The following is a 54222-nucleotide window of genomic DNA, read 5'->3' as shown; positions in this document are numbered from 1 at the left end:
AGTCACATAGATCATGTTTAGAAATGGTCTTACTATAATATATATAGATACAACATGTAAAAGGTCTACCTTAAATAGTTTAGGAGATAACACATAGGTGACATTTTTAAAACTAGACCATGCTCCAAGGTCCAGATCACAAAGTAAACACTCATCATATCACAAGGTCTAGTCATAAATAACCTAGCAGCAAACCATGAAAGCCATTTCTTTAATAGTTCAGGAAATCCAAGATCACGAGGTGAAAGATAATAGTTGAAATAAAAGGAACTATAATAAGACATTTATATACAAATTATGTAGGTTTTATCTTAAAGAGTTCGGCTGTTTTAGAAGTAGGTCAAACTTCAAGGTCAAGGTAAGACACAGTGTTAAAAACTTTGGGTCAAAGAAACGATCATATCACAAGAATGGTGCGTATGAAATATGAAAGCACTATCACTGACCACTCAAAAGTTATGAGCAAGGTTAAAGTTTCGGACAGACAGATGGACCAAAATCTATCTTCAACTATGCCTGAAGGAGCATGAAATGAATCAACACACCTTGAAAAAGTTTGCATTTATATTTGAGTTAGTGTGGCCCTGCTACTTTTGAAAATAATTTGTTTTAAGGCATTCAATGTATAATGACCATAGTTCATATCTAATGAATGGATGGTGGTATTTTTGTAATCATGGTATCATTTTGAAGGGTTCATCAAATAAAAGTAATCCACCATAGGAATTTTCAAAATTTTGTTTACTGATTGATTGATTTCACTTAGAATTTAACATTTAAGTATATGGGAAAAGCATGTTTTATTACAATATTTAAAAAGAAATTATATTTTCATACAAATCTCTTGGTAGAAAGTTACATACATTTTCTCGTAATGAAAATATGAAGTAAAATTAATCATTGACCACACACATTTTTAGAAAATTAGATTTTTCTTATTTTTACAAAGGGTAGACAAGTCTTCCAAAAAGTCTTTAAGTGCAAAAATGTCAGCTTCTAATCAATTACCAGTCATGTGAATTTCATCTGCTTCACTTTCATCATTATTTAACAATAAATATTTATGTTGATCTAAATCCTTCAAAATTGTTCATTTTCCTTTCATTATACATGGAATACCTTAATTTCTCGTATATTCCTATATGAAACTTTGACCCCTATATTGTGACCCCATCTTACCCCCAGATACCATGATTTGAACAAACTTCAATACATTCAATTTACTTTGTTAGAATTGTTTTTCGGTCAGTCTATATTGCTATCTGTCTGGATCTATCCATCGTCTTTAATTATTTCCTATGTATCGGTAGATTGTCCTATCCAATCTAGGAAATTCCAATCTTTGTTGTAATTAAAAAGATGCTGGAGTCCCTCATTGACAATATCTATTAGTCCTATAAGAATAGGTCTTCCAAAAATACAAGGTGAAGATAACGAACAGTGATCAATCTCTTAACTCCTATAAGCAATGCAAATAGATAGTTGGGCAAACACGGAGCCCTGGACACACCAGAGGTGGAATTTTCATGATCACAAATTCCCTATAACATCTATTTGACATGTTTTTATGCCCCCGTAATAGAAGATTTGGAATTATTTAGGTTTGTCTGTTTGTCTGCAAAAACTTTAACCTTGACCATCAATTTTGAATGGGTGGTAATAAATGTTTTTCATATATAACATGTGTATTCCTTGTGACAAAACTGTCTTTGGGTACTGGAATTACCGTGTTACGGGGCGCATCAGTGTTTCACAAACACATTTTGTTGTATTATGAATCAGACTTTATTTCCAAAATGTTTAAATAAAATCTTCTATTACTTATTTAGCAACCGTTTCGGTTGTTTTACATCCCGTCAAGAAACTTTCACTCATGTTGTGACGTCACCAGTTGTAGGTTTACACCTATGCTTAGCGCCCAGGGCCTAGTTGCACAATGATTGGTTAACTTTAACATATCTATCTTCCCATTAACTCTTACATCTATATAGCGTTAACTATACACTAACCCATCCTCGTGTACTGGGACCAGGGTAGGAGAAATCGGAGTTCTCAAGCGTGTTAACGCCTGTCGCGACAATGGACTTTCCTTTTTAAGGTTCGATCCAAAAGATAGGTGATTCTCGCTTTAAATTGTCTTATGTATGGCAAGAAATGTTTTGTATACATACATTGATCAATGTACAGTATTGAAATTAGCAATCTGTATGTGTGTATTGTGTGACGTTAATCATATACAGACCCTCAAACGTACTACTACACTATACGAACCGTTCCGTTTTCGATAAGAACCGTTCCGTGCAAACCGTTCAGCGTTCCATTCTCAGCCCAAAGCGTTCCGTTCCCAAACCAAAGCATTCCATTCTAATCTAAAACCGTTCGTTCTCTCAAACTGTTCGTTCCCGCATGGTCGTTCGGAGCTAGCGTGTCAATGTGTTATTGTAGGTCAACATTGCGCTTGGTCGAGATGGAGGAAGACTATATCTCTTGATTCGATACAATGTTTTATAATTGTACAAGGGTGAAGAGTTCTGGAGTTTCAATCCATAAAATTTTACAGACTAATTACTGGTTCGTCACGACAGACTATATCTCTTAATTCGACACAGTGTTTTATAATTGTACAAGGGTGAAGAGTTCTGGAGTTTCAATCCATCAAATTTTACAGACGAATTATTGGTTCATCAGGACACGACATAGTAATTTTTTATTGTGGGTGAAAGGCAAATTTACTTTTATCCAGATTGTGAACTTGTATCAACTTAGTGAAGAAAATATTAAAAAATGGATTTTTCATTTTGAAACCAATAAATAAATTAATGAATGAATAACGATAATGTTGCTTTTGATGAAAACAAAAATTTCTTGCAGTGTGGATTCTTTTGGTTTTTTGTTTGTCAGTTTTTATTTAATTTATTTTTTGTCGATAAGGTATTTCGAAAAAAAAACAAAATATGAAATTATAAGTTCTACTTTAAGTACGTATAACTCTTAAGGCAATGTGAATTTTACATGTTTCAAAATGATGAAAATGTTGGAAAATTAACATGGATACTTGTTTGAATGGTATTAAGTGATGGAGACACTTAGAGTGGCTAGAGTAACGATGTACAAGTACTAGTCTACATGAAAGTGTCCACACTATAGATCCCCGTTTCAGGTGACACTGACTTCCTTGGTATCTCTTTTTAGATTTTGGTAGGTGTCTTTCAAAGCCCTTTTAATGTATGTGTTTCAAATGGGTACCTTTACGTGTACCATCAACCGGATAAGTCACCATGATAATAAAACAATGAAGGCATTCCCAGGTAAGCGCAATATAAATCATTTGCTATTGAAAATGAATATTATAAACGGTTTTCAAATTGGAATCCTTAATCATTATATAATATTAAGTTGCATGAACATTTATTGATCTATTAATTTTGATACATTTAATCTGAATATGCATATGCTAAAAACATCAAATGGTTTAACACGCTATAGACACTGTAATGTACATTTGTATAGCTATATGAGCAGGCTACTGACAAACGTGTTGATGGTGAAGGGATTCCAACAGTCTCGTTTAAAGTCAGCATTTCGCAAATTCTATGGTGTTATAACGATCTAATTTGCCAATACAACCTATCAAATGATGTCGAACGTGTTTCATACTGATTGTTAGACCGTTCTTGGCACACTGATTTTGACTACTGATAACTCCGTTTACCTGATCAAGATACAGGGCTCACGGCTGGTGTGACCGGTCGACAGGACAGGGGATGCTTACTCCTCCTAGGCACCTAATCCCACCTCTGGTGTGTCCAGAGGTCCGTGTTTGCCCAACTCTTTATTTTGTATAGCTTATAGGAGTTATGAGATTGATCACTCTTCGTTATATTCACCTTTCCCTTGATTAAAGGTTACAAAAATACGTGTAATACATGTACAAACTGAATTCCTCTTTAAAATTACCTGTGCATTAAATAATCGAAAAACAAATCATAATATTTTTTGTAAAGGGTGACAATATTACATTGTAAAATAGTGAAATCGGTCCTAGCATGAAATGACGCAATTCAAATTTCATTTTATTTTTTAAAAGTGTGAAGTTATTTTCTATTAATTACATCAATTTAAATATCTACAGGTGCAATTCAAGGCACTTATTACTGTATGTATTAATTTAGCTCTATCCTCCTTCCTTTGATTTTAAGATATTCACAATATTAGTCAAATCAAACTTTTATTTCGGCAAATAATAGCTCTCTTCCCCGCAATGTCTATGTTTGCATAAAAAGTACCGAAAGTATCCGAAATGCAGAATTTGAAATCGAGGCCAAGCAAATTCTTCCCATGTTGGACCAGAGCGTTCCGTTCTCGATAAGAACCGTTCGTTCCCAATCTCAAACAGATAAGAAGCGTTCTGTTCTCGCTGAGAACCTTTACGATCAAACCGTTCAACGTTCTTTTCCACAAACAAAACCGTTCTTTCCCAAAGCGTTCAGCGATCGTTCACCGTTCCACTGGTGTAGTAGTACGATTCAAGGTCTTATATCAGAAGTGACAATCTGAATGTTTATCACGTGTATATATATTGTACATATACAGGGGAGGGATATTTGCAATGTCGTTATATCCTTATTTCCAACATCCGGTGACATCACAGTAAAGAGTTCCGTACCAATTGATATTTTTAATATAATAGATATGCTGTTTGTGAGCTGTCGTCATGATCTACTTAAAACAATGTTATTTTGCGGTTTCACAATCTCATCAAAGAAAGTAAGAGATGAGCAGCTAACACCCGGTGTTTTAAGACTTAGTAAAAAAGCTTTGCGATCAGTCAAAAGTGACAGTAGTTATGTGATAAACCCCCCTTAAATTGTACAAATTAACTACCGTCTTCATAAATGACCCTTGGATAAGTTTGTTTTTGGTGAGTACCTCTTTATGCTCATGAATGTATCAAAGATTCATTACTGTAGATAATTTTTGTTTTCTGCCATTAATAGAAATTTTCTGTTTATTACAGTGGTGTACAATTCTGATAACATGCATACATTTATACACTGCTTTTGTTACATTGTTAGATAATTACAATCCTGATAACATACATACATTTATACATTTCTTTTGTTACATTGTTAGATAATTTCATTGAATTGATGCATACCTATGCTTTGTTCCATGGGAAGATACGTTTGGTTTATTCCATTGATTTATGCATTTGTTTTTATTCAATTGATAGATGCTATTATTTCATCAATATATAACTTTATTCTAAATAGACACATGATTTTCTTTTATTCCAACGATTGGCAATTTTAGTAGTGATTTTGTTTTATTGCAGTCACAAATAATTTTGTTTTATTCCGTGGTTAGTTAAATCTGTTGTGTTTCATTAACTAATAATTTTGTTTTACTTTATTCATTGAAAAATACTTTTGTGGTACTCTACTGTTAGATAATTTTGATTTGCTTTATTAATAGTTACTTTATTCATTGCGACATACGTTTGTTTTACCCCACTGTTAGAAAAGTTTGTTTAATCTCAAACTACTGCATCTCTGCTATGATAAACGTCACTGTACGACTCTCGTATCTCTATTCCATATCCTTTGCACCACCTAATCAACGGATAGAGTATGACGTTTTCGGGAATTGGAACCCTGCACCTGTGTCTCTCATTGGCGCTTATCGGAGCATACGGTAAGTTATTCGCGACTGGTCCATTCTAATCAATTTTGACCTATCTAAAGATCTTGATGAAATGGATGTGGAGGACTGGTCAGTGTTAGTTAAACTAATTTACATTGATATGGTGGTTTTAGATAACCTATCAAAAGGACGGAAATCATTCGTGTACGATGGAGATGGAGGAGAAGTTTTCAGAAAGTTTTTCAGAGAAAATGCATCTGTAATCACAGATGGCGATCCTACAACATGCTTTCCTTCATATTACTTCAGATATTTGTATAGAAATAAAACTACTTTAAATGTTGACATGGCCACATTGCAGAGTATCTACCAAGTGGATATTTTCCAAGGTAACATATTTGTGTTTTGTTTTTAAATTATTCTTTTGGATTAGTAAAGTTATATGTTGTACTTTTTAGCTTTTCTGATCACCCGTATTCCGGCGTCCGTCCGTCTGTCCGTCCGTCTGTCCGTCTGTCCGTCTGTAAACTTTTCACATTTTCAACTTCTTCTCAACAACCACTGGGCCAATTTCAACCAAAGTTGGCACAAAACATCCTTAGGTAAAGGGAATTCTAAATTGTTAAAATAAAGGGCCAGGCCACCTTCCAAGGGGAGATAATCAAGAAAAGGTAAAAATAGGGTAGGGTCATTAAAAAATCTTCTTCTCAAGAACCACTGAGCTAGAGAAGCTGAGATTTATATGAAAGCTTCCTTATATAATGCAGATTCTAAATTGTTAAAATCACGGCCCCCGGGGGTCGGATGGGGCCACAATACGGGGTCAAAGTTTTACATACAAATATATAGGGAAAATCTTTAAAAATCTTCTTCTCAAGAACCACTGAGCCAGAAAAGCTGAGATTTATATGAAAGCTTCCTTATATAATGCAGATTCTAAATTGTTAAAATCACGGCCCCCGGGGGTCGGATGGGGCCACAATAGGGGGTCAAAGTTTTACATACAAATATATAGGGAAAATCTTTAAAAATCTTCTTCTCAAGAACCACTGAGCCAGAAAAGCTGAGATTTATATGAAAGCTTTCTTATATAATGCAGATTCTAAATTGTTAAAATCATGGCCCCCGGGGGTCGGATGGGGCCACAATAGGGGGTCAAAGTTTTACATACAAATATATAGGAACAATCTTTAAAAATCTTCTTCTCAAGAACCACTGAGCCAGAAAAGCTGAGATTTATATGAAAGCTTTCTGATATAATGCAGATTCTAAATTGTTAAAATCATGGCCCCCGGGGGTCGGATGGGGCCACAATAGGGGACCAAAGTTTTACATACAAATATATAGGAAAAATCTTTAAAAATCTTCTTCTCAAGAACCACTGAGCCAGAAAAGCTGAGATTTATATGAAAGCTTCCTTATTTAATGCAGATTCTAAATTGTTAAAATCATGGCCCCCGGGGGTCGGATGGGGCCACAATAGGGGGTCAAAGTTTTACATACAAATATATCGGGAAAATCTTTAAAAATCTTCTTCTCAAGAACCACTGAGCCAGAAAAGCTGAGATTTATATGAAAGCTTCCTTATATAATGCAGATTCTAAATTGTTAAAATCACGGCCCCCGGGGGTCGGATGGGGCCACAATAGGGGGTCAAAGTTTTACATACAAATATATAGGGAAAATCTTTAAAAATCTTCTTCTCAAGAACCACTGAGCCAGAAAAGCTGAGATTTATATGAAAGCTTCCTTATATAATACAAATTCTAAATTGTTAAAATCATGGCCCCCGGGGGTCGGATGGGGCCACAATAGGGGGTCAAAGTTTTACATACAAATATATAGGGAAAATCTTTAAAAATCTTCTTCTCAAGAACCACTGAGCCAGAAAAGCTGAGATTTATATGAAAGCTTCCTTATATAATGCAGATTCTAAATTGTTAAAATCACGGCCCCCGGGGGTCGGATGGGGCCACAATAGGGAATCAAAGTTTTACATACAAATATATAGGGAAAATCTTTAAAAATCTTCTTCTCAAGAACCACTGAGCCAGAATAACTGAGATTTATATGAAAGCTTCCTGATATAATGCAGATTCTACATTATGAAAATCATGGCCCCCGGGGGTCGGATGGGGCCACAATAGGGGGTCAAAGTTTGTTGTTGTTGTTGTTGTTGTTTTTGATATAGTGCAGATTCAAGTTCGTTAAAATCATGGACCCCGGAGATTGAATGGGGCCTCAAGGGGGGCATAAAAGTTTTACATACAAATTTATAGGAAAAATCTTTTAAAACCAACTTCTCAAGAACCACTGAGCCAGAAAAGCTGAGATTTATATGAAAGCTTCCTGATATAGTGCAGATTATAAATTGCTAAGATCATGGCCCCCGGGGGTCGGATGGGGCCACAATAGGGGATCAAAGTTTTACATACAAATATATAGGAAAAATCTTTAAAAATCTTCTTCCCAGAACCACTAAGCCAGAAAAGCTGAGATTTATATGAAAGCTTTCTGATATAGTGCAGATTCAGGTTTGTTGAAATCATGCCCCCCTGGAGTAGGATGGGGCCACAATAGGGGATCAAAGTTTTACATACAAATATATAGGGAAAATCTTTAAAAATCTTCTTCTCAAGAACCATTGGGCCAAAGAAGTTCATATTTACATGAAAGCTTTCTGACATAGTGTAGATTCAAGTTTGCAAAAACCATGGCCTCCAGGGGTAGGTTTGGGGTCATAATAGGGACTACGGTTTTACATGCAAATAGATATGGAAAATCTTCTGATATGGACCAAGGTGACTCAGGTGAGCGATGTGGCCCATGGGCCTCTTGTTCTTTTCTTAATTCTATCATTTAGTAATTTCATCGTCACTTGAAATAATCTTAAAACAGGGAAACAATTATGCCAAAACTAATGGAAACAGAAAAATAATCAGTAGCTTAGTATGAGCCATGGGGTCACTTAAACAAAATTACAAGTCGCATCACAAGTTGAGCATGGCATTTTTCCAAGTCAAGGGCCCGCGGTTTGTGATCCACCGCATTTCACACAAACACTTGATAGTATACGTATATCCGACCTCTGATTAAGGCATTTCAAGCGTAATTGCATGATTCAAAGCATTTCATCGTCTTATTTAACACATACACAGATATTGGTGGTACACGTGTAAATGGCATGTTAATTTGAACTGCAGATGGACATCAAATAAGATGATATACATAGGGTGTACTGATGTTCTGTCAAAGATATAGGGTAGGAGATAAGTATGTCACAATGTTTAGGTCACCTGAGTAATGAATTATGGAAATTGGTCAGCGCTCGTCGTCCGTCGTGTGTTAACAATTAAGCTTTTTTTACTTCTTGATTACTACCATTCCAATTCAATGGAAACATCTTTGGGAGAATGGAGACATAAATTGTAAATTTCACTATTCCTGCACTCCTGGGGCCTTAGGAGCGGGAGTCAACTTCCAAAAATTGTCCTATTTTTAAACATACGAGTATTTATAACAGCACATCTTTTGGAAAAACTAATTGCATAGTGAGGCACAGCACGGATGCCTCTAACAAAATTGTAAAATTCGAATTCGTGATTCTCTGGGCAGATGTTCTGACTCTAGGGCGGTGCCAAACTTGGTATACAGTGTTATGAGTAAAACATTTAAATACAAAGCGAAGATAATGAACAGGGATCAATTTTGATGGCATTTAATTTGTTTAAGGAAATTCCATACTCGCATTGTTATCTGATCAAAGTATCGAAAGTGTATTTATTTCCTTTTAATAAAGTTAAAATCAATGAATTATCAAATAAAATATACAGATAATCGCACTTTTTAACATGCGAGACATGAATTAACAGAATCATCTACATGAAAGGTGAAGATAATGAACATTGACCAATGTCATAACTCCTATAAGGAATACAAAATATAGAGTTAGACAAACACAGACACCTGGATATACTAGAGGTGGAATTAGGGGCCCAGGAGGACAAAGCATCCCCTGTCAACTGGTTGCATTTGCCATGAGCCCTATATCTTGATCAGGTAAACGGAGTAATCCGTAGTTATACATGTACTCAGTGTATTAAAACACGCAAGACAGTATTTGACCCAATGATAGGTTGCATTGGCAAACTAAATTGCTATAACGACCATAGAATTTGCGAAATGCTGACTTTAAACAAGAGCGTTGAAATCCCTGCACTATCAACTTGTTTGTTAGTAGCCTGCTTCGATCTTAATCTAAGTGATCTAAAAACTGATCATATGCAGGACAAGCTCTTGCGTATCGAATCGGTTGAGTGATATAAACACCACATGCAAGTGAAAATGGAATATTGCTACATAAATATTGAATGTTGACGATTGAAAAGCTGAAATTATCCCGTTTATCATAAAGTCGAGTTGTTAGTTTGCTATTAATATCTATTTTCAAAAAATGTCTAAATAGGAAGCAGAAGTGGACGACTTTGTTGTGTCTTTTATTTCGAGCTCACTAGGATATATCCAATCGACATATTAATGAACATTCTTATTGTTGATAGATAAAGCATCGTTGAGATATCTAAATGTCGCATTGTAGGTCACACCAAGATATTTTTTCTTCTCACGAAGTTTTTAATAAATTCTGCTTCATAAAAATATAAAAACAGTCAAGCTAACAAAGAAGCACAATTCATACTCATGGAATTGACTCATTTCCCTCAATGAGCAACGTTTCGTATAGGTTTCAGTTAAACTTTTAAGATCCATTTTCTACCCAATCCATAATATTTTCAGAATGATTTCTTGGAAACGCTATTGATAGACTTGGACTAATTTCTCGGAAACTCTATTGATAAAAATGGAATGATTTCTTGGAAAGTACAAATTCTATCAACAAATGTAGACTTGCGTCTCCAAGCGTACTTGTACCCTGGGACTGTTTTTAATCTGAACCCGTTTCCCAAAGGCGTGGGGGTCTACCCTGGCTCGTGTGTCACAGGGTGCGTGGGGGTCTACCCTGGCTCGTCTGTCACAGGGTGGGTGGGGGTCTACCCTGGCTCGTCTGTCACAGGGTGGGTGGGGATCTACCCTGGCTCGTCTGTTACAGGGGGATGGTATTTGGGGAATTCTTTTAGACGGGTTTGGTTTGGAACTCGTAAAACATCAGTGCTTTTCTCGATTATTATCAATCCTGTTCGTGAATTCATCTGGGGTATCTTATTGTGTATAGAAAATGTCTTTTGAGAATATAAGATAACAGAATGATTTTCTACAATACTTAATATTTTGATTTTAAAACAATGAATCAAACACTAAATTACATGTTACATCAATATATTTTCACTTTGAAGGGTAGAATGAAGGTTCAGATAACTTTGTAAACTCCCCAATATGGATTCACAATATTATATACGGTATTATATACGGTGCAATTCCTCGGATAAGGACACTCGTACATTTTAGGGGAAGTTTCCAGCAACTGGTCGGTGTACATCTCAACTACAGACAGGAGAGATAATGCCACCCAGTGTACAAGAACGATCTCATCACCGGATGTCCAGCGCTTCACTTGTGCGGATCATGGCCGCTTTGTTATACTAGCTTATGTAGATGGAAATTACAAAAAGAGAGATTCTATTTGTGTAGTCAATGTAACAGGTAAGTAATTCCAGCAACAAGCTGTTCTGCTTTCAATTGAAAAACCCCCCAGACAAATTCAATACGTGGATCATAGACATGTGTTTGTAACAGAAACTTAATGGTTTAAATTGAGTTAAAGTACGTTTTAAAACAGTTTTTTCCTCGAAACATGTAATGTATGCATAATATATTTCATTACAAGTCTTATTGCTAGAACTGTATCAATATGTTATAATGGACATGGGATATTTGTAGCTTTGACCTTTAACCTCACAACCTTGCATTTGATCCTGACCTTAGAGTTCAACATTTAGTAAGGGACACAATCTGCTTTAGATGACTTTTGAGATTCATACTTTAATCCAATGATCTAAATTAATATTGATACTCACAAGCGTGAATATCGTTAGTCATTACCACAGCTCAGTGCAACTTCACCACTGATGGTGACACGCATTTTAAAATTTGACGAGCAATATAATATCTCTTTTGTTGAGGCCAATATAGCGTCATTTATGAATAGATTAGAACTCATAACATCAATATTTTTTATCTAAAATTCCAAAACCAGTTTTGCACATTTTTGTTAAACATTGCAGATCCCGAAAAACACGTATTCATGCATGTACACCCAGACTTTCCAATCGCTTTTACCCCAGGTGTACGGTCACGTGCTACGCTTTTATGTGCTAATGTATAATCAAAGCTCAAATCTTTCTCACAATTGTAACTACCAATTGTTTGCCGGAAGTACATCGATATAGTTCTACATTGATGGAAAACCGAGAATTCTAACTACTCGGTCATTTCTCGCGAGCTATAAATAGTCCGGTCCTACTAAACAGGGTACGCTAGAGTATGCTAGGGTAATTAAGAGAAAGCTGATAAGATTTTATGATTTAAATTAAACATCCTTTTGTAAGCCTTTTTAGTTTAGTTTAACCTAATATATATATATATATATATATATATATATATATATATATATATATAAGCACTGAAAAGGCCACGACACTGTTGGTTATTTAAAACTCGAATTTTCGACGCAACCCGCGTCTTTATCAAGAGACATATATTACATAAACAAATAACACGCAAAAACGGCAAGTATCGATAAACTACATTGATGACAAGAGTGATACACTGTTGTACTGAGTGATAAAAATGGTGGTGGTTTCGTTGTAAAGCGTGTTTACTGACTATGGTTTAGAGAGTTTGTACCATGGTCGGGTCGGGATGAAAATAGAATTATTCTTGAAAAGTACAGAAATCAGATGAATTTAGAGGGAAAACTTACAAAACAATGTGATTATGGAATAAAATGGTGGGAACATCATGATATGGACTGATTAAGTTCAAAACAATATTAGGTAGGCCGTACCATTCATGATTCGGATATGGTGAACAGCGAAAAATAATGATTGCCAGAAGAACACGATCAAACAACAAACAAGGTCAATCAAAAGACACAGATCTAGCATTAAAATCAAAATCAACAATCAAATAGGTGAATGGGGGAGAAGTCTAAGGAAAAAGATACAGGATTATTTTTCAAGGTAATACACCTTTCAAGGTCAGACAAATTAAAGCCGCATTCTAGAAACCCCGACATCGCAACACAAAGAGCCATGCGAATCCGAACCTACATGTATGTGGATTTAGAATAATGTTTTACCATAGTTTAGAGGTCTTAAGATGATATATTAATAAAATACTCGTCTTCAAGGTCAATTCATTTTTTACTTTATTTTAAAAAGCCACAATGTCGAGACTAGAATATGAAAGGGAGAGAGAGAGAGAGAAAGAGCTATATAAATTCATATTGTAATGATTTCTTATGATGTTCTAACATAATTGGGAAGTATTGAAGGTCAAACAATAATCGCAATTTTGGGAATCCTCGTTATGGCTAAATAAAGGAACTCAAGGTTAAATAAAGGAACTCAAGGTCAGAGCCTTGAAACCGGCGAAACGAATTGTATTTATATTAATCAAACAAAATAAGATGTCTTATCGGGTGAATTTTGTCGATTAGGCTATGGAAACTTATATATATATATATATATATATATATATATATATATATATATATATATGGAAAACATGATAATTTTCATTTTCTAAGGATTATTTCAATTCCGGTTACAAGGTTACCGTTTGATCTCGAGCACATTTTACTACATATTTGCACAGAAATACCAGTGCATTACATCTAAATTTCCAAGATAATGGCTTTGTTTTATTTGCAAAGTATTAAATCTTTTTATAGTCCACTGAGATTAGTGTTTTTCATGTAAATATCTTGTATGCACATTATACTATCAATTATAATCATATCTAGTTTTAATAAAATTTCATAATTTTTTTTACTTGATACAAGAAAGGTGAAGATAACGAACAATGATCAATCTCATAACTCCTATAAGCAATACAAAATAGATAGTTGGACAAACACGGACCCCTGGACACACTAGAGGTGGGATCAGGTGCCTAGGAGGAGTAAGCATCACATATTTCGAGATCTGTAAAATTGGTTCAAAGCCATAAAATTTCATAAAATCAAATAATTATTATATGAATTTAATATAAAAGTGAAATAATTACGTTGATGAAGATTACATTGATATGACGACGTGGTTGTTAATTCATTGATGATTACTGCCGTCGTTTTAAACATCGGATGCACAGTATATATCTTTTAAAAAAACAGCCACAATATTGAGTTGTATCTAATATTGATCATTGGACTCGTAAAATAAACATTTGAAATGATCTTGCATACCACGATTCACGATTTATCAAAAGTACGTTCTAAAATTACATTAAAAACAAACAAAAAGGAAAAGATAACAAGAAAACCAAAGATTATGAATTTATATCCCGAGTAACTATCAAAAATGATGCAATTAACTACTGATATTATATGTTACATCGGTCAATACTTTCTCAAAACAAAATGATAACACGCTATAAATCCCCCATTTATTGATTGTTGTTTTCTGGTCAAAATATCACTAAAACAAATATTTTAGACAAAGATTGCTATGTTATTTTGTAATAATCTGTATTTAGGTGGTATACATAATGATTGAATTAACAATTCAATTACATTAAGAGATGAAATGTTAGCAGCGTATTATATTGTACTCTAGCGTATTCTCCTTAGTGCCCTAAATAATCTCGTTAACAAGCGATGGAGAAATTGCCACACTATCTGGTCACCTGACAGAAAAATGGCAGAACTCAGTTACCTGGACGTGTCTTAGATGGGGCTAGGAAAACTTTATTTCCTAAACTAAACTATTCCTAAACTTCATTAAAACTCTTCCAAACAAAGATACATTGTTGGATCCAATAAGTGTTCTACCAAGTCCCCATCTTTGCTCCTCACGGAAATATTAACAGCTGTGAAGGAGAAACTTCAAATGGATTGTGCGAGTACATATGCCAGAAGTGGTGTAAATGAAATGTGGACTCTAAAAACAAAAATTAAGAAATTTTAGTAAATTTGAAATCGCAAAATTTTTCTCAAATGAACATCAAAACGAATGACTTTTTAACACTTTACACGACCATTCCTCACGATAAATTAAAGACTAGACTTGCTGACATTATAAACAGTTACTTTGTCAACAAATATGGAAAACGGAAATATTCATATCTAATGATCAGTCATCCAAAAATTACATTATTACACATCACTCTGATTCCGAACACAAGTATTTTGAAGTTGAAATAAAAAAATATGCTGGAGTTCCTCATTGACAATATCGTCGTAGTCTTTTTAGTGATCAGGTATTCCAACAGTTAGTTGGAATTCCTATGAGCACAAAAGGTGCTCCTTTGTTAGATGACCTGTTTTTATATTCCTATGAAGCAGAATGTATTCAAAAACTTCTACGTGAGAAGAAAAATTATCTTGCTGTGGCCTTCAAAACGACATTTAGATATATCGACGACGTATTACCTATTAACAATAATAATTTTCATTCATATGTCGATTCGATACTTGGATATTTGATTGAAAACAGATATTAACGGCAAACTAACAACTCAACATTATAACAAACGGGATGATTTCAGCTTCTTCATCGTCAACTTCCCATATCTATGTGGCAATAATCCATTATCACCTGAATATGGTGTTTTTATTTTTCAACTGATTCGATAGGCAAAAACTTGTTCTGCGTTTAGTAAGATTTTAAATCGAGGCAGGCTTCTGACAAACAAGTTGCTGGTGCAGGGATTCCAACAGTCTCGTTTAAAGTCAGCATTTCGTAAATTCTATGGTCATAATAACAATCTAATTTGCCAATACAACCTATCATTGGGTCAAATGCTATTTGACGTGTTTGATAAGGATTGTTAGATCGTTCTTGGCACACTGATTTTGACTACGGATTACTCCGTTTACCTGATCAAGATATAGTGCCCACAGCACCTGATTCCACCTCTGGTATACCCAGGGGTCCGTGTTTGCCCAACTCTCTATTTTGTATTGCTTATAGGAGTTATGAGATTGATCACTGTTCGTTATTTTCGCCTCCCAATAAGCTATTAATTCTACACTTGTATGATTTAAACTTGCGTGGAGGATTCATCATTAGATTATGTATGTATACCGGATGTCAAATGAGTTATTATTTTGATGCGGATACTGACCTTATTTTCTAGTATTCATGTCGTTTTAGACAATTAAAACCGTACATGGCTATCAAACAAGTTGCAGTTCTAGTGATGTTGTATGAAAGGTGAAAATGTTTAATTTGTAGGCTTTATCGTTATTCATTATTCATTATTCATTTTTGCAATAACTCTTTCTAAGGGCCTTTGAATAATGATGGTACCGATCTCATGGTACAGGCAACTTTCGTTTCTTTTCTATGCGTCATACTTTACATCACATCATATCATTGTTTTTTAGGTATAAAATTGCACATCAAATTTCCTTACAGTAGTCGATGAATACCGACCTAGATTCTGGTAAACGTACACTTGTACATATTCCACTGATAGCATCCTCGATAATATATTCTTAGTGAAACAAATCGAAGGATCCATATTTTACCACAGGTATACTGCAATTATTTAGATATATTATATACAGGGTTACAGTAAACTTGTGTAATTGTCACTAATTTCACAATTATTCTGAAAGGGGGGTCCTGTTTGGATAAAGGTTCCACAATGTGGGTTGAGGAAGTTTCACTATTTTGGGTGAGGATGTTCCAACATTTGGATTATGGAAGTTCCACTATTCGGGTTGGGGAAGTTCTATTTTTTAGGTTAGGGAAGTCTCGCTATTTTGGCTGAAGACTGTCACTATTTGAGTTGAGGTAGTTTCATTATGAAAGGTGAAGAAGTACACTACTTGGGTTGAGGAAGTTCTCTATCTCGCTTGAGAAAGTTTCGTTATTTAGGTTGAGACATTTTCGCGATTTCTTGTGAGGAAGTTCACTACATGTATATGGGTATAGCAAGTTCATTATTTCAGTTAAGGTAGTTTCGCATTTGGGTTGAGAATATTCAACGTTTTCTGTTATTGATGTTTCACTATTTGTCTTACGGAAATCCTCTAATTAGGTTGAGGAAGTTTCGCTGTTTAGGTTGAGAATGTTCAGTATCTAAGATTGGTACATGTATCTTCCATTTCTTGGGTTACGGACGTTTACGAATTTGGGTTGAGGAAGTTTCGTTAATTTGGTTAAAGAAGTTTAGGAAGTTCCATGATTTCGGTTGAAGAAGATTAACTATTTAAGGTTCGATTGATTGATGCTATCTTGTTTAACGTCCCTCTCGAGAATTTGCACTCATATGGACATCACCAATACCGGTGTTCAAAGGGCTTCAAAGTTAAGCCTACGCTCGGCGCTTACGGCCATTGAGCAGTGAGGGGTCATTAGCATGTCACACCTACTGTGACACGGGACATCCGTTTTAAATGTCATATCGAAGGTCCCGTGACATTTACGCCTGGTTGTGAGCGTTTGGTGATGTGTCACTACCAATTTTATCGACTTAGGACTGTCGCGGCTAGGATTCGAACTTCGACCTTCCGCATGCTGGACGAACGCTCTACCTTTAGATCACTGCAGCGGGAAGTTCTAATATTTGAGTTAAGGAACTTTCTCTATTTGGGTAATTTATATTGCATGTACTACCAATACTCCTATGCTATTTTGAGTACCTACTTTTGCCTTACCTCTTCTAATGTGAATCTTACCATTTGATGATATCAGCTGGCACTTTCTTACAATAATACAGATCTTGTATGGTTTGATCGATAAGTTGAGGTTATCTATATACAAGAAAAAGTAAAACTCCGTGACAAAAAAATTCGATTTTGCATTGTTCTTTTATTACTAGTTTGTTTTAGGTTGTACGATGATTTTAGTTATACTCATTCTTAAAGAAATGTTGGAATCGGGATGAAAATAGCCCCTTCGGTTCTCTGGGGTATTGCAGCGTTGACGTACTGTGTGTAGATCCTTTTGGTTTTCGGCTTTTGTCATGTGATAGCATAAGGACATTAAGAATCTTGTGATAAAATGCATTAGTGAAATTTGAAGTATATTTGCTCATAAATGCAAAGACTGAATCACTATAAATCTGTTAGGTGTATGGACACTGTCGAGTATGTTGTCTGCATCTAGCATATCGGTTCACAGGAACCGGTGGTTTTGTAATAATAATAGTAATGGTTTATATCATACCAATTACTAATAAAGATAATTATTATCACTTATCAGGGAGTAGTATGGTAACAGTTTTTGTGTCCACTCGCATTCGTGCAGATTGGAAAAAAAGTTTTCTTGTCCATTCCCGTCTCAGACAACACAAGTGCACCTCATTCGCTGCCAGAGAAGTTGATCCTACCTATAATGTGGTTATTATCACCAAACAAACACCATAAATTAATCCAACTGCAGGACCCCAGTTCAGATTGTACAACTTTGCTAATAAGTTGCTGTTTATGATAATTAATTGAAAATCAATTCAAGAATTGGGCTATCATATTTTGCAGCGTTGAGCACTCTTTTTCTTTTACGTGTGTGTGCAAACAAATTTTCATAACGCGCCAACGCGCGTTATTCATTTTGTATACACACACCATTGCAGTTATGAGAATATATGTTTTAAAATATAAGAATTCATTGCTTGAATATTTACAGAAAGTTTTGAAACCGAACACGTGCATTGTTTTTGTGAAAAAAATATACTGGTATTCATTTTCCCATTTGTTTGTTGAAAAGGAATCAGCCATTTTAACGATGTGTCATGATTCATCTTTTAAAATTGAGGTACATTTTTTAGTTCATTTTTCAGACAAAGTATTAGTTTGGAGTTGTAAGTAAGGTAGTGCAATTGCTGCTTATGTTTGAATGCGGGAATGAAAGATAAAGTGGGCTCTTCACTAGGAAACATTTGGTAACAATTACAAGCAATCCATATTTATTCAAATTGCCAATGGTAAAACCCAGTAGTTAAATTCCCTTCCTTTCAATTTTAAAGAAACATGGACACGATTGGAGCTGCAAATTCGAGTTTTAATGTTCGGAATGCTTAACGAAGACATTTCTAATGGTCAGCAAAACGCTTAAAGTCAGTTGTCAAGGTATATTGGAGATACAGAGCTCACAATTGTTTGTTATGTAAACAATGCTCGTGCCATGTTTTTGTTTACGTAGGTTAAACATACCAGAAAGAGTTCATTTAAAGCAGATTTTTCAATTTTTAAGTTCATTCGAAATACAGCTGAATAGTTTCTAATGTTTAGCACAAATCAGGTTCTTTTCAACATGATATTTTCTATTAAACAATCTATATGTAAAAAAAAATGATGGCACAAGCCTTGTTTACATGACAAAGAATTGAGTGCTTTATCTCTCTTGTAACTAAAAAATTGATATTCAAAATTTGGTTGACCATTAGAAATACTTAAGCTAAGCACAACAAAAATGGAAAAATAAAATGGTCAGCTCAATTGTATCCATGTCCCTTTAATAGGCCACCTGAATCACTCAGCAATTGTTCTGCGTCCTTAGACTTACGTCGTGCATTAATGATTTAACAGGTCTCTACAATCGCACATCTGTAGAAAAATAAATGCACATCTTGTACAGGAGGACCACTTCTACTAAAGTTGTAAATTTCAGTTGTTCTAACTCCAGGATGGAGTCTAACTTTGTATATAGTGTGCAGTGTATTATTTTTAATACTATTGATACTACATTGAGACTAAATCCTGGGATGGGGTTTTGGTTCCATGGTGGAGCCAAAATTATTATAGATGTTATTGTCTTTATCACTTGATCAATTTCTTTAATTTTGCTGATCTGTATAAAAGCGAAATGCATCTTTAGAAAAAAAAACCCAGAAGGGATGGCCCAAACTAGTCAGATAGTGCTACATGTAATATAACATATTGTATTATGTAAAGTCTTCCATCAGTATGAGCACGTTCATGGGCATATGCGCTATGAAGGGGCATGGACACGATTTGAGCTGAAAATTTTCAAATTTTATTTTTCAATTTTAACGTTTAAAATGCTTAACTAAGGTATCTATAATGGTCAGTTGTCGAGGTACATGAGTGATACAGAGCTTACAATTCTTTGTTATGTAAAGAAGGCTCGTGTCATGTTTTTGTTTACATAGGTCAAATATACCAGTAAAAGTTCGTTTAAAGCAGATTTATCAACTGATATTTTGATTCTGAACACAATTAGATAGTTGATAGTGTTTAGCACATCTCACTTTATTTTAAAATGCTATTTTATATTAGATATTCTATATGTAAACAAAAATATGACATGAGCTTTGTTTACATAACAAAGAATTGTGAGATACACTCACTTGTAACTAAAAAATTGATATTCAAATTTTGGTTGACCATTAGAAATACGTGAGTAAAGTATTGTAAACGATAATAATGGAAAAATAAAATTCAAAAATTTCCAGCTCAAACCGTGTTCATGCCCCTTTAAGAACAAATCTTGTTTTATACTGCTGTTGACAATTTCATAGATTTCACAGCCCTTAGGACCAATGATACTTTTATTAATACTCCATTGACTGATAAAGCATGTGGGCGTATTGTTTGTTCTCATATTGTATTTGTTAAGAAAATATACAACATACACATACATTCATTCTATATATTTTCAAACTGCAGGTTGTACGGTGGGAAAGTTTGGTGAAGACTGCAGCAAAAACTGCCCAGAAAATTGCAAGGGAAAAATATGCCACATATTGGATGGAAGATGTACGATGTGTTTCGATGGTTGGAAGGGAGACTATTGTAACCAAAGAAAACAGAACATACAAGAAACAGGCAGTAAAACTTGTTTGATATTAAACAATATTGAAAGACAACAACACTAACGACAAAGTCTAATGTTTAACATATCTTACGTCAATACCATACTCAGTACTGTAGTGGGCAGAGTGTTCACAGTTATACCAGTCAGAGTACTCTAGTGAGTAGAGTGTTCACAGTTATAGCAGTCTTAGTACTGTAATGGGTAGAGTGTTCACAGTTATACCAGTGTCAGTACTCTAGTGGGTAGAGTGTTCACAGTTATAGCAGTCTTAGTACTGTAATAGGTAGGGTGTTCACAATTATACCAGTGTCAGTACTCTAATGGGTAGAGTGTTCACAGTTATACCAGTGTCAGTACTCTAGTGTTTAGAGTGTTCACAGTTATACCAGTGTCAGTACTCTAGTGGGTAGAGTGTTCACAGTTATACCAGTGTCAGTACTGTAGTGAATAGAGTGTTCAGTTATACCAATCGCAGTAGTCTAGTGGGTAGAGTGTTCACAGTTATACCAGTCTCAGTACCCTAGTGAGAAGAGTGTTCACAGTTATACCAGTCACAGTAGTCTAGTGAATAGAGTGTTCACAGTTATACCAGTCACAGTAGTCTAGTGAATAGAGTGTTCACAGTTATACCAGTCAAAGTAGTCTAGTGAGAAGAGTGTTGACAGTTATACCAGTCAGAGTACTCTAGTGACTAGAGTGTTCACAGTTATACTAGTGTCAGTAGTCTAGTGAGAAGAGTATTCACAGTTATACCTGTCACAGTACTGTAGTGAGAAGAGTGTTCACAATTATACCAGTCCCAGTACTCTAGTGAGTAGAGTGTTCGCAGTTATACTAGTGTCACTAATCTAGTGAGAAGAGTGTTCACAGTTATACCAGTCAGAGTACTCTAGTGAGTAGAGTGTTCACAGTTATACCAGTCACAGTACTGTAGTGAGAAGAGTGTTCACAATTATACCAGTCCCAGTACTCTAGTGAGTAGAGTGTTCACAGTTATATCAGTCTCAGTACTCTAGTGAATAGAGTGTTCACAGTTATACCAGTCACAGTACTCTAGTGTGTAGAGTGTTCACAGTTATACCAGTCTCAGTACTGTAGGGGGTAGGGAGTTCACAGTTATATCAGTCTCAGTACTCTAGTGGGTAGAGTGGTCACAGTTATACCCGTGTTAGTACTCGAATGGATAGAGTGTTCACAGTTATATCAGTCACAGTACTCTAGTGTGTAGAGTGTTCATAGTTATATCAGTCTCAATAGTCTAATGAATAGAGTGTGCACAGTTATACCAGTCAAAGTTATACCAGTGACAGTAGTCTAGTGGATAAGGTGTTCATAGTTATACCAGTCTCAGTACTGTAATGGGTGAAATGTTCACAGTTATATCAGTATAAGTACTCTAGTATGGCACTACGCTGTATCTCGGTGAAAAGATAAAATTATACAATTGCAAAAATAATCCATTGTTTGAAAAACAAAGACACCGCACAATCTTCCATATCTGTTTCAGACCTGGATATTAAAGGCATAGGGTCCAACATTATAGGGAAATTTTGCATGTTGCAAAAAGGTGGCGAAATTAAAGATCATAACAAGAAAATCACAAAAGTTCTTCAGAATGTTTACAAACACATTGGATACGATAGTAATTATAAAATAATCCCCTGTTCTCATTTGCCTAAACTGGTACCATGTTGACTTTGCATCTCTTATATTTGTGTGTAGCCACCAATCAGCAGGGTACCAGACAAACATTTATTAAGGGCTAAAACGTCAATATGACTTCAATTTCAAAGCGCTGCAGCTATAGATAACTCCATATTAATACTACAAATTTGTTTTTTGGAGTTCTTCTTGCAAAATACTGTGATGTCATTTTTGAGATGAAAGATAGACCTTATGCCTTTAAATATAACATAAATGGCAACAGCAAACTAACAGCTCAACATTTTTAAGCTTTTCCATCGTTAACTCCCCATATTTATGTAACATTATCACCTGCATATGGTGTTCATGTCCTTCAACTAACTCGATACCCAAGAGCATGTCCTGCGTATGAATAGTGTTTTATTTAGGCAAGCTACTGATAAATCAGTTAAAGTTACAAGGGTTTCAACAGTCTTGTTTAGAGTTAGCATTTCGTACATTATATGATTGTTATAATAATGTAAACCAAACAACCTGTCATTCAGTGAAATGCTGTCTGAGGTGTAATATACCAATTGTTAAGCGGTTTTTTCGCACTGATTTTGACTACGAATAACTCCGTTTACCTAATCAAGCTATAGGGATCACGAACAAAAAGTGTTTCTACAAACTAATTTTGCGTACTATAGCAATTTAGATATATTCTCAGTGTGGTCCTATTGTAAAAAACAATGTAGTCCTGGAATGATTTCTTTCATCTGCGGCCTGATATCTTTGACGCTTGAGTCAAGTGCTTTTCTTGTGGATATTTTAGAACATGTTCACAAAATTAATTCATTGCAAATATCTTGTTGATTCATTACAAATACCTTTTTGATTCAATACAAATATCTTTTTAATTCAATACAAATATCTCGTTGAATCAATACAAATTATCTTGTTGATTCAATACCAATTTCTTGTTGATTCCTTTACAGAGTGTACGGACGGGTATTTTGGCGACAACTGTACCAAACTTTGTAAAGGCAGGTGCTTGAATGGTGCCGCTTGTAATGCCGTGACAGGATACTGTGACGAGGGTTGTGCCCCTGGATGGAGGAACCTCGACTGTTCCGAGGGTATTACAATGCTGTAGATACCAAACCTTTATAACGGAAGGCTATTCTAATAATGAAATGGAGAGATCACTACCTGTCTTGAATTATACATGTACTTTCGCATGGGTTAGCTTCCTTATATTTACCTGTGATGCTGTGAACATGATGAATACCTAACTGTGGTTACGGTACTATCTTTCTGAAAAATCCAAATAACATTTATAGGACAATTGTGAATATGAAAATGTCCGTCATCATATATCAATATTTATTGGATGCGAAGTATGTACACATATGAGATACTGCCCCCTTCCTTCATTCGTTATCGCTTTCCAAGTACATGTAGTTCTTTTTGTTTTGTTTTTTACAGTGTGTCTAAATGGATTCTTTGGAACAAAGTGTGCGCAACGGTGTAACTTGTCCTGTGATCCCATTACTGGAATTTACAGTGGGACTGTTACCGAGATGTTAGGTAAAGACAAAAATAAGTCAGATATTTTCAAAGAAATTATAACTGTATCTTTGACTGTGAAAATCGACTGTGATATTTATGACATGTTATCAAATGACACAGGGAAAAGTGGTCAGTCATCGGAGGGAAGCCCCGCAATAGTGAGCGGTTTGATTGTGGCGCTGTTCGTCTCAGTGTTGATGAATGTTGGTCTCCTGGCGATATATTGGAAAAGGTACGATAATTGGTTACAGTGTCTATCATTCATATCTTTATAGTGTAGGGAAGTCGTTGTCCAGCCCTTGGAATTCTTGAATTGTAATGTTTGTTTTACGTCCCGTCGAAATTTGTTCACTCATAATGATTCTGTAGATTTTTAATAGAGCGTACAACATTGGGGGGGGGGGGGGGGGGGGGTGTTCTCTTCGGGCTTTCCCCTTTCTAAAAATTGATCGACTCGGCGACTATTTCTGTACAATAGCAACTTACAGTCATCAAAGTTATCTACATGCGCGTGTGATTTGTCTACACTGACCACAAAGTGTACACCATTCCGTAATCAAGTGCAAATATGTACAGTCTTTTGTGTACACCATGCACACATTGTACAAGGGATATGTTGTTAAATGCACCGAAAAAATCAATACGGATGTAAAAAAGGTGAGGAGGAACATTTGCAGATTTCTCTCTCCATATTTTGTCCGCTTTATTGTATATCAGAAAATAATTCTAGTATATTGTATGTAGTCATTTACAAAAGTTTAGAATGTATTTTAAAGAATAAATGAAAACGATTGATATTTCGTACAACCATCAAAAATCAAGTTCAGCGCCATAAAAATTAACAAACATTTTGGAGTATGATCTGGTATTTTTTAAACGTATGTAGGTATTTCTAAATGCATATCAAAATTAATTTTTGTAAAAAAAAATCTTAAATTCTAGTAATTATCTATTGTTTACTTTTTTTGTATTAAACTAGTTAACTCTCCAATGAGGATCTCGTCAGCCGCTGAACGTCAATATTGAACATATTACACTAGTTAACTCTCCAATGAGGATCTCCTCAGCCGCTGAACGTCAATATTGAACATATTACACTACACCAAACTGCTCTTCATTATTAGTTGTAAACTAACTACGTCGGGTGTACGGTGGTGTTGACAAATTAGCGCCCCCGTACCTGTAAGAAACATTGGGATTTCCCAATAGACTATAAATGTGCCACTAAAGAGTTATGCATTTAAACCATGAATGCTTTATGAAGCTACGGGGACTGTTACTTTTAGGGGTAAATGCATTTTGAACGGATTTGGGCAAGGTTTTTCCCAGGTGGTTTGATATTTTTGTAGACGCCATGATGCGGGAGTTGGAAACCTTGGTCTATTACATAATTCATGTATAATAACCAGTTAGGGTATTTTCAGAGCGGCTTGTTGTGAGTTATTTTGGACATTGGGGGTATGCAAGACATTGTTGACACTCGATTAGATAAGGGATATTTACTCATGGGAGTTACAGGGATTTTTTAGAACGAATAAAACACAACCTATTGTCAACAGGGGCGGATTCAGGAATTGGGGTTACAGGGGGCTCCATTTTATGAGCCAAGGGGTCTGGAGGCCGCCTTGAGGCCCCCAGTGGTGGGTCCAGGGATTTTGCCGAATTTATAGGGCTTGAAATATGTCTCCTATTTAGTCATTTGTACTATTTTCTATCATTTTTAATAAGGTGCAATTAATAAAGTGAGGCAAATTTTAAGGGTTTTTGGAAAAAAGAAAAACTTTCTCCCAATAAAGTAATTCAAGGAATCAAAAGATTTTGTCATTTATTTCTCCAGGAGTGGAAGAAATTATTGCTTCTTTTATCGTCTAGTACATTTTTTCTAAACAAGATGCCACGATTTACCTTAAATTTGAAAATTAAATCCGCCACTGGTCAATTCTATAACATTTACAATATTAAAGATTAGTGTTAAGTCTTGTAAAATTGCAGATACACTTGTATAACTAAAAATCGCATAAAGAATTATATGAAATAATTGAGAGCTTGTATCACTCTTTCGATGGCGAAATCATGTTTCATACGAGGCGCTCAAACGATCTATTACAGCGTAAATAAATTGTTAGTGTAATGAACTACCTTAATATGTCTGCAAATAATGGAAATAATAACTTATACTTTTTTAAAACTGTTGCACGGTTTGAAAACAATATAGTTTTGTATTGTATTAGTGTAGCGGGCAGCCGGTTTCGATCGCCGGTGGCCAGTTAGCTCAGTTGGTAGGGCACCTGACTGGAGATCTTAAGGGGCCCCGGGTTCGAGTCCCGGTCTGGTCTGTTGCATTTTCTGCCTTCCCATTACACAAAGCTTTCAAATATAGTATTATGTGTAACACCTCCTACACACACTGAAGAGGTGAGTGGACAGTACATCTATATATATTTTTTTTTACACTCTTTCTCTCTTAAGGTAAGGTTTGCGACATTTTGACATGTAGCGAACAAAGTCATGTTGCATATCAGCATATTCAGTAGGAATTTATCTTTTAAAGATTGACATTTTAAAAAATTGCCCGTGTCGTTTTTTGACCAGATGGGCTTATTTTTGTGATGTTTTACATTTTTGGGATCTTTGTACAAAAGGGAATACTAGTGGTATAAAAACTACACGAGGCAAACTTATGGGGTAAAAAGCTGGTAGAATTTTTTAAAAGAGTATTATCTATAAGATTATACTAATTGGTAGAATTTTTTTTATTTTAAAACACAAAAAATAGCACTTTTTATATCTTGAATTAAATCTAAATTGGTTGCCATGGCAACAAAAAATGTATATTAAGCAGCTTTACAAGGTCTACGTCAGATTTTTTTTTTACTTTAAACATAATATTTGGACCATGAATATTTAAGAAAGCATATAGAATTACTACCCACCGGGCTTTGTTTCCATGGTAACAGATTAAAAAGAATTATTTCATTTATGCGATTTGTCACTTTATTTTATAATTGTACAACTTTTGAAGATCGCATTAAGCATTTTCATGAATAAGATACAATTCCAGCCCCAAAATGATATATATATTTGTCAAGTATTGTAGTATCACATTTATTAGAAATTAAGATGTTGAGTTGTTTTTTTTCTAAATTCAATACAATACAATATTTTCAATATCCCGCGGGGGTTTTTCCACGGTCCTGCTTCGTCATAAATTCCGCGTGTTACATTAGCCCGAACCTGTCTTATATACTACATCTTTGAAATAGTTTCCCTCTCCTTGTTCCATTGCTTGATGTTTGTTTACATAGTTGAACATACAACTGTAACCATTCGTGACAATATAAAGCCCGGCCAGTGCCCAGTGGTGGATCTAGAAGGGGAGGGGGGGGGGGGGGGGTAACGTAAAGTTGGTAAAAATGACACTAATAGATCTGTTTTATGTCGACGTTATGCAAATGTTCCTCGGACAAAATTAAGACTATTCTAACATGTACTAGAGAAGACCCCCTTTTTATTCTTACATGATCATATCAGTTGCGTTTTCTACATTTCAAAGTTCATGCGATAAATCGCTCTATCAGCGCAAGTAGATGTCATAGCATTGAAATATGAAGTGCATATAATTAGAGAGCATTGTGAGGTTTATTTTTAAAAAAATGCTTGTGAATGTCATAAAAATTCCTAGCTTCGTTAATGTCGAACCTTGTCTTTGAGGATACTATTCACAAACAATGATCGATTATAACTGCATCAAAATAAATCCTACTTTCCCTTGCAAGATTTGGAGAGATTACATGGTCACATTATTTTAATGGAAATTAACCTTAGTGCATACTACATATGTATATATGTAAGACTCCAAAGTGCGATGGGACTCGAAAGTGCGATGGTCACGCCAAATCCCGATGGTCTACGCCAAACCCCGATGGTGTGACACGCCAAAGTGCGATGATCCACACTCATGCGCCAAAGTACGATGGTATGACACGCCAAAGTGCGATGGTATGACACGCCGAAATCCATTGGTTTGTAAACGACACAGTGTTTTGGTACAGACGGTACCAACCGTGTGTTGTTTCACCAAAATATCAGTGCAAAATCCATGCATAAAAAATAAGAAGTTCACCTTATTTCATTACCATCTAGTTGTCGTGTTATTAAACACAAAATTTTCCAACGCAAAATGGTATGGAATATTTTGCATTATAGCATATTCCCAGGATTTTATTACGTGTGCATTACAAGTAATAAATGATCACGAATTAAATAATGTTTGGGCGAAGTAGATAGTTCGACAACAGATATACTTTGCCGTTCTCACTATCCTCAACCTTGTATACCTTGCCGTTGCTGTCGTCCGTGTTGCATTTCTTTGGACGTTAAGCATGACGTCACAATGACTTGACGTCACAAACGTTACTGAACTCTGCACCATCGGACTTCGGCGTGGCCATCGCACTTTGGCGTCCGTAACGTTAACAAACCATCGCACTTTGGCGCAGACCATCGCACTTTGGCGTGACCATCGCACTTTGGAGCGACCATCGCACTTTAGAGTCTTACATATGTATTATACAACAAATTGTAGACTTTTATAATATCAAAGAAAATAGTTTATAAATTATCATTTGAGAAACATTATTATTATTTTGTGATAGAGGGTTACACATATGCCGCTTGACACTTGACAGCGGTAGTACATGTAGATAACAAGTAAATATCATGACATTTTCCCTCGATTCAACTATGACGTGACGCATTTCTTCATTATGACGTCATAAAGCGCGAAGTGCACTGAGGTATATCAAGAGTTATCTCCCTGTTGTTGCAAACCTTACCTTAATAAAACTTTGTTTATGCAACCACTGCAATTCTCCTCCAAACAGCCAATGGTTCTTGATACAAAGAGACTATATAAATGACGTTTCCTATTCTCAAACTTGTTCTGTTTTGCCTGCTTTGAGCAAAAAACGAGTGCACTCCACTTGGCTAGTGCTTTTGAGCTAAGGATCATAAAGAAAAATTAAGTTCGTAGATTTGCTTTTATTCTAAAAACAAACCTTCAGCGTAGTATTTTGATGGCAGGTTCTGTTTCTACCGTGTCATATTATACATGTGCATGCATGATATTGTATAAATTGGGATCTTAAGGACATACGGGAGACGAATCTACCATTACAAAAATATTTCCATCTCCTCAATCTGAAGAGTTCCTGTATATAATTGTTACATAGTAAGGAATGATAGGAAATTGCATCAAAATAAGAATTTACTCTAGTTGTCTATATGTTATAGTGTTCAATGTTTGTTGTGAAATTTCAAAAATGCATTTGTTTCTCCCTTTGTGTGTTATTGTATTTCCTGGGCATCAGAATGATCTTCAAATCCTCAAACTTACCACCAACAATCGGTCCGAACCAACCACTATCTTTCCTTAAAGAGCATCATTCTCGGAGATAAAATTTCTCCGAACATGGACCGTTTTTGAAACGTTGTAAACTGCGTCATCAGTACTTTGTGTATTACGTCATCAGTACTTCGTCATTAGTACTTTGTGTGCTGCTTCATCAGTTCTTTGTGTACTACTGTACGTCATCAGTACTTTATGGAGACATCCAAGATTAAAAGTACTGTTCTCTCGCGCAGAGGAAAAGGTTGTTTATAAAATGCATATTAAGAGACGATATATCAGATGATGAAATATGCTCTTTCTTAAATTATGCGATACTAGGAATATATGAATATACATGTAAACGATGGTATGTGCTACTGTCGATATACCCAGTTATTTTCGTAAAGACAAATTGTAGACCATCTAAATTCTATGTAATAGTGCAGAGTCCGAGATTCAGTGTCTATACTCTAGAATAGTCTATCGAGTGTCCATGAACTTTCAGACATTCATTTGTATGTTTTATTGGATGAAAATGCCGCCTCATGTATTGCATCATTTACGACCAATTCCGTAGTTCGATTCCGTATCGAGATTGAAGAGTTCCATACAAGAAGTAAGTATAAGTCTGTATTAAGAGGTACCAGGACAAGTTTCCATTCTTTTTTTTACTGTAATTACAGAGGTATACTGAAAGGAAAGCAGACATGCTTAAAAGAAGCGCCATTATACGCAAATGCGGAATTTGATGGTCCAGTACACGAACAACCAGGAAGGGGAGATAGCTTAACGGGGACGACTGTGTGCTACGAGACATTAGATGATAGAACACGTGATCAGGACACGCAAAACTACAGTACATTAGATAACGAGAGAGAGTGAGAGAGTGAGTGAGAGAGTGAGTGAGAGAGAGAGAGAGGAGAGAGAGAGAGAGAGAGAGAGAGAGAGAGAGAGAGAGAGAGAGAGAGTGAGAGAGTGAGTGAGTGAGAGAGAGAGAGAGAGAGAGAGAGAGAGAGAGAGAGAGAGAGAGTTATGATGCCTAACACCTTTTATCCTTTTTATTGAATTATATGATATTCTTGAGTTTGATATTCTTGAGTTTGTTTCTAGAGTGTATGTTGATGGGAGTCAGTACCGTTTAATGTACCACGTCTTATGTATAACTATTCATGTTATATGTTTCTTATATTGGATAAACTGTATTTTGTATGTAGAAAAGATTCGCATGTCATGTTGAGGATTTGTCATTAAGGAAGAATGCTACATCGTCATCATGGCAAATTACCTTTTTGAAACTAGAATGAAAATATAAACACCAACAATTGATCTGTATATTAACTGTTTTATTTTTTTTTTATTAAAATTGTTTTCTCTTCAATTTCAAATTATTATCCATCCATATCAGACCTCTCTGGTGTGTTATTCCTCCTCAAAGTTAGGCGAATTGGAATACTACACCAGAGAAAAACGGATGTTGATGAAAAGTGGGCGGTATGTACATAACAATGGATGTGAATTACCGTACGTATACTGGATTCCCAAACTTCACCAAACACCTTCGAACATAGATAATGTTATAACAATACAACCTGTCATTGAGTCAAAAGATGTCTGACTATTTTATACCTGTTCTTTCACACCAATTGTGACTGCAGATTGCTCCGTTTACCTTATCAAGATAGAGGGTTCACAGCTGGTGTACCGGTAGACAGGGGGTGCTTACTGGTATGTCCAGGGGCGGTGTTTACCCTACTATTAATTTCGTATTATCTATAGGTGTTTTGGGATTGATTACTGTTCTTCATCTTCACCTCTTCATTTGAAATTGGAAACTTTTACATTTATTTTATTTAGTCAAGAAATCAGTTTTAAAAGTAATCTTAAAAGAAACAAGAGGCCCATGGGCCACATCGCTCACCTGAGTCATCTTGGCCCATATCTGAAGACTTTCCATATATATTTGCATGTAAAACCTTGGTCCCTATTATGGCCCAAACTACCCTTTGCAAACTTGAATCTACACTATGTCAGAAAGCTTTCATGTAAATGTCAACTTCTTTGGCCCAATGGTTCTTTTAAAGCTTTTTTCTATATTTGTATGTAAAACTTTGACCCCCCCCCCCCACTTGTGGCCCCATCCTACCCGCCGGGGACCATGATTTGAACAAACTTGAATCTGCACTATGTCAGAAAGTTTTCTTGTAAATATCAGCTTTTCTGACTCAGTGGTTATTGAGAAAAAGATTTTAACTATATATTTGTATGTAAAACTTTGATCCCCCTTGTGGCCCCATCCTACCCCCGGAGCCCATGATTTGAAGAAACTTGAATCTGCACTATCAGAAAGTTTTCATGTAAAAATCAGCTTTTCTGGCTCAGTGGTTCTTGAGAAGAAGATTTTTCCTATATATTTGTATGTAAAACTTTGATCCCCTATTGTGGCCCCATCCAACCCCCGGAGCCCATGATTTGAACAAACTTGAATCTGCATTATGTCAGGAAGCTTTCATGTAAATCTCAGCTTTTCTGGCTTAGTGGTTCTTGAGAAGAAGATTTTTAAAGTTTTTCCCTATATATTTGTGTGCAAAACTTTGACCCCCCCTTGGGGGCCCATCCTATCCCCGGGGGCCATGATTTGAACAAACTTGAATCTGCACCATGTCAGGAAGTTTTCATGTAAAAATCAGCTTTTCTGACTCTGGTTCTTGAGAAGAAGATTTTTAAAGATTTTTCCTATATATTTGTATGTAAAACTTTGATCCCCTATTGTGGCCCCATCCAACCCCCGGGGCCCATGATTTGAACAAACTTGAATCTGTAATATGTCAGGAAGCTTTCAGGTAAATTTCAGCTTTTCTGGCCCAGTGGTTTTTGAGAAGATTTTTAAATGACCCCACCCTATTTTTGCATTTTTGTGATTATCTCCCCTTTGAAAGGGACATGGCCCTTCATTTGAAGAAACTTGAAAGCCCTTCACCCAAGGATGCTTTTGGCCAAGTTAGGTTGAAATTGGCCAAGTGGTTCTGGAGAAGAAGTCGAAAATGTGAAAAGTTTACAGACAGACGGACAGACGGACAGACAGACAGACGGACGCCGGACAAAATGTGATCAGAATAGCTCACTTGAACCTTCGGTTCAGGTGAGCTAAAAACCCCAAACCTTTGTTGAACTAAAACCCATGATCTATAGATCAGCAATTGCCACGCTAATCTACTGAGCTACTCAGCTAGGTAATTGAATCTAATATGAATAAACCAGTATTGCTAATATTGATATTTTCATTCATGTTTAAAATAAAGTCAGCCATTATGACGATATAGTATACCTCTTTCACAAAACAAAATGATCTTGCACACAATTTGACCCGACACCAGGCCTGACAATTGTCACCAATAAACATGTTGAAGGTGGCCATAAAATAAAACTTTTCCTGTCTATTGAAATGTGAAGTGGAAAACCAAACTTTCACGTCCTCCATAAAATTCTTCTTTAAATCCGGTCTTTGCTTACGGTCGCATTGTGGGATTGGTACGTGTGATATGGCGTGTTTACGGTTGGTGTTGTTCTGTGTTTTCTTTTTAAAATCACTGTGCAGTAAAGCAGACGGTAAGTTTATTGGAATTTTTAGTATACATCATATATCAATATACAAATTATATCTCCGCCAACACAGGAAGACAAAGATTGAAATAGTATAGATTTATGCTTCTTTGTATGTTTAATTACTGGTTAAAACCAGCCTCTCGATCCGCTCCTTTTTAGGATCGCTCTTATATCACCGGCTTCTGTGCAAGCCTGGTGTTTAACTCGAAGTGGTGCCCCATTGGTTTTAAATCCATAGTAATAATACCCCCCTCTGTTTTCTGTTTCGTATGCACATCATAACTTGAAAGATACAAATTAACTTGTATTACCAAACTCCAAAATTGATATTTTAATAAATAAGATTTCTGAATTATGTCTAAGATATCTAATAACGAATAAACAACTTGAAAACAATGGCCTTTTATTCAAAGCATATTTACAATAGTGTTATCTCCATAACAATTCCTAAGTCATCGTTTCTATTTTAATCACATGATAGCAGGTGTGAACAAGGGGTGTCTTCCCACTTAGCTAAAATTCTGAAATCTGTAAGGGTGACTGGTTTTAGCTAGATGGGAATGGTGCACAGGTAAGGGTGTCAGAGAACAAAGGAAAATTATTACAGGTAACCTACAGTCTGTTTTGTAACACATCACAGGTAATTTTGTTTGATATTGAAATTGGGCAGTAAAATTCCATTTCAAAAGAAGGAAAGATTTGAGATTAATTCTAAATTTTTATACATTAAACACATTTAGATTTAAGGAACATATCAGTTTAACAATGAAACACATAAAGAAATGCAAGTACATAAAAAGGAAAACATCAGTCTAAATGAAAGAGATGAGATGTGACATCTGCATAGTCCATCACTTGGATTTCACATAATAAGATCAGAAGGACCCCATTGGAAATAAGCCATATGGCTTTCTTGGGTTATCCTCGGCATAGGCATATACATTAATTTATTCACTGTGCTCTTAAAGTCAAGTAGCTGTTAAAGTTTACCTTTTTATGTTATGTATTTAACAACAACTTTTGTTTTAACTACGTGTTCCTCTGTGATATTGTCTTGTATTTATATTGTATATGTGCCTATTCCTAAATAAATAAACTAAAAAAAATCTCATAAACCAGGAGAGAGAGAGAGAGAGAGAGAGAGAGAGAGAGAGAGAGAGAGAGAGTCACTTTCAAAATTCATGATGACAGAAGTAATAAACTATTCATGGACTAAAACTTCTAGTGTTCTTGAATTATTCGATAGTTTAGGATGTTAAAATTTTTGTTTAAAGTGTTACATAGTGAAAATCATATTATTAGAAATTGCTATGATAAATCATATTACAAATGTGATAGAATGAAAAATTGAAACAAATACTGCGCCAATATGTTATAACACAGATGCCTTAATAAACAGTCAAATCCTTTATCTATAGAGTTCACGGCAAAACAACAACGTGCACACACAATAATAGGCAATTCGTTCCTCCTCACGATTACAGTTAATTAACTCGTTCACAGTCACTTCGATAAAACACACATAATATAATGGCGCAGCTTCCTTTTGCTTCTTTGAAATAATAAATGTTCATAATGGTAATATAAGAAACATACGATAGGCACTATAAACGTATTCAGTCATGAAAGTACAAAATCTTTTAGATATTTAGGCGGACGACGGTCACGAATTGGTCGCTGCGATTGGAATTCAGAATGTTGTGGTGCGACTCCCTCAATCTGGTACTCAGGAACGGGGGTTACCACGGTGCATTCGGTTGGTTCATTCTCGTCGCTGGGTGGTACGGATAGAAGTGGAGGTATTGTACTGTGATCTCGTATTGGTTCTTGTGACTCCATCCCATCGGTATCATGGCTTCCTTCGATACAGTCCGGGTGGTCCTCATGTTCCTCAGTGTCGTCATCTGGGTATTTAGGTAGCAACTTGGGCTGGGGTATTTCACAAGGAACACTATGCAAGGTGAAGATAACGAACAGTGATCAATCTCATAACTCCTACAAGCAATACAAAATAGATAGTTGGGCAAACACAGACCCCTGGACACACCAGAGGTGGGATCAGGTGCCTAGGAGGAGTAAGCACTCCATTAGTTTGACCTTGTAAGAATTAGCACGAATCTGTCGACCAGAGAACTTTTTAATGTAGCCCCATTCTCCATCAATTGTTGTGATTATGTAGCGGTTCCTTGCTTTAGATTTGTCACGATCACAATATAAATATACTAGGTCGCCTACTTGGAGTGACTGTTGATGCTGGGTCTTGTTGCTTTTCCACTTAGATAAAGCACTGGAAGAATGGTTGGCTTCCCGAAGGGTCTGCTTGGAATTCATCGTGTAGAAGTCTGACACTGGAATTTGTTCATTGGTGTACTGACTTCGCTGAGTCCACAATTCACGAGCTGAGAGTCCAGTGAACCGGATTCGAGAATTGAGTCTTGCCACTGCTATTGTCAGTTTCAGATCAGTCACAGGACCTCCACCTGGCTCTTGTCGAAGTATTTCTTCTTCCAACTCCCCTATGGCCTTTTCTGCTACTGGATTTTTGTTCTTATTTTTTACCCGACCGATTTCTAAGGTGATTCGATACTTCATAAGAGTGTCATCATCACGAAGCCCCATAAACCCAGGAGCAGGATCCACACGAATTACAGCTGGGGGTCCATCCAGAGGTCGTAACTCAAGAGCCAGACGGAGAATAGCTTCCCGTAAGTTATCTCGTTTCTCATCAACTATGAGACAGGCGGCGGTAAATGATGTCACACATTCTCTGAGCAGAAGGATGAGTTGGCGGTTTCGCTTAAGTACGTCAGCAGCAAACATTATGCCAAATGTTTCAGGTGGTTCTTCAGAAGACTGGGGAATGAACTGGTCTGGGAATTTTTTCAAGGAAGCACATACGTGGCATGATGATTGGCTTAGCAAATGAGAGTCCATACATACTTTAAGCTAACAATTACAGGTACATGGTACCCAAATGCATATATAGTTTCTTAAACTTTACAAAAAACAGATCTGTTTTCAGATATATATCAAAATCAATATTTTCTTATAAACTGTGACTTTTTGTCCTGTGACATTTTGCCCTACTTTCATAACATTTCTAACTGTGACTTTTTGTCTTATGTTCTTATAAGACTGTGACTTTTTGTCCTGTGATATTTTGTCCTACTTTCATAAAATATCTTATTCTGACTTTTTGTCCATGGTCATTTTGTCCGTGACTTTTTGTCCTGTGACTTTCTGTCCTTAATTCATATAAGCGTATGTAAAATCGTCAATCAATTACACTATCCTGTCCATGAAAATATACTTATATATTTGTACACCTCTAAACAATGTCATTAATATATTAAAACATTATAAATCTTTATTTCATATTGATAAGATGTATGTCTTAAACAATAAAGGTATACTTATAATATATATATACATGTATATGATTTCCTTTCATAGGCCTGATTGGTAATTACAGGTAGTTAGTGTAAAACAAACTATACTCAGGGACCACTCAGGTGTGCAAATCACAGTTTTAGCTAAGTGGGAATAACAATTTCAGAATTTTAGCTAAGTGAGAATGAATCGAACAAGGCACAGCTATAGATGTCTTAAACTTGGATTAACGTGCAGGTGTAAACAACTACCTGTAAATAAAATAACACCAGGTTATTCTACCGTGACCAACCTTCGTAATCGTATAATTAGAAGTACCACTCGCCCAACTTACGAACAATACGTAGGCACATATTCAACATTGTTTTATTATTCATTTATCTATTTTGCATAGTATTTTTCTTCTCTCACCCTCTTTTATTTCAAATATATTTTCTGATTATCTGAATTCAAATTATCTCCGATATGCGAACAATCACACATTTACTGAATACAACTCGGGGGTTTTTGTACAAAAGTGGAAAACTTTCCTATTACGAGATAATTGTTTTTGTATTAATATCTAACCAACTAGACTCTATATACATATAGCAGGGTCGTGTATGGGAACCAGCAGGGATGGGGGATCGTGCCATCCTCCTTTTCCCCATTAAAAACCACAAGACAACAAAACTAACGTCTGGCGGCTTTTTTTCTTTATTTACCTAATATCTATTTATTTTCAAGGTCAACGTATATCTGTTCGCTTATGCCCCAACTATAATTGCTTACAAAGGACCCGTCCTCAGTTTCACGAAATTAGTAAAAACAGCCTTCATGTTTGGTATTCGGACAAAAAGCCATAGCACAAAATGTCACAGGATAAAACGTCACTGGACAAAGTCACAAAATCGGTAGGAAAAGTCACAAAATATGTAGGACAAGTCACAAAAATGACTTAGCAAATGAGACCCCGTTTATACTTTTAAGTTGATAATAACAGGTGGTACCCAAATGCTCACTAAAGCTGTTGTTCAGACACCAGTCAGAGATTTCTTACAGTGGATAGGAGGTAGAAGGGAATAAATGTCATCATTCTTATTGGTGTTTGTTTTGCCACATTTAGCACCTTTAGTTCAGTATTAGATGTTCATTATTAGATATTAAGAAAGGAAAAATCGTTAATTTGTTTATATAGCAATTATTATATGATAGTTTACTTACTTCTTATTTTGGAATTAATCTGGAGCGAAAGGAAGCCATCAACCATATTCTGCCATCAGATTTTCTTACATGTAATATATAGTATACTAAACCAAATGATCATAAAGCTTATTTTTATTTTATCTTAATCAAAAATCTCTTTTTGAAAATCAAAATGATATTTTACAATAAATATGATAAAAGGAATAACAGTTTTATAATTATTATCAAAATCTCATAAAAAATAAAAATTTTGCATACATATTTTCTTAAACTTTCAAAAAGAAAACAGATATGTTTTGAAATATATATAAAATATATATATTTTTTATTTTCTTTTAAACTGTGACACGTTGTTCTACTCTCATATTTCTAATTGTGACTTTTTGTCTTATTTTCTTATAAAACTGTGACTTTTTGTCCTGTGACATTTTGTCCTACTTTCATAAAATTTCTTATTGTCACTTTTTGCCCATGGTCATATTGGCCGTGACTTTTTGTAATTTGTAAAGTGGTAAAGGGTTTGAAAGGTACATACTTTCAGTACAATGTATATATTATTTATGACTTTAAAAGTTGAAATATTTTCATGATCCTGGTTCTAATTAGGAACATTTATTTGGATCATTTTTTTTATATCACAAAATTACAATTTTCTTATATCAAATTCATGACAAGGAACTACGTAAAAATTAGCAGTACTTTGAATGAATCTCACTCTTTCCAGTCAGCCAATAATATGATAGGACTGGCTTCACGAGTATGTACGAAAGCCACGGTATCGACGTCAAGTTGTTTAATACCATCATGAAAGCTGCCGTCTTTGGGTAGTCCTTTGTCTCGCGTCTCGGAAGATCTACCGAAGCAGACCCGAGAATAAAATATTTTGGAGTTGGTGGCATGGCAGCAAAGCAGCCAAATCAAGCCTGCCCGCAAAACCTGCTTCAGTATTCCCCGGATCGAATTTTCGTTCATCTCGTTGGAAACGACATCAGCGTTGAAGGAAAACCTAGGAAAGTGGCTGAAAACGTCCTACAACTGGTGCAGGTTTTAGAAGACAGCGGAATTGGAACTGTTCTCGTGGGACAGATTCTAGACAGGGGTGGTAATTTCAAGAAGAGCCCTGGTCTGACAAGCGATATCTTCGGGAGGAAGAGGAACAGGATCAACACAATTCTGCGAGCAAAGCTTGGAAAAAGATTGATCTTACTTCGGCTGAAATATCCCCAGGACTTTGCGGCTGATGGTGTTCATATTTCCCAGGGAAACCTATGGAAATATGGCGCATAGACAAGGAGAGCTCTTCTGACGGAGTAAAGCTCGAGAAGAAAACCGGCCCTTTTAAGGGCCACAGAAATATTTCGAAAAGATACCTCAAATAACATACATTCAGAGAGACGAAATCTTTTTAAGATTTGAAACATATACTCCCTAATTACCAACATACAGTCTCACCGAACTTCCCATCAAACACAAAAAAATCCACAAATCATTTGTTTTCAGTCTTATGACCCGAAATATATGTATAAAATTGACGTATCTTTAAAAAGAATTGCCAAAGTAGAAATGTAATTGAAGAAATTAAAATCACACCCTATTGCAATTGGTTACAAAATATTTCCAAGAGCATGCCTACAGCGATCAATACCACAATTCAAGCGTTCCATAATCATATCATGAAGTAAACCATTTGTTTCACTATATCGCAAAACACGCACCATAATATAAATGTTAGCATTAATTAATTAAAATATGATACAATTACATTTAAAGGGCATATTACGTAGGACTTATATCTTATTGTATACAATTTCATAAATAACATATCTACAGCAAGGCGTAGTACAGGAGTGCAAAGTGCAGATGGTACAATAATCACAATCAGTATTTCACAGACACTTAGGATGGGTTTTGAAAGGGAAGGTTGGCAGAAATATAATTCACAACTCTTCTCTAAAATATAGCTGACAAGCAAATAAAAAGAATTTCATGAACACGAAAATGCGATTTCGGTTTAACTTTTGGAGGGGGTGGGGGGTCACAAACACCGTGTATCAGGTAATTTTGATGTGTTGCAAAAGTTGGTTTCTTTTTTGGTGGATAAAAAAATGCCAAAAAATAAAGTGCCAATATTTCCATTAAGATTTTACGGAGTTAACAATAGCAATCTTTTTTTCTTTTTGGGTAAAAATGCACTAAAATATAAAAGACCACAATTTCAAACTCTTTTTTGACGTCAAATTTGCCAAATATTCACGACGACAAAATTACCTGATATTCCGTATGCATATGTATACATATATGTTGAACTATAAGATCATTAAGCATCCCGAGGAACTATACCAGTCCTAAAATTACAAAGCATAAAGCATACGAAAATTATATCAGAACTTAAGCTAGCTTCTGTTACATTCATGGGCTTGGTCAATTTTTTGTAAGTCTTGGCCAACCCAATAATTCTCTCTATATGTACATGTTTGCTAGAGATTCGTCTGTCATTCGCAACAATTCTGCCACAGAGACGGTTTTTCTTCTTTAAAAAAGTAGGGACATTTATGGTTATATTTCTTGGTGCGAAAATGTCTTGGACATTAAATATATATTATATAATAATTAAAGGGATACGGGAATCACAGCAGCATATCAGATCTTTAAAACCAAAGAGTTCTCAATCAGAGTTCGGACGCAGCGATATAAAGTAGCCTAGTGTTGGACCGGTGTCATGTTTTCTCTGCGTTCACTTGATAATGCTACATGTAGTATTTATATAATTAGCTACATATGTCTCTGAATATAAAATCTGTTATTTGTAACCTTGTTCTTTCAAAATTAGATAACTATACTTTCTATGACACGTGATATATTCGAGTCCAGAAAAAAAAAAATAAGGGTGGATTTACCAATGGTGTCTTCTCACTTAGCCAACATTTTGAAAAAATACAGGTAACTCTGTGTTGGCTAAGTGGGAAGTGGGTGCAGGTAGAGAACAAAAGAATTTAATTACAGGTAGGCTATAGTCTGTTTTCAGATATAACCAGAATAAGGCAATAAGAATATTTTGTAGGATATATACATGTATAATGATAGAATATATTGAGATTCTGTCCCTTTTTTAAATAATTCATTTAATGATATTATGATTTATATAATCAAATAACTTTAAAACTTATTTTTTTTAAATAATGAGCTGGTTTGTTTTCCTTCTATTTATGAATTTTATTTTGCTGGATATATTAATAGTTTGTTTTCTTTGTCTTTTTAATCTTAATTTTGTAAATCAATTACTTTAAATTATAGCTTAACGTTAATGTACCTAAACAAATACCAAGTTTCAAATAATAAACATTAAATATTTATTTAGTTATTTTGTTTTATCATGCACAAAGTCTCTGAAGATTGGCATCAGTGGCAAACACAATTATTCTGTTTCCTGCTTCATCTCTGTCGTCACATAACAGGAATCTCTCACGGGCAAAGGTCTCCGTCCATGAATCCTGGAGGTTGATTTCCTCCTGTGAGGTGGGAAGTTTGGACATCATTTTTCCCTCGACTTTGGTACAGCACAGACTTACAGGATTGAAAAGTAGGGATCTGTTTAATCATGTCTACCACAGTGTCATCACAGTCAGCATTCCGCAGTGCTCCTAACTCTTCATCATATATAGAGGGTATGGGTGCTGCTTCATCTCTGCATCTTTTCTTCACTTTGCTGACGAAGGATTCTGCTGCCAAACCATTGAAGTCCCCTTCATGATTGTGAGGCCGTCCAAAAGACACAAGGATGTTGTCCACTGTAACAACTGTAGCAGGTCACTGTCGGTCTACACATCTCCAATATGTTCGGTCGTTGCGTGTTGTCCTCACTGAATACTTATATCCACCATTAAGAAGATAAAATCCTCCTCTACCGTTCTCTAAAAAGTTGACTTGCACCTGTAGATTGGCCATTTTTCTTTAAAATGATTTTTTGAAAAAATGGACAGTCCAGAAAATAATTAAGATCTCATAATTTTCAGGCTTGTGATTATGTAAATCAGTGATCATAATTATGCCTATCTAGCAAATATTCTTTGAGAACAGCAATCTAATCTCAATTTAGTAATTATACATCCAATTTAAACCATAAATAATTATTACTATGTACACTATTCTAATCAGGTCTATAATAGGGTTAATGTAAAAACTTGTTTAAAAGAAATGCAGATCTATATTTCTTTTCAAGATTTTATTTATTTTCATTTTTTTATTTTTTATTTTTATTTTTTTACACAATTAATCTTTTTTTTTTTATGTCATAACAGATAATTTTAATTTTTTGTTTATCAATTATATGTTACATGTACAAATCTGGATATTGAAAAGTAGATTTATATATCAATCAGTATAATACTTTTATATGTATTTATGTTACCTAACATTCATAACCATTTTTTAACATAAATATATGCTTTTGTTTATTTGTTTTCATATTATTTTGAAGCAAGTCCTTCTCAGGTAAAACATTTACCTGTGAAAACAGACTATAGCTTGCTGATCACTCAGGTGTAAAAATCAAAATGTTGGCTATGTGGGAATAGGATTTTCAAACTGTTGGCTAAGTGGGAATAAACCTTACCAATCATGCCGATTCAACTACATGTAAATTACCAGATACACGTATTTCAGTGGTAGAGTACCCAATAAACATCTTTATTGCGAGGACCTTTCTAACTTGTCAATCTTCTAGTCTTTGTTTCGAAATTTTACACTCATATTGAGACGTTCCCGGCTGTAGGTGGAGTGCCACAAATTTGGACCTACGTAATGGCCATCATGACCGTAACAGGGAGAAGTCTTTATATAATGTGTTAACATTCACTGTCTATATTCACGTCTGGGGTTTGACGCGGGTACGACAACAACGACTACATAGAGTTTATCAATGAGAATTACATTAACATCTTTTTAATATGAATTTCAGAGTACTTGTGTGTAGAATAAGAATGCCTTAAAATGATATAGATAATTCGTGAGCTATATACATAATCTGTAGTCAAAATTAGCATTGAAAAACGACGCCTTAAAGGACACATCTCGTATTTTCAAAGTATATAGAATCATATGCATTTTGTCTTCCTTATGCTATAGAAATTAATTGTAATAGTTCGTTCGCTGAAGTATTGCGATAATTAGCCACAATACAGACTTAAATCTAAGCCCCGATTTCAAAAAGCCTAGTTAATTAGAGAGGTAGTCATATGGTACAGTGACGTCATATGCGACCTTCGTCGGTCAACTTGTTGTAAAAGTAGTGTTAGATATGTTTAAAAACTCGGGTTTTAGGGGCCTAATTTATTTACCATGGATAATATTTATTTCGATGTTGACAAATTTCCCGAGTCTTATATCTTTTAGCCACCAGTGCATACAAATAGCGACCCAAATGTAGCGAGGAAAGCGAGTATGAAATCTGCATTTGTGAGTAAATAATGTTTACAAGGGATCGCTGTCTAAACACTATTTGGTATTAATGCCATTTCTTTAAACAACTGTAATTAGTGTTGTTGTTTTTCTAAAATAAACATTGCATTTATTTTAAAATCTATTTTTGAATAAGTTAGATAGGCTTAAATTATGGTACGATTCCGTATCATTGACAACTAGGCCTACTATCACGGGTGCATTTTGAAAATAAATAAATAAATAAAAATGATCAGATTTATAGTGAAAATCACAATACTTTTAAATTATTTTCTTCAAGCAATTTTATTGATCATTATTTTTTTTTTAATCTACACGTTGTTACTTAGGAAGTAGGAGCGCGGCGTGCTGTTGTTGTTACTTACGCTTTCCTTAAAAAAATGAAAGCATTATAATTCAATTCAAAGTTGGGAAATATCACAGTTAATTATTTACAATTGAAAGCTCAATTATCTTTTATCTTTAAATTTCTTTTTTTTAAAACTACCAGTTGGTGGAATCTGTGAGCACAAGTTCTGCCCATATGTTGTTACAAGGTGAAGGTCAGTTGGTGCGAGTGTATTGAATTTGATAGCAGAACGGAAAGCTTATGCCGTACTCAGCCGTAGGCCTATATGTAAAGTGCGTAGCTTGGATAAAACCATTTTCTCGCAGTTTATCTATGTCTTTATCCGAGTGCTTGTTTGAAAATGTACAGGGACAAATTCTACTGGTTTTTTTTATGGTAAAGTCGTTGTGCCGACAAAAAATATTCACGTCTTGTCCCTCATACCTTCCTTCGAAAATGGAAAAAAAAAACCACAGTCCAAATCCTCTCTATTGACAGCGAGTTCACCCTTAAACGGCACAGAACACCCTAATGCAGTGTTAGTTACAAGCCGTTAATGTGATAATTGGTTTTTTTGTCAATTAAATCTAAAGATCAGTAAAGTTGGCAACTAGTAACCAGCTACTAGTAACTGGCTATTTAAAAAGAGAAAAGTTGGCTACTAGTACCCAGCTACTTGAACCAGGAAAAGTTAGCTACTAGTAGCCAGCTACTAAAAGTATGAAAAGTTAGCTACTCGTAGCCAGCTACTACAAAATATAAAAGTTATAATTGCTGAGAGCTCGCTACCAGATAAAGGTTAATGAGTTTGAAAATTATTATCTATCAGATTTATTTCTAAAGAGGACGAGGAGTCATATGAAATTTCATGCTCAATTATCCCCAATTACATAACGTTGCAATGCAAAATACGAATAAACTTTTTCAACTGAGTGTTTACTTTAAAAGTGATACGAATTGAATTCAGACCTTCAATCATTTGATATACCATCCATTTTGAGATATCTGCTACTTTTACAATTTGATTCGAGTTACCCTGAAAGCGTGATATCTAAAAATTGATGGTATATCAAGACACCTAGTACCACTCCACTCCACTCCACTTATGTGTCTTTATCAAGAGACATATATTACATAAACAAATAGCACACACCACGAAAAACGACAAGTATCAATAAACTACATTGAATTGGTAACAAGAATGATACATTGCGTCGAAAATTTGAGTTTTAAATAACCAACAGTGTCGTGGCCTTTTCAGTGCTTTTATATTTAATTGCTGTTATAAAATTTAGAAATTCATTTCAAAATTAAGGATTATCTCCCTCATGCATAGCTCTTATCCTTGGACGAATTTGGCTCCACTTTTTCGGCACGCTGTTTTTGGCTATATTTAGCTTCAAAACTTCATAGTTATTTCGGATTTCAAACATTTCGGTTGAGCATCACTGAAGAGACATTATTTGTCGAAATGCGCATCTGGTGCATCAAAATTGGTACCGTATAAGTTTTACATATATATATATATATATATACATATACATACATACATACATATATATATATATATATATATATATATATATATATATATATATATATATACAAAGCACTAAAATAAGCAACGAAACGAACAACCAGATTGTCAAATTTTCGGGACGACCCGTACCTTCGTCAGGACAAACGAAAAGAATTACATAATGTGGCCAATATCAACAGAGCATAATAACAAAAACTACATATAAATACATCTAGCACTACAACTACACTAATCTACAAACGTATTTACAACGCAGACTACATGATTTTTGGCTTGCCAATCAATGTTAAAAGTAGAGCGAATTAGGACATGCCTTATTCGTCCAAAGAGCTGATCCAAAATCATATATATATATATATATATATATATATATATATGTGTGTGTGTGTGTGTGTGTGTGTGTGTATCATATATGATTAATTACCTGGCTATTGTCTATTTGTATCGGGGCCTCCGTGGCCGAGTGGTTAGAACATCGTGCTCAAAATCACACGGCCTCTCACCTATGCCGGCGTGGGTTCGAATCCCACTCGCGCCGGTAAGTGAGAAAGTTTCCCAGTTTACTTTCGGAAGGTCGGTGGTCTCCTCCCAGGTACATTGTATCTGGGTTCTCTCTTCCACCAATAAAATCTGGGCGCCACCAGATAACTGAAAAATTGTTGAGTGTGGTGCAAAACATCAAGTAATCAATCAATCTATTTATATCTATAATATAGATAATTTATTGCCTGGGCATATCACATATATATCTATATTATAAAAAATTCGTCTATATTATAGATAATTTGTTGTCTGGACTGCAGCCAATCATGGTTCTTGATGGGAAGAAGGAAACAATCGATGGGTTAGAGAAAACCATAGATGGCAAAAATTGGACTTGTGTAAAATTTAAATATTTCAAAGTTGCAACATGGTACCTGGAGCTGTCTGCTATGCAGAATGTTTTCAAAATCAACGTTTTACACAATGTCTATGGTAATACAATAGCTAAGTATTTCTAAAGGACAAGATGATGACGTGATTTTATAAATTCCCTTTAGGAATCATTTGGATTGTTTCTGTTATCGCAATGTACTCTTCACGTACTGTCACTATACATTATCTTCACGCACTGTTACTATACATTGTCTCCACGCACTGTTACTATACATTGTCTTCACGCACTGTCACTATACATTGTCTTCACGCACTGTTACTCTACATTGTCTCCACGCACTGTTACTATACATTGTCTCCACGCACTGTCACTATACATTGTCTTCAAGCACTGTCACTATACATTGTCTCCACGTTCTGTCACTACACATTGTCTTCACGCACTGTTACTCTACATTGTCTCCACGCACTGTCACTATACATTGTCTCCACGCACTGTTACTATACATTGTCTTCACGCACTGTCACTTTACATTGTCTTCACGCACTGTTACTCTACATTGTCTCCACGCACTGTTACTCTACATTGTCTCCACGCACTGTTACTCTACATTGTCTCCACGCACTGTCACGATACATTGTCTTCACGCACTGTCACTATACATTGTCTCCACGTACTGTCACTATACATTGTCTCCACGCACTGTTATTATATGCATTATCTATTATCACTTTGTACTCTCCACGCACTGTTACTATACATTGTCTCCACGCACTGTTACTATACATTATCTATTATCACTTTGTGCTTTCCACGCATTGTTTTATCCCGTGGGGACCCGGTTTAGAATAAATCCTCAGTATCCCCTTGCTTGTCGTAAGAGGCGACTAAATCGGGTTGTCCTTCGGATAAGACTGCAAAAACCGAGGTCCCGTGTCACAGCAGGTTTGGCACGATAAAGATCCCTCCCTGCTCAATGGCCATCAGCGCCAATTTTGTAGCCCTTCACCAGCAGTGGTGACGTCTGAGTGAAATATTCTCGAGAGGAACGTTAAACAATATTCAATTAATCAATCAACCACGCACTGTTTCTATACATTGTCTCCACGGATTGTTACTATACATTGTCTCCACCCACTGTGAGTATACATTGTCTATTATCACTTTGTACTTTCCACGCACTGTTATTATACATTGAATAGACGTGTTATTTCTTTCTTAAATGTTTAGTGATAACAATATTTGCTAAATCCTCTTGATTACGCTCACAAGAAAAATGAATGGTTTTCAAACATTCTCAAAAACAAATTAAATCTCTTTACAAATTCCTATAGCTATAATCAGATGTCGATTTATGTTGCTAACTCGAGTTTTCCTGAGAAAAGTTCCTTGTGTGCAGCAATTACCGCCAGAGAAACAATAGTGAAAGCTACCTGTGCTAGTTATGGCCGATATGTCTTACTGCAGTATGAATCTAACAGAAAAGGCATCTCGATTTGTGAAGTCCTTGTGAAAGGTATAAGCATGCCATATGATTGGTGGATCTAGAGGGGTATACTATGATTACAATCTTCCATTGGTTAACAAAATGTCACTTTGAATGCCAGTCTGTTGAAAAAGGTTTTAGTCAAATTTTGCAAAAATCTAGTGTTTCCTTTCTTAATCCAAGAGAAAAGGTGTTCAATTTTGGCGGTAAAAACAATGACTACAACAATAAAACCAAACAAAAGTAACTTTACAAAATAAAACCAATGAAGTTTAAGAACAATATGAGACGGTGTAAAAAGCAAAATACAGCTAAGTGTAGACTTTGTTATACATAAATTGAAAACAAAATTTATTTATTAACATAAATTTCTTATGATTGACCCTGTTGGAGTTTTCTTGCTTCTAATCCTCTCAGATTATCATACACTTTCCCAGTGGATTTCTATTTAATTTTACATGATTTAGACTGACATATACTGTTGCAGCAGATTTTTATTTCATTCTCATTCTTATAGTCTACCCCAGTGGATGTTTAGTTATTTCTACTTTTATCTGACTATGCCAGTAATGTTTTATTTAATTGTATTCTTTTCAGGCTGTCCTAGTGGCTTTTTTGGAAGAAACTGTAGCGAGGTGTGTAGTGGTAATTGTTTACACAAATCTACATGTAACGTAACCACGGGATACTGTGATGATGGCTGTGCCCCAGGATGGAGGGGAGCTGATTGTTCAGAGGGTATGGCAATTGTAGTAGTCTCCATAACTTTCCAGTCTCACGATCTTTATACATGGGCACACGATGATGTCAACATAATTGATATGTGTTGGCATAAATTATGTTTGTGGGCTGTAACATGCCGATAAAACTTCAATATTAAGTGTGAAAATTGTATCGGCTTACGACAAAAATGAATGATATTCTTTTTATTTCAATGTTAAAGGTATCTTGTTAACAGTTTTAGTGAATATATGCAATGCGATTATGGTTAGCATTTACCAAAAAGTTACATACACGTTGTCATCAACACTTTTTGACACCGTTGAAACAAATGACACACATATTTCCTTTATACATGCAAATAGATATAATTTTGTGCACACTTACAGGGCATGGTTTAAAGTCTTTAATTATTTAAATCTTAGAAACGTTATTTCAAAATCCTATCTGAATGAACATTCAGAGATGCTAATTTGTTAATATGACATTTTTGGAATGATTTCTCAAGAATTGTCAAAACTCCAATGTAAAGTTTTCAACGTTGAAATGCTAAATTTCTCGTGTACTTGTAGAAATATAATGTTAGACGTTCATTTCCTCTTTCGCAATTCTTGACCAAAAAAAAAAAAAAAAAACAAGTGTAAAATCCTCGAATGTGGCATCTCATTTCTATCTTAAAGACAGTCACTCGACTGTATATCTTTTGCAGGGTGTCCAGAAAACACGTACGGCTCTGATTGTAAGAATAAATGTGGACACTGTAAGGACGGTGCAGAGAATTGTGACCGAGAGACAGGTGTTTGTATAGCTGGGTGCAATGATGGGTACTTTGGAGATAAATGCCATTCTAGTGAGTATATCCATTATAAAGTGATTAAGTGTGAAAAATCCTGTCAAACTCGTCTAATAGAATATAATATATATTTGAACATATTGAGGGAATCTTTCGGTCTGTAATCGCAGGTCTGTTTATACTCGTATCAAACTTTCTTGATAGTTTCATACTTAGTTCTACTCTTATCAAACTAACATTCAAACGGACATACATTATCCAAATGGATCTACATTGCTGTAGTAATGATCCTGTCCTAGTGATTTGTTCTTTCTATATTTTACTTCCCAATGATTTATGATTATTTTCACACTTTGCTGACTGACTTTGTTACTACATTTGTTTACTTCTCCACACTTTCCCACGATTCTTGTGGCATATGCCGTACATCTAACCATTTAACACTACCATAGTGATTTAAAAAAACAACTTTTTAGGCTATCGAAAACAGCCTCCTATAAACTTTACGTAGTCTCTCATAAACTGCCCCAGTTTACCATGAAAGGTGAAGATAACGAACAGCTATCAATCTCATAACTCCTATAAGCAATACAAAATAAAGTTTGGCAAACACGGATTCCTGAATATACCAGATATGCCTAGTAGGAGTAGCATCCTCTGTAAGTAGATTGTATTCTATCTCGGGGCTTTCGTGCTATTTCTACTTGTTTCAGTCTATTATTTTAATTCCTCAATTTTTTTAATATTTGTAAATGATTCCAAGAGAGTTTTACGCATTTTTACTCTGTTTGGACTGCTCCAATACGGTTTTGTTCATTTCTACTCACTTAATAATGGCGTAAAGTCTTTTTTGTAATTTGCCTCTACAATCTTGAGACCATCCAAATGGATTATGAGATTGATCACTGTTCGTTATCTTCACCTTTCATTAGGAGATATTTTTACTATAACTGAGGGACACTATGGGTCTTTAGTCACTTCTATTCTTCTCATATTGTCATGCACTTTTTCAATACAATTGTAGTCAACTCTAGTTTTTTTAGCTTGTCACATACAGTTGCAGTGTATTTTGAATTTCACTCTATCTCTTTTAGTTTGTCCTAATGAAGTTTTAGTTATTTCTACTTTTATCAGACTATGCCAGTAATGTTTTATTTATTTTGTATTCTTTTCAGGCTGTCCTAAACTTTCTTGATAGTTTCATCCTTATTTCTACTCTTATCAAACTAACATTCAAACGGACATACACTATCCAAATAGATCTATATTGCTGTAGTAATGATTCTGTCCTAGTGATTTGTTCATTCTATATTTTTGACTTCCCAATGATTTATGATTATTTTCACACTTTGCTGACTGCCTTTGTTACTACATTTGTTTACTTCTCCACACTTTTTTCACGATTCTTGTGGCATATGCTGTACATCTACCCATTTGACACTACCATTGTGATTTTAATTTTTTATTCAGGCTAGCGATCAATTTCATAACTCCTATAAGCAATACAAAATAAAATTTGGCAAACACGGACTCCTGGATATACCAGAGATGCGTAGGAGGAGTAAGCATCCTCTGTATGTAAATTGTATTCTATCTCGGGGCTTTCGTGCTATTTCTACTTGTTTCAGTCTATTATTTTTGTTCCTCAATTTTTTAATATTTGTAGATGATCCCAGAAGAGTCTTACGAATTTCTACTCTGTTTGGACTTTTCCAATACGTTTTTGTTCATTTCTACTCACTTCATAATATCCTAAAGTCTTTTTCAATTTGCCTCTACAATCTTGAGACCATCCAAATAGATTATGAGATTGATCACTGTTCGTTATCTTCACCTTTCATTAGGAGGTATTTTTACTATAATTGGAAGAACACTATGGGTATTTGGTCATTTCTATTTTTCTCCTTATGTGATACACTTTTTCAATACATTTGTCGTCAACTCTACTTATTTTAGCTTGTCACATACAGTTGCAGTGTATTTTGAATTTCACTCTACCTCTTTTAGTTTGTCCTAATGAAGTTTTAGTTATTTCTACTTTTATCAGACTATGCCAGTGGAATTTTATTCAATCGCCATCTTTCCAGGATGTCCTAGATTTTTTTTTAGAAGACACTGCAGCGAGGTCTGCAGTGATAATTGCTTTAACGAATATACATGTAACGTACCTACAGGATACCGTGATGAATGTTGTGCCCCGGGATGGTATGAAAGAATGGCAGTCGCAATAATTTTGCAGCTATGTGATGTTTATACTGTTCAGAGGGCATGGTAGTAATGACAATCGCCATAACTTTCCAATCACGTGATCTTTATATATGAACATACGATGATACGAAGCTAATTGATAGATGTCGACTTTTAGACTGAAGTATGGCGATGGCCTCGTTTCCATGTTAGTAAGAAATGACCATATTACGTGAATAATTTGTTACTATGTCAATCATGGATTAGAGGTTATGGAAGATATTCAATATGTCTTTAGCGTTACTATTAATGTAAACAATAAGGAAATTTTGTTCAAATTTGGGTTGCCCGGTTAGGTCTATGATTGACTGAGGTATAAGGTATAAAGTTGTTGGTTTAATTTATCGAACACGTGGTTTGACTTCCTTTATTTACAGTTTTTAGTATTTAGTATTTGTTGTTTTAATATAATTGAAGAGTTTGAGGTTAAAGTGAAATGGATTTGGTGTCAAAATTTAACATAAAGTGCAATAATGTGTACTATTCCCAGAATTCCTACGTTAAGGTTGTTCTGCCTTTTTATGAAGTAGATTAGGATAAGGAATGGGGTGATAGCTTTAATCTAAAATGTAGAAAAGATTATGTGTACACGTCAATATCGAGACTACAGACATAGTTGATAGAAATGACACGCAAATTTCATTTATAAATAGATGTATGTTTTGTGCACATCTGCAATGCGTGGTCATTAGTTTTTAGTTTAAAAAAAAAACCCTTTTATTTTGAAATCATATTTGGATGAAAATACAGATATATGATCTGTTTTACTACAATGTTCAAATAATTTCTGATTAGTTTTGAAAATGCAATGTAAACCTATATGCTTTGAAATATTTTACATGTATATCGTTTGTAACTTCAAGAAATTAGACTTTATTGAAGACGTTCATCTGCCACATCTCATAGACTAAGTATGACTTCAAAGCATTGTTTTGAAAAGACCATCACTTTGAATTCAACATTACAGAATCAATGAAAATCTGTTCCATTAAATAGGAAATTTGATAGTATCCCTGAAGTAAAATAGTCATAAAAAGTAAATTTTCAAAGTAAATAACATATTTCAAACAAATCTTACATAAATCTCGAAAATATGTAGAAGAAATTTTCCTTAATTATACATTATGATTTTGTAAGATATTTAATGTTTCATGACAAATTTCATTTTGTTTTCTACAGACGACGCTGGTAACATCACGATAGGCGATGCATGTTCCTTGAAGCAAGAATCAGAAGATGACATGACTGTGTACATTTTGTTGGCCGCATTGGTAGTTTCAGTTTTAGTGAACGTCTTCCTTGGAATAATGTTCATCGCCAGGTAAGCTAATGATGAATATTAACGACAAGTGCTATCGAATCTCCCGAATAAAGGCGATGCTGATCCGTTTGGGTGCCCTTTTTGATGACTGTCAACTAAGTACACTGTAAGATATTGAAAAAAAGTAATTAAAAGTTTAGTGGTGGAATTCTAATTTGTGATGTATCAAAACACATAAATCTCCCGATATTTTCAGTGATATGATCAATAATTAATATTTGAATTAACATATGATTAGCTTTAAAAGGATGGATCACATGCGTCACTATGACGATATGATTGACACATGCCATTGTTTATATATTTCAAACACGTGGCCCATTTTTTGGAATGATTATCAGAAATTTAGAAACTGCTTTAAATACCTCGCTATTTTTGCAATATCGAAGGGAAACGTAATTAAATCACAAATCTTAGGGCTTTATCTGCCGTTAGTTGAATCAATGTGATTTAAACAGTCATATCTGTCACTATTTTAACATGTAAATTACGGTACTGAATCCCAGAGAAACCAAAGAAGGTATATAATTCATATCAGAAATCATTTGTCAAAGCATGTACTAACCGTCATTCCAGTTTCGTGATACAACACAAGAGATGTTTAAAATAGCCAAAGCCAACACCAATTAGTTCTTATTTTTACAATATATTCGCATATAGTGTTTATTCAGAGTGTATGTCACTGTTTCTGTCCTTTAATATAATTAACATTTTAAAAACAAAATATGTTGGGATGTACAAAAGTGTTAGTAACTGATTAATGAAGTTTGATTTTTTTGTATAACTATATAGGTTCCGTGTTAAACCAAAGAAGGAAATTTGTGATAATCCTTCCCCGGTATATGTAAACGTGGTGGATGAAAACCTTGAGGGTATACCTACACAACGGAGACCACAGTATGATCAAACGAACATGCAGTACGAGACATTGGGGACCCCTGCTAATGCTTTGCAGCATTACGATACATTAAAATCGTAAAAAAGAGTGCAGAAATACTCTACTTAAACTACTGTTTGGAATGATGTGTTTCACGAGAGTTTTCTTTATTAAAATCGCAAGTGTGATTTGTCAAAATCCCATAAAAATTAGAAAAGCTGCATGTTTTTGTTGATTTATGCATGAATGCCCGATCAAATCCTGGAAAATGTTTTAATAGTGCAGGAGTTCTACAATTTGCATTTTATGTCCCTCTTGTCCCAAAGATGCTTTCTACCAAATTTGGAAATAGTTACCAAGAAGAAGTTAAAAGTGTTTAATTGTTAACGATGTACACCAATTGCAGGGTCTGACACAGGGACTCTAAAAGGTGACCTAATGATGTTTAATTTTCTTTGGGTATTTCTACCTTTATTTTTGAACAACTATTGAACAGAAGGCAAAGACATTTTGAACAAATAAATATTTATAAGCAATTTAGATTTTCAAACCTTCAATGGTGCCAGTACCCCAGTCATAGTTGCTGTAACTCCGTCTCACTTCTCTCACTATTGTTCTGGTATCATTGTTCTCAAACCTGATTTGAATAAGACATCCAAGTTATATCCACACTTTGCATTGAATAAAATAACATTTTGATCAAAATAGGTGGTCTCATGAACTCCTTACAACATTTGATACACTGTATATGTTGAAAAAAAGAGGCCCATGTGCCAAATCGCTTTCCTGATCAGCAGATCCTAACAATAAACTATCATTATACAAGCAGCTTGGTTCCAACAAATTAATTAATTATGGAATTTAATAATTAAACTTGACTACAAATTCATCAGTTATCACATGCCCGTGTAGACGGATATGACCTCTACGATATTAAGAAATTTCATCTAAGGATGCTTTAAGCTACATGTAAGTTTGGTTCCCTTTCCATTCGCATGTATAAGTTTGATCCCTTATTGTGGCCCGTTCGTAACCCCAGGGGTCATGATTTTACAAACTTTAATCTCTACTTTGTAAGAAAGATTTCATGTAAATTTCAGTTCTTCTTGCTTGTTTTTTTTAGAAGATTTTTTAAAAATGACCCCACCCAATTTGTGCAATTATCTTTAGCATAGACGCATGATCTATACCAAGTTTTCCATCTATTT

The 54222-nt window shown here is 35.1% G+C and overlaps 2 protein-coding genes and 1 non-coding gene across 5 annotated transcripts; all 3 read left to right on the top strand.

Annotated features, from left to right (window-relative positions):
- The first annotated feature begins 4741 nt into the window (after nucleotides 1-4741).
- On the top strand, nucleotides 4742-30568 carry LOC125655226 (multiple epidermal growth factor-like domains protein 10). Of its 2 annotated transcripts, none has more exons than XM_048885436.2 (9): nucleotides 4742-4921; nucleotides 5628-5694; nucleotides 5817-6032; nucleotides 11107-11301; nucleotides 20459-20620; nucleotides 23228-23368; nucleotides 23718-23819; nucleotides 23922-24033; nucleotides 29874-30568. In XM_048885436.2, exons 2-9 carry the CDS (start codon nucleotides 5631-5633, stop codon nucleotides 30070-30072), a joined length of 1191 nt encoding a protein of 396 aa, XP_048741393.2. In that variant the 5' UTR covers nucleotides 4742-4921; nucleotides 5628-5630; the 3' UTR covers nucleotides 30073-30568. The 2 variants fall into 2 exon arrangements, with proteins under 2 accessions (XP_048741393.2, XP_048741392.2); XM_048885435.2 differs by having other exon boundaries at nucleotides 5621-5694.
- On the top strand, nucleotides 26063-26137 carry Trnas-gga (transfer RNA serine (anticodon GGA)). The gene has a single exon. It is a non-coding gene; the product is annotated as a tRNA-Ser (tRNA).
- A 2137-nt stretch (nucleotides 30569-32705) lies between the features above and the next one.
- Nucleotides 32706-53234, top strand: LOC125655231 (multiple epidermal growth factor-like domains protein 10). 2 transcript variants are annotated; one of them, XM_048885444.2, is made up of 6 exons: nucleotides 32706-32796; nucleotides 45474-45668; nucleotides 47654-47794; nucleotides 48486-48626; nucleotides 51996-52137; nucleotides 52930-53234. In XM_048885444.2, exons 1-6 carry the CDS (start codon nucleotides 32730-32732, stop codon nucleotides 53114-53116), a joined length of 873 nt encoding a protein of 290 aa, XP_048741401.2. In that variant the 5' UTR covers nucleotides 32706-32729; the 3' UTR covers nucleotides 53117-53234. The 2 variants fall into 2 exon arrangements, with proteins under 2 accessions (XP_048741401.2, XP_048741402.2); XM_048885445.2 differs by lacking the exon at nucleotides 32706-32796 and having other exon boundaries at nucleotides 45565-47086.
- The last annotated feature ends 988 nt before the right edge of the window (nucleotides 53235-54222 follow it).

Source organism: Ostrea edulis, chromosome 7 (genome assembly GCF_947568905.1).
Source record: "Ostrea edulis chromosome 7, xbOstEdul1.1, whole genome shotgun sequence".
In the NCBI taxonomy this organism is placed as follows: domain Eukaryota; kingdom Metazoa; phylum Mollusca; class Bivalvia; order Ostreida; family Ostreidae; genus Ostrea; species Ostrea edulis.
Note: the sequence above shows the minus strand (reverse complement) of the source record. Positions and strands in the feature narration are given on the sequence as shown.

Coding starts and splice junctions, on each gene's coding strand:
- LOC125655226 (XM_048885436.2), top strand. CDS start 5,631: ATGACGTTTTCGGGAATTGGAACCCTGCACCTGTGTCTCTCATTGGCG. Junction 20,621..23,227: donor GAACATACAAGAAACAGGCA/GTAAAACTTGTT, acceptor ATTCCTTTACAG/AGTGTACGGACGGGTATTTT. Junction 23,369..23,717: donor GAACCTCGACTGTTCCGAGG/GTATTACAATGC, acceptor TGTTTTTTACAG/TGTGTCTAAATGGATTCTTT.
- LOC125655231 (XM_048885444.2), top strand. CDS start 32,730: ATGGCGTGTTTACGGTTGGTGTTGTTCTGTGTTTTCTTTTTAAAATCA. Junction 48,627..51,995: donor TGGAGATAAATGCCATTCTA/GTGAGTATATCC, acceptor TGTTTTCTACAG/ACGACGCTGGTAACATCACG. Junction 52,138..52,929: donor GGAATAATGTTCATCGCCAG/GTAAGCTAATGA, acceptor ATAACTATATAG/GTTCCGTGTTAAACCAAAGA.